The 72089-nt window shown below is 44.8% G+C and overlaps 3 protein-coding genes and 1 long non-coding RNA gene across 4 annotated transcripts; all 4 read left to right on the plus strand.

Moving 5' to 3' along the window:
- The first annotated feature begins 26100 nt into the window (after positions 1-26100).
- Positions 26101-28497, plus strand: LOC135392332 (uncharacterized). The gene has a single exon (XM_064623047.1). It carries the CDS (start codon positions 26101-26103, stop codon positions 28495-28497), a length of 2397 nt encoding a protein of 798 aa, XP_064479117.1.
- Positions 28498-35995: 7498 nt separating this feature from the next.
- LOC135392984 (uncharacterized) lies at positions 35996-41111 on the plus strand. Its single transcript, XR_010422355.1, has 2 exons — positions 35996-36896; positions 38392-41111. It is a non-coding gene; the product is annotated as an uncharacterized LOC135392984 (long non-coding RNA).
- Positions 41112-41832: 721 nt separating this feature from the next.
- LOC135392985 (uncharacterized) lies at positions 41833-46786 on the plus strand. The gene is made up of 5 exons (XM_064623595.1): positions 41833-41922; positions 44393-44520; positions 45823-45900; positions 46042-46095; positions 46587-46786. The coding sequence occupies exons 1-5, from the start codon at positions 41871-41873 to the stop codon at positions 46740-46742; spliced, it is 468 nt and encodes a 155-aa protein (XP_064479665.1). The 5' UTR covers positions 41833-41870; the 3' UTR covers positions 46743-46786.
- A 10724-nt stretch (positions 46787-57510) lies between these two features.
- Positions 57511-58368, plus strand: LOC135392333 (uncharacterized). Its single transcript, XM_064623048.1, has one exon. The coding sequence runs from the start codon at positions 57511-57513 to the stop codon at positions 58366-58368; it is 858 nt and encodes a 285-aa protein (XP_064479118.1).
- Positions 58369-72089: the final 13721 nt, after the last annotated feature.

The following is a 72089-nucleotide window of genomic DNA, read 5'->3' on the forward strand; positions in this document are numbered from 1 at the left end:
TTCGTTGTCCAGCAACCCCATGTTTTCATTTTGTGCTGTGAAAATAACGGTCCGTGAGTAGGATCTATGGTGTATGAGTGAGCATAGAAAATACAGTATGCTACGCAACGTTGCACCTGAAACGCCGATCTGTAACACGCATTGTTGCTGCGAACCACAGCTGTGTCGGCAACCATAACAACATTCCTTGAGTGTTACCTCTGGCGTCCCACAAGGAAGTGTTTTAGGACCAATTTTGTTTTTGCTATATGTTAACGATTTGCCCGACAGAATTTTACATCCAGTGAAGATTCGACTATTTGAAGATGATTGCGTCTTATGGTCTGAAATTAATACTGTGCAAGATCAGATAGCTTTAAATGAGTCCCTGTGTGCTGTGAAGCAGTGGTGTGATGAATTTAGTATGGAGCTTAATGTCTGTAAGACGTATTCCGTGAGCATAACAAAGAAAAAAAAACACCGCTTGGGTATCAGTACATGCTAGATAATCGTGAAATTCGGAAAGTTAATCAAGTAGACTATTGGGGTATAACTTTAACAACAAGTTTGAAATGGAGTTCGCATATAGAGAAAATTTGCAATCGCGCTACCAAGAAGCTATGACTTTTGCGACGGAAGCTCCGGTCTGCCTCATATGAGGTTAAGCTGGCTGCGTATAAAACATATGTTAGGCCGATATTGGAATACGCCTCACAGATTTGGGATCCGTATAATAAAAATTATATTGCAGCGTTAGAGAAGATACAGCGAATGGCTGTTCGCTTTCTCTCTTCTGATTACAGAAGGACTATTTCTGTTAATGATTTGTTGTATAAGTGTGGGCTTGAGACCCTTGCTGTGCGTCGTGGAAGGTCAAGAAGGTAAAATTTTTGTATTTGCTTCTTCATCACAAACTTGAATGCGACATTGTAAACTTTTTAACTCTACGAGTTGCAGGATCCAGGAGACTGAATCATGACATAGAAGTACAGCCATAAAAAATTGACGCTCACAAGATTTCATTTTTGCAACGCACAGCGGGGGATTGGAACAGGCTGCCTGAGGAAACTGTCCTCATTCAAGATTATAATGGTTTTTGTTCGTGGCTTAATAAGAATGTCCACACCTGCTAGGACCCACAACTGGGTCTGCAGTATGAATGAATAAATAAAATAAATTAGTTAAAAAACAAAACAAAAGTACATACGTGTCATTTGAGATTTGTAAGAATGTGCTTGGTTTTAACCAAGGGCAATCTGCTCAAAATTAACATTTCTGAAGCGGTACAAAACGGTTCGAACCGATACCTTGCACAGCTGCGGAGTTCATCCCGAACCGAACCGATATGCCTGAACCCGAACCCGAACCGAACGAAAAAATAATAATGGCGCCGATCCCTGAACACAGCACCTCTGACCTTGTTGTGTTACGTTACATCGTGTTGTTGTTGTGTCCAGGCTCAGGCGTTATCGTCATGGATCGTGTTCACACTTCTAGATTTTGTTCTGATATAGCTGCAGATGAACAATACAGTTGTGCTATGGAAGATTCTACGCAAAGCTGTGAGAGTAACATGGGGATAACTTGTATATAGCTGTTTTTTTTTTTTTGTAGTTAGCATTTGCTAAATATGCCTCCTGTGTGCATAGTCGCAACGTGCCCGCACCGACGCGTAAAGAATCAACCACCGAAGTTGAGATTTCACAGTGTGCCAAATGACAAACCTTGTAGGTCGTCATGATTAGAACTTACTGGACAGAAGAATGTGTCTGTGGAGAACCTGCCAAAGGGAATGTTTGTATGCGATGACCCCTTCGATGCGAAAGCGTACCGCATGGCCATAATGGGACCTGTCAGCAGAAAAACTTCGCGATGATGCTGTACAATCACTACAACTGCCCGAGGATGTCGACGACGGTCCATCGAAACGCCGTGTTGTTTTGGTAAGTCCTGTTTATAGTGAGCACTGTTCAAACTAGAAATCAGGTGCTTCAGAAAATACCGCCTGCTTACAACTCAGTTTCGCGTGACTCTGTCAAAACATGAGCTGTACTTCTACTGCACGATTGCTGTACTTTATCTCGATGCTGGATTCCAGCTAGCTGTGGTTTTGGTGCACCCTGCTGGAAATAGCAGGGCAAACCAAGCAGCAGCATATCGCTTTTCTGACATGAGAGACCGCGTGAGGGTGCGTTGAAATTACTGTTTCGTGAAAACCATATGGTAATCTCGTTTCCTCCATTATCCAGGCCCCAAAACAAGGGCAACTCGCCCAACATTCACCACTGTTGCAGCATCCACCAGTATGTTCTCTGCAAACAATAAGACAGCTTCTTTCACTGAGTTCTAGTCACGATAATAAATCGCATTATTCTTTGTCAACCTCCTCAAATGCTAACAAGTCCAGTGCTGCAAGAAAATGGCGTCCCATCATCATCACGCATGTTTGTGGTGGTCCCACGTAAATTGGTGAGCTTCGGTTTTGCCATTTGAATAAGTTCACATATGCATCGTAGACATTGGGAAATTTTTGTAAACATGATCATTTCAGCTTCCAGTGACCTAGTACTGCCCTACAATTATAAACACTATATGAAAGACGCTAGTGGGTGTGAAGCATGACAAAAACAAAACCAGTTGTGGTGCACCGATCAACATGTAAGTACAACTCAAGCATGTTACGTAGCTAACACAAAAGTGGGAACTGTAGGGAACAGGTCTTCTTTGGAAAAGCTTCAGTAAGTTTGGGATTCAGACAGAAGTAATACACACGTCTTGCTTGGAGATGACGGCGCGTTGCAGAATGGTAAAATAGAGGAAGTCGCGGTACAGGAGATAGAGGGAGGTATAGCTCCGTTTGCTCTGTGGTACTGGTCCTAAAGGGACTGGCGACCGCAGAAAACTCATGATCATTCCTCAGTTAGCCTCCATTGGAGAACTTACTGTACCGGGTTACCACCAGGGTACATGGTACTGTCTATTACTACTGTCTATTATTACCTACTGTCTCTTCAGGCGGGCATGCACTGCGTGTTCGTTACATTCATTCCTGTGCTTCGTCTGTTTTGTCTCTCTGTGTCTCCTGCACTGGGGTTTTATCGCTTTTAGGATGTACCACCAAACAGCCCGGTTTTTATCGCTTTTTAACCTACATGGTATGTCAGAAGAACACCAGGTGGTCAAAATATCCACAGTCCTGCCCTGCGGCACGTGCAGCATGTCGCCACACTAGTTAGACAAACTTTACTTGTAACATCATGGCACCATTATTATGATTACCCCCATAGCGAAGTCACCCCATCAATCTCCAATCCACAAGTGCCTCCAGCGTCAGTCTGAAACCGAAACAAACTGGAGGAGGAGCGCTGGGTTCTACGAATGGGCACTTGCTCGCTGTCTCCTACTCAAAAGAAAGTATGACTGAAGGTTGCGTACCTTTCTGGGACCATCATAACCCCATCAAGACCGTGGCTTTCAGGTGCATCCTTGTTTGCCCCTAGCTCTGAGCGTAGTTCAACTCTACCACATTTGTAGCGCTGTCGAACACTAGGATGTCATTTGTTTACGAACAGGGAGAGGTCTGTTGTTTTCTGTATGTTTTATGGTTATACAAATGCCATAGTTCAGCATTTGAAATGCATGAAAATGCATATCAGGTGCTTTAGTACATATATTGATAAACAGTACATGGTTTCGCATAAGTCTGCCATTTGATGATATTTGTTGGGAGCTACCATGTACATCATCCTCAGCAGTGCCCAGAGACCATTGATCACTTACATATGGAATAAGCTACCAACTGTTACGCAGAGGGTGCTTCCACAGTCATTGTCGACATGTTTCCATTACATGAGACCGCTTCCTCTTCTGTTGCGCATTTGAATGCATATGCTGCCAGATTTTCATTACACAAAAGGCACGTCGTGCATATTACTTGGGGTTTGTTCTCGGCAATAGCAATGGTGGTGGTGCACATCTCACACTGGCATCCAGAATTGTGTTTCAAACACTGACTTGACTTGTCTGACAATTTGTTTTATTCATTTAATTTCCAAGACTATTGGCAGTACAATCAAATATATAAGGATGGCATATGTCATTTGCAGATTCATCCGTTGTATTTTCATAAACATGCACGTAGCTTACACATTTGTATCAGTTGTACAAGTAATATTTGTTATTTGCTGCAACCCGTTTCTGCAAGCACCCTGTTTCAGATCACGAAAAAAAATTGCTGTAAATAAAACATTAGCAAGTTCTTGCCAGCTACACTTAGTGTGTGCAATGTTGCAATGCTCTGCTCAATCTGCAGACCCCACACTGTACACGGAAACCAGCTTTTTCAATCGTGGAAATAAAGAAATTAATACAGTGACATGCAAGATCCTTTATTCAGCTACATTTTCCTTTCTAGGGAAGCGAAAACCTCTATAAGCTCTCGAAGGAAACTGTGTCCTTATTTTATTTACCACACATGATGGCACGTGTTTTCTGTTGTATTTGCCCAAGTACTCCCACACCCACAGAATAAACGGTTGGTAGGATGCTGTGGATGACATGATAATAGATAAAGTAGAATCCTGTGATGGGCGCTAACTACTTTGAGAGTTGTTTATCTACAACTACCAATTACTTCTGCAGAGTATAGTTGTAGCTACAGAGTAACTACATTTTCCATTAGACTCACAACTACTGCAAGCACTTTAAACTAGATTTGCTATTCCACTTTAATTATTTTGATGCACAAGTTTTATCTGACAGCAGGACAAACAAACCTCAGCTTCACATATGCAGTTGAACTACCAAAAAATAAGGTAGCTACACACTTCCAATTACTCCTTGTAAGGTAAATGCAGTAGCTGCACAATTATTCATAATGTACTGTAATTAGTAGTTTAGCTATAAACGTGGTGGACCTACTGTTCATCACTGGAGGAATCCTACACTCTAAATATTTTCACACCTTTAAAGGTGTAACAACGTGCATGGCGCACGCCTTTTTAGGTGTAATTTTGGTAACATCATAATGGAGCACGGTTTTGCACAAATTTTCTTTACTCGAGTGTTGTCTGTCCTCCAAACATTCAGTCTTGCAACATCTCAACATTGTTCAACAGTATTGTAGACACTTGGCCGTGCTCGATTATCGGTAGCGATGCATATATGCATTAGCTCGTACCTACGATATCCAAGACATCATGAAAGCAAGATTTGCACTGACAATTGATCTTTAGTAATGCTTTCCGAATTTTGTAAAATATAATCCTGGAGATGCAATGTTACGCAACCAGGTTGAATGTGCATAGCGCACACCTTTAATGGTGTGAAAAAGTTTACAGTGTATGTAAGGCTTCATCATTATTTCCGAATGTCAAAAGCAACTGATGAACGCACCACATGAGTGCAGGGTGTACTATGCAGTTTCATATCAGTATACTTGTCTTCGTGCTGTGTAACGTCATACAAAGAGTTCCTGCGCTTTGCACTATCTATACGTACTCGTTCCTGGCTTTCTCCGTCTTTACTCCGCGTTGCCGAAGGTCTCGGTTCGCTAGACGGAGCACAACCTCATTTAGGCACGCGGTAGCGAATTCCTCGTGTTCCTTATACATTTGAGTTCGTGTTCCTCGATCATTTCACAGGTTGTCAGGTAATCGAAGCAGCACGCCGATTCCGTGGACGATGGCATGTTGATGCAGAGTCTGCATCTGCACCTATAGAATTAGGTTTCATGTTACCGTACGTGTGCGGTGCAGTCTACATAGTAGTCAAGTAGAGATAATAAATGTGGTACCATAAGATTAGGTGAACACGCGCCAGTATGCGCGCTGGAGGTGCCGGGAATATTGAAGCCGGCAGGGGCTAAACTCCCTTTTGTTTATGATACTACCAACCAGTTGCAACACAAGGCAAGCTTCGTCTTTGCACGTAATACAACGAATTGCAGTTCTGTATTAGCTACACGCACTCACCAGTTTGTGTGCCCGATCCGTGCAGCGTGGTCTTGCACGTCATCTTCGAATGGTTCCGACGACTGGGCTGCCGATGTACTCTGGTGCGAGCCACGGGGCGTCGCGTCATATGATAACAGCCCAATTGTTGACGTTCGCATCAGCATTAGGCGCTCAGTATTGCTTAGTTCACTCGGAAATGCCATGGCGCTGGATCTCGGAACCACGGAGCGGAAAATGTAGTTCCACACAGACACACGGAGCACTCCGCCACACAGCTGATATTCAAGCCTGTTTATTGGCTGGCAAATCGGAACGTCATATTCGGAGCTCGGCTCACCGATTGGACGGCAAAAAGCGACGTAGCCATGTGACGTATACGTAGTGGAGAGAGGCGCGCTGGTTTCTCATCTTTGAAAGCATTGATATGGGTCACTGATCTGGCACGAGCCGAACGAAATGTATATTTGGGTATTACACTCTAAAATCTGTACCTCATAAAAACCCCTTTTATAAGGTACATTTTTGCAAAAACGTACCCTTTATTTTATGCGGTACGTAATCGCCTAAAAGGTACAGCACTTTTAAGGTACTGCCGTCTAACAGGTATCCCCGTATAAAGGGTACACCCGTATAAGAGGTACGGCCGTGTAAGAGGTAGTGCCGTCAACCAGGTACGTCCGTCCAAGAGGTACTGCCGTCTAACAGGTACAGCAATTTTAGAGGTACCGTCGTCTAAAAGGTACGCCAGTCTAAGAGGTTCTGCCGTGTAACAGGTACGCCCGCCTAAGAGGTACAGCCGTCTAAGGGGTACGCCCGTCTAAGAGGTCACAGTTGTCCAAGAAGTATACAGTCCACACACAATGGAGAGGAACATGTTTGTTGTGACATAATCCGTAAGTGACGTATCGCACGCACAGTAAAATGCATCATGTATTGTGCGTTTATGCTTTGGTATCGGTAGTGGTAATACACACTCGCAGAAGTGTGGATCTACCCGTGTATTCACACGAGCGTCTTTTCTGACTGCGCCGACGAGCGTCTTTTCGGACTGAAGGAGGAGAAGGAGGTATCAGAATAATCACGCAATCATCCAACCATTCGGTCGCGGGCGAGGCCTATCGTAGAGCAGAATCTATGAAGCGCCCAAGTTTTTATCTTATTTTTGGCGAGATATGAATGAGCCTTGTGCAACATCACTGCGCTCGGCAGCTCCATCCGTCAGAAAGAACGACGCGGATAGTTTGTTCGCGGGGAACAGAATCTGACCACTGAACCTCTGACAGAACCTCCCGGGAGGACGAAACAAAAAAGAAAAAAAAAAACACACCCTCTGTTGCCAATGTGGCAAGCTCTTTCGATTTTTATCTAGTACATCTGGTAGAGCATTTGTGGTACATTGTGGAACATTCTGGTAGAGCATCGATTTTGTGGGAACTTGCCGATGAGCAAGGGATCGGAAGCGGTATTTTTTTCGGTCCGGTTCAGGTTCGGGTTCAGGCGTATTGGTTCGGTTCGGGTTTAGCTCCGCTGAAGCGAAATTATCAGCTTGAACCGGTTCAGGTCTATCGGTTCGATTCGGGTTCGGCTCACGGAGAACACCTCCCGCACACACACAGAAAAAAAAATCGATCAGCGGTCGGGACATTTACAGGGATTGCAACCGTTACTTTTTCGGTCCCGGTTTAACCGGTTCATGGGCAGTAATTTTGCTACATGAGGGCGAGCTTACACTCCCCATACCGGGTTGAGAAAGGTGTGAGATAACCGTTTCAGGTGAGTCAAAAAAAAAAGGTCTGCCAGTAGTACAATTATTTCACCTTTGAACCGATTCCCGAACCGATAACCGTATGAATTTTTTTCGGTTCAGTTCCAGTTCGGTTCAGGAGACGCAAAAATATTGCTCTGGTTCGGTTCGGGTTCGTCAGAAAATAACGTTTTTTTTTCGGTTTTCGGTTTGGGTTCAGTTCCGGTTCCGATCTCTGTGAGCAATACCGAAGTGTACCAAGGAAACATGCCATGTGGGAAAAGATTGCTTTTGAAACAAAAAGAAACACCCGGATGTCGAAGCAACAGTAGGTATGTACAGGTTGGGACAAAAGTTTACGGAACACGCGAGCGACGTACTTTTTCTTCGGTGCGACACCCTAGCGGCTGCCGGAAGCGGGTGAGTTCGCTGTTTCGGAGGGTGGATAGATGCGGTGGATCCAGTGTCGCTTCGATGTGCCTGGGAAGTAGGAGTTACCGCTGTGTGTCGCTCACAGCACACCCTTCCCAGACCCTCGCATCCCTCCGAAACAGTGAACTCACCTGCTTCCTTCTGCCGCTAGGGTGTCAAACCGAAGAAAAAGTACCTCGCTCGCGTGTTCCGTAAACTTTTGTCCCAACCTGTACACCAAAGCGCGTTTTGGGTTCCCATATTCACGACGCAGTCGTTGTATCAGTTGGGAACGTGTTAATTATTAATAACGAGTTGGCTGCATGCTCGCGTTCCAAACCAAAAGCTATCGGCGCAGGATGCTGGTAGTTTCGTTTAAAAACGAGAAAATGTGTGAGCACTATATCGCACGCCAGGTAAGCCAAAGGGGCTCAAAATTTAATCCACGAGCCGGCCACGGCGGAGGTCGCGCATATTCATAGTTGTCTGGCATCATAAATTAACAATGTAATGCTATAACATTGCCATTGCCATGCTATAACATGCCACTGGTATATCCGATGAACGTTTTACTGCAATGAGTAGTGTACGAAGGCAGTAGAGACCAAAAACATGTCCTGTCCAACGCCTAAAGCAATGGGGCCAATGAAACGCAGGAATCGGAAGCTACCAGAGGAGGGGATCGGACCTGAACCATCCGATTTCTGCACTATAAAAACTGAACTTCATGGCACAGCACGCTATGCGCCAACCATAGCCATGAACGATAGGGTCTGCGCTTCTGATTTGAAGAGAGAGGAGGGAGAACGGTTTTTGTGTCATTTATCACATATCCGAATTGACACAAAGGGGGAAAGGGGGTAATGGCAGGATCGGCTCGCCGTTGTTTTCCACACAGAAGTGGGCGTCGTCACAACTATAGAAAAAAAACAAAAAACGAGTAAGACGGATGGAGGATAAAGGGTGGAGACGCGTAGAGGGTGCATGAGTTCCTCGGGGGGAGCAAACTGTTAGATGAGTCGCGGAGCAATACCTGCATTCTGAAGAAAGAGGACAAGTTTTCTTGCTTTGGCAGAACGTGCAGCAGAGGAACTACCACACACACACACCACTGACACAAAAAGGTGTACGCTACACTCCGTCCTCCAATCAGAAGTGAGCCCTATCATTCGTAGCAATGGTTGGCGAAGAGCGTGCTATGCGGTGAAGCTGTTTTTACTGTGTTCGAAAGGTGCGAACTTTACGCCCCAGCCCTCTCTGCTTCACATCACACTCAACACCGTCGGACTGCTGCGGAGTCACGGTTGAAAACGGAGGCACACAACTATCATAGCACTCTCTCCTACGCGCTTTCCCGCTCAGTCTTATTTACGAACGCTTTATGCTTTTTAGAGGCATGTTTAAGCGCACATAATTCGAACGACCTGTTGCAGATGGGTTCCGGAAAGACGATCACTCGCTAGTATACTGTCCCGCATATTCGTCTCTATACCCTCCTTATGCGCTTTGCTATGCGGAGCAGAGTCTATCCAAAAGTAGCCGCATCCATTCTCAAAACCTTGCGGTACACACATGGGTCCTCCTGTGGTTGCTCCCGTTATAGGCTATTTAGCAGACCGTGCTCTTTCATCAACACCCATTCTGTCGTCCATATCTTCCTGAACCGCTTTTTTCATGGTAGCATTCGCTATCATCAATGAGAACAGCAAGAGCCACCAGTTTTCGCCTTCCTTCGTCCATTGCGTACCAAGCGCCGTGCACATAAAATTAATGCTTCTACCTTCAACCGCAGCGCGAACGTTACCCCCGGACGTTACATTGGAACGCTATCTGTGAAGGCATTCCAGAAGGGCGGAGCGTCAGCGGCTTATCAGTTACCCTCTCGCTACTTCAGTCGCTGCGCCGTCAAAAAGCACGCTCGTGTGAATACACGGTATCAGCCTAATCACTCAATCATCCAACCATTCGGTCGCGGGCGGGGCTTATCGTACAGCAGAACCTAGGAAACGCGCACGTTTTTATCTTATTTTTTCGAGATATGAAAGAGCCTTGTGCAACATCACTGCGCTCGGCAGCTCCGTCCGTCAGAAAGAACCACGCGGATAGTTTGTTCCCGGGGCACATAATCTGACGACTGACGCGCAGAGCCTTCCGGGACGACGAAAAAAAAAAAAAAAAGGAGAAGAAAACACCTTCTGTTGCCAATGTGACAAGCTCTTTTGTTTTTATGTGATACACCTGGTAGAGCAACACTCGATTTTGTGGAAACTTGCCGATGAGCAATACCGAAATGTACCATGGAAACATGCCATGTGAGAACAGATCGTTCTTGAAATGAAAAAGAGACACCTGGATGTCGAAGCAACGGTATGTATGTACACCAAAGCACTTTTTGGGTCCCCATATTCACGGCGTAGTCATTGTATCAGTTAAGAATGCGTTAATTATTAATAACGAGTTGGCTACATGCTCGCATTCCAAACCAAAAGGTATCGGCTCAGGATGCTGGTAGTTTCGTTTAAAAACGAGAAAATGTGTGAGCAGTATGTCGCACGCCAGGTAAGCCAAAGGGGCTCAAAATTTAATCCACGAGCCGGCCACTGCGGAGGTCGCGCATAATCATAGTTGTCTTGCATCATAAATTAACCGTGTAATGCTATAATATTTTAGGCCTGTAACTACACAAGCTTACAGGTAGCACCTTGTGTTCACCATCACGTCTTGCAGTGCGTTCGCAGGAGGCCACTGTGTGCATACATTGTGTCCTTACAAGCATAAACGAGGACGAACAGTGGTATTAAAGGGAGCCAGTTTTCCTCGGTTTCACTGTTTTTGCGTGTTTGTCATCCATCGCGGCCACAAAGTTTGGGAACTGCCACAGCGCTTCAAACTAAGGTACCTAAAATCTGGATAAAGCGAGTACTAAAAATGCTACACATTGACGAACTGACGTTATAGCGTCTGGCTTTCCCATTGCATTATTTCGTAATTATTCACTGGGGAAGCTTCTTATACAACGCGATATGCAAAAAGTGCGAATTGGTTTCGAATAAATTTCGTTTTGTTCCATAATTTTATATGTATGGATAAGACGGTAACGTACCCTCACCCCAACCCACCCACCCACCCACCCAAAAAAAAAAGAAAGGAAAAGATGAGGAAAGATCATAAGGGTTGTTTGAGTGGGAGATGATCATTTCCAAGGGAGGTTCTTCTCCCGTTCTAATTGCACTACCAACGGTGCGGGTTCATGGTGGTGAGTTCTACCTCGCTGTGCCACCGGTATATGCGATGAACCTTTTACTGCAATGAGTAGTGTACGAAGGCAGTAGACACAAAAACATAGCCTGTCCAACGCCTAAAGCAATGGGGCCAATGAAACGCAGGAATTGGAAGCTCCCAGAGCAGGGGATGGTACCTGAAACATCCCATTTCTGCACTCTGAAAACTGAACTTCAGGGCATAGCAGGCTATGCTCCAACCATGGCCACGAGCGATAGGGTCATCGCTTCTGATTCGAAGAGAGAGGAGGGCGAACGGTTTTTTTGCGTCACTTATCATATATCCGAACTGACACAAGGAAGGGGGGGGGGTTATGGCAGGATCGGCTCGCCGTTGTTTTCCACACAGAAGTGGTCGTCGTGACGACTTTAGCAAAAAGAAGAAAAGAAGCAAGCCGGATGAAGGATAGAGGAGGTGCGTAGAGGGTGCATGAGTTCGTCGGGGGGAGCAAACTGTTAGATGGGTCTTTGAGCAAAACCTGCCTTCTGCAGAAAGAGGACAAAGTTTCTTGCTTTAGCAGAACTTGCGGCTACCACACACTGCCAGTCTACCACACACTACCACACACACACACACACACACACACACACACACACACACACCATTGAGACAAAAAGGTATAAACTGATGTTCTGAGGCTGGAACAACATAGAAGGGACAGAAACAAACAAAGCCTCCTCCTCAGCCTCAGCCTCAAACAAGCCTTCCTCAACAAAAAGGTGTACGCTCCACTCTGTCTTCCAATCACAAGTGAGCCCTATCATTCGCGACAATGGTTGGCGCAGAGTGTGCTATGCGATGAAGCTGTTTTTACTGTGTTCTAAAGGTGCGACCTTTACACCACAGCCGTCTCTGCTTCACATCACACTCAACACCGTCGGACTGCTGCGGAGTCACGGTAGAAAACGAAGACACACAGCCTTCACAGCACTCTCTCCTACACTCTTTCCCGCTGAGACTTATTTACGAACGCTTTATGCATTTAGAGGCACGTTTAAGCACACATAATTCGAAGGAACCTGTTGCAGATGGATTACGGAAAAACGATCACTGGCTAGTATAATGTCCCGCATATTCGCCTCTATACTCTACTTATGCGCTCTGCTATGCGGAGCAGAATGTATTCAAAAGCGGCCGCATCCATTCTCAAAACCTTGTGGTAGGCACATGGGTCCTGGTGTCGTAGCTCCCGTAGAAGGCTATTTTGCAGACCGTGCTCTTTCCTCAACATCCTTCCTTAACCACTTCTTTTCATGCCAGCATTCACTATCGTCAATGAGAACAGCAAAAGCCACCAATCTTCGCTTTCTTTCGTCCATTGCGTACCAAGCGCCGTGCACATACAATTAATGCTGCAACCTTCAACCGCAGCACGAACGTTATCCCCGGCATCTGAGCTGACAGCACATTGGAACACTACCCAAGCAGCACAATGTACCGAAAGTCGGGCGCAATAGGGGTGGACGGTATGTGTCTTATCAGTGTTCTTTAGTTTCACGTGTTTGTTCAAGGCCTTCCACCTACCCGTCCACCCCTATTGCACTCGACTTTCAGTACATTTTGCTGCTTGGGTATCTGTGTAGGCATTCCAGAAGGGCGTAGCCTCAGCGCCTTATCATTTACCCTCTCGCTCCTTTAGTCGCTGCGCCGTCAGAAAACACGCTCGTGTGAATACGCGGATACGCGAAGGTGACCAACGTGTTGCAAGCACATGCGGGACAAAGACAAAAGGCGATCTAAATACTCAACCGCTCTTTATTTGACCTTCAGCGATTTCAGCAGCTGCGAAAGCCGTGGCTTTCTGTACGGCTTCGGGAATACGCTGTCGCCCACAACATATATTTGTAGCAGGCCTATCAACTGACCAAAAGCAGCTGGGTATGTCAAGTTTTCTACCTAGTAAACTGTCAAGCAGCAGAGCAGCGCAAACTCAACCATGCCCTACGGTTCCAGCTGCACAGCCTCTCCGTCACTACACCAAACAAGGCTCTCCTGCCCAAACAAGAGTTTCGGTCCCGGAGAGACTACCTCTTTGGGGACGGTCTGGAGAGGAACGCCGTAATTAGTTCGTGTTTGTGCCCTCCAAAAGGATTGTCTCAAACAAAGGAAGCAGTCCACATACCGTTGATATCAGGTCATACTTCGATTTTTTTAAACGTAAGAATACGTCCACATCGATGAACGTCGGCGATTCTTTTCCTTCATGGCTGAAAAAGCCGCAAGGATGTTGGTCATCTCCACCATTGCTTGATCATAGCTTTTGCGGAATCTGACGTCGAATTCTAGTATCAGCTGAGAAGATTAGATATTAGAGATAAAACTACACTGTCGGCTTGAGCAGTAACAGCACAGCAAAACCGATCACTTCGCTTGATTTATTTCGATCGTAGGAATAATTAGTGTTGACAAACTACATTACTAACATGACAAACTACATCGCTACGCCGTTAAGTGAAGACGTCATTCTGGCCCATGGGTGTTTTGCCGACTGGCTACTCTTCACACTAAATTTTTTTACACCCCTTTCAGTGTAAAGTGGGTGTACCATAACTCACGCCCCTTTGAGTGTAGAAATTTGAAGGTGTAACGAAATACACCAACCTCTCAGGGTGTACTTCACAACACCTTCGCAGTTTTACACCGAAAAGGGCGTGAGTTATGGTACACCCACTCTACCTGTGAAAGGGTGTATCTGCATTGTGGGTGTACGGCTTGTTGATCTACAGGTTTTCCTCCAGGGGAGACATGCCTATGCTGTTTCGGTCTCCTAGGGGTTTCTTCTGAGACCGAAACAGCCCAGGTATATCTCCCCCGGAGGAAAACCTGTAGATCAACAAGCCGCACACCTGCAACATAGATGTCAAGACGGGGAGGAGTGGAGAACTGGCTATTGGGTATACCCAACAGCAAATTAGTTCGGTTCTGCCTAATTCAGGACTCAACAGGCTGTTCCTTGTCCTCTTATTCGTGCATACTAATTCACCTGAAAAACAACCCAGAATTTTAAAGAACACTTGTATTTATTTAACAAAGGTACATATTTGGCTACATGTTGAAGCACCATATATAGCAGACAACCTCCACTACAGGTATCTACAAGTAAATAGTTCAGCATACACGGGAGGGGGGCAAAAATTTTTTTAAAAAGAGAGAAAACGGGACTCTCCTCTGTGCAGTTGACCGAGGGAGTGGGAGGTCCCAGCTACCACTTCTCCTTTCTTATATCCTTAAATGGTTTTCTTTAACAAAAGCCCAGTTTCTTTTGGATCCCCCTTGTACCTTTTCCCCTGCACCCTTGTCTCATTTGGCACATTTATTTAAAAATGTTATAGCTACTGGTCTCAGACGAGTGATAGCCAGACGCATGCACAATCTCTCTAAAATGCATGCTGAATTAAAGGCTCCTTTAGGGTACAAAATGTGCAATATGAAAAATGATGCCATTAGAGCTGCAACTCCTTCTTCTGCATTAGCCACCCTGAACAGCCGCAGTCTATCAACATAGAGGAATAGTTCTTGTGCTCTACAAAGGTCCTCTCCACTATAAGTGATACACGGTGTCACAGGAATGGCCATCTGAACAGAAAACAGTGAATTTAGTTGAACTCATAAACAGAAAAGCCGACTTGGATACAATACAGAAGCAGTAGTCAGGTTAAGTAAATGTAAATGTTCTGTAAATGTAGTTTGTCCACTGACAGCAGAGCAACCATAACAATGAGATGCCCTCTCATCCCGTCTGCAAGCTGGGTCATTCCAGGCCAAATCACCCAAAGGTCGTGCTCGACCCCCCTCAGTTTTGGTTCCAAAAATTATCATGTACTTCTTACTGCAAATAAAGATAGTTTCCCAAGTTTCACTGGACTATGCTGTACCGCTCTCGATTTAGGCAGGGACAAAGTATGTCAGAATCGCGAAAACCATGCTGCGAAAAAACTGACCTACTGAGCAGGGTTTTGCGTCTAGGTTGACGTTAATGACATAGAATGAAGGAGTGTGGCTCTAACATTCTGACAATATCAAGTTCTTCCATCGTGGTTCGTTCTCAGCCTGCGAGAGAGAGCTGCTTTTTGGCGCTATTTCTTACAAGTTTGTGCCTTGCTAAGGGCACCTTTTGCACAAGCTGGAAGGGCCAAAAAAGATCAGCGTATTCTGGACCTTCCATATTTCAAAATCACATGTTTTGAAGACTGAGCACGTAATACTTTTTGCCACATTTAATCTAAAATGTCGTACTTTTGGCAAAGTTGGCTGTGTTCAACGCCATTTTTGAAAACGAAGCGGTCGTCCGAGAACAATTCAAATGGGTGGAGATGACAGATGACAGAAAAAGCAGCTCTGTCTCAGAGGCTAAAAATTGACCACGACGGAAGAACTTGATATTGTCAGAATGTTAGAGTCACGCTCTTTCATTCTATGTCACTAACGTCAACCTAGATGGAAAACCCTGCTCACTAGGTCACTTTTTTCGCAGCATGGTTTTCACAATTCTGACGAACTTTGTCCCCGCCTAAGTTGACAGCGGTTCAACATAGTCCAGTAAAACTTGGGAAACTGTCTTTATTTGTAGTAAAGAGTCAACGATAATTTTTGAGACCAACACTAAGGGGGCCGACCATGACCTTTGGGTGATTTGGCCTGGAATGACTCAGCTGAGTCACACATTTTCATCATTATATGCATAGTCATTATGCATACACATACATAAACAAGGGTCCTCAGCATACTGCAAAGTAGCATTAAAAGGCAAAGTTGTGTGCACGTGTACTGGTTACATTACACAATAGGTTCACGTAAAAGTTATGCAACTCTGTCTTATAAAAATACCAATAGTTGTACAAACACCATTGCTAACATCATCTTTGATGAAGAAGATGTTCGATTGGATTGGATTGGAAAAAGAAAGAAAAATATGGAGAGGTTAGTCCCGACCCAGTCAGAAGATGTTAGAAGCCCTCGGTTCCCTTACGTTCATGCTGACAACTTGAATGGCATACGTAGCCATCAGATCTTAAAGGAGAGGAATACATGCAAATAAGATATCTTAGTAATCAAAGAAATAAAGATGTGCTTACGCTTCTTTCGTGTAATGCCAATATCTTGTGTTTGCATCCCTTTGATTTGTTCCAACACTTCTGGGTCACATTTGATTTTTCCTGCAACTGCAAGCTCTGTTACTCTTTGGAGCCCACGTGATGTGCAGTGAAAAGGGTCCTCGTGATGCATCCTTTGATACTCTTGAAAAAACTGGAAAATTACAGGAGTCAATGCAATTACGTAAGGAACAGACAACAGAAATTATGTTATGACATGTTCTTCATTGCAAAAGTTGCGCTAATTGAACTACACAGATCATCATACCCTGGTCGCGTCCATGAGGTACGGGAACTGCTGCCGCACAGATAAGATTGATGGGCATGATGCCAATGTTGCTGCTCTCTTCTTAAATGTGGCATCCATACGAGTTGCGACTTGCGCTTCATCAGGGTTTTGCTTTTTCATCTCCTTGAGAAGCCATTCCTCGTGTTCCTTCAGGCTTTTGGAGTCCTCTCCACAAAGGGCACAGATGTCATCAAACTGCAAACAAGATTTATGCAAGTTTTAAGCTTCAATGGCCGTGACTAGTCCACCTGAGCAATACAGCCATTCACTAAACCGTGGTGCCTCAGAAAGATCTCATTTGCCACTTACACCTATGCCAAAGGAGGGCTACCAGCAAGCTCTTAGTACAGAAATATAAAAATGAAGCAGTGGACTTTGGTTTTGAGCAAGTAGCAGTGGATTCCATAATTTTTCCATGCTCAAATAATTTGATTTAATTTGCAAATGGCCAACCACCCAGGAGCCAATACTTACAGACTGTTTTGTTGACTTTCTTCTCGGCAGTGTCTCTTCTGCGCTTTGATTCTCCATGCATGGCGCTGCCATTCGTTTTGACGCAGCAAATCGTTCCCTTGCATCCTGTACTCTGGTGTCTCCATGTATCTTTCTTCTTTCATTTTTAAACTTGTTTCTCAATGCAGCGATCCAAGAGTCCTACCAGAGGAAGATGCACAACCAGAACACAAAGAGCAACCAGTAGTAGTTACAACCTACCCATAACTACTTTAACCTCGAACACTTCACAAAACTAACAGCATGGGTAGAAAACATGCATCACCTACTGCTTGGCAGTACGTGCTATTGTGCCAAACGTAGCAAATGAATCAAGTAATTGCTAACAAAAAATGTCATTTACATCCTACACTAGGAGCATTTGGATGTTCACAGCTAAAGCCCTGTGGCTTTATGCAGCCAACAACATAAATCCTGGAACCCCTTTGCTAGTTACATTCTCGTCAAAGCAAGGCAAGATAAAAGCAGGATATTGGATGGAACTAACGCTGCTGGGCAATTATTGTGAAATGATAGCTTTTTTTTTAGTCCTTTCGTATGACGTTTCAACTGAAGGAAGCTGTTGGACATTCGTAGGATAGATATTTTTATTAGTACACCGTTACAGGTGGAGGACGCAGAAACGTTTAGCGACATTCGACAAACTGGTGTGTGCAGTTGTCACTTTGCAATGGCTCTCTGGCTGGAAGCAATGGTACTTCCTTGCTCCAACTGGTATGGTGCAGCTGTAAGCACTACGAGCTTATTTCTTCCAGCAGTATGGCTTAGGCCAGTATAACGTTCTACTCTGGTTTTGAGCAATTTTACGCATTCTGTTAACCAATTCCTTATCGTACACATCTTACGCATCTTAGTCTGCTTACACAACCGCGCGCCTTGCCCTTTCGCACCAAGAACTATAGTTATGCTATTTTTTATAGGGCCATGAAGTTAAGAATGGAAGACAACAAATATGAATGAAAAAGAGAGCGATAACAGATACCACAATACATTCAGGAGCGACAAGTGGTTGCTGCGCATGGAACCCTGGAAATGCCTACAAGTGGCACATGAAAAAAAAAGAGAAGTGCTGAAGTATATGAAAAAATACCCTCGAGAATGTTTTGTATGTTATTAAGGATGGTTTGTTCCATAACAAGACACAGCTTTTACTCGGCTAATACGACCTCTTCATTGCATAATGCTTGTCTCAAAATTAACTATTTCTTAAAAAAAACGCTTATTTTGCCTATTTTTCTTGAAATAACTGTTTCACTTGAAGCTCAATTTTTTTTTATTCTAGTGTATTCTGTGCGGGCCAGAAGATATCTCGTCGAAATTGGAGCACTTACATTCTTGTAGAAAAAGAATTGCAAAACTAAGTAAATATTCTGTTCATTGTGGCCTGTGAGTTTCTGCACCCCTTTAAGCAAGTGGACTGGAATTCCGACCAAGATCTAAAGTATTCTTCCTTCTGCCAAGAGACACAAATGGAGTGTTCCCAGAATGGAGTGTCTCAGCTCACTGTCAAGCTGACTGTGGTTCTAGCAGAAAAGGCACCCTTCGGAGCCACCACCTAGAGCTTGAACGTGACAAATTTCTCTGCAGCATATCATTGAGCAAGTTAAGGAGCACCCACAATTTTTTTTTTGTAATCATTGCTGATGATCCAACAGGGACACTGGATCATTTGACATGGAATTAGACTGCTGCATTCAATGTTAGCCAACATGTTAAATTAGGCCGACAATCGCATGCACTGTTATTCCAATCTATACATTTGCAGTAGGGCGCTTATCACCTTCTAGCATCCAACTCCAAAGAATTCAGATTTTATAACCTTTTGATGGAACTCGCCGCATAGCTATGTGCCCGAAAATTGACAATGAAGGAAGAACTCTTTTGCATCATGACAAAATGATATCTTTGCACTTATTCAAACTGGCATACATACATAGCCTGTCCCAATTGCATCAGCAAGACCAGGGTATCTCTGGAGCAAGAGATTTGCAACTTTAAAATAAAACTTTTTTGATGGATAGCTGGAACAAAGAAAAGCAGACAAACAAAAAATTAACATGTAGCTCTTAGGTGACTGATGGATTACAAAGCAGTGCATGAAAGATACATATGCATCAAGTGCTCAGAGAAAGTTACTCACAGCGTTTGGGATACCATCGACTGGAATAGCATTTCCACAACTTTGCTGTGGACAGAAGAGGTGAGGGGCTCCCCATTGGTTATGCTTGCACTCAATGTCCCAAAGTTTGGAAGTGAGTAAGCAATACCATCATCAGACACGTCATTTCTGTGGTGGTAAGACATACATATGAAATAACTGCAGCAAATGACATGAGAGGGCATAAGCCAGCATAGTGTATCTCAAGATTTTGCACTTTGGAGTCAAGACAAGCCATTGTGGCCCTCCTTACGCACTGCAGAGGCCCTATTCTTGTCAAAGTAAGCGACCTGGCTACTCTGCACATCACGAGCTGCTGGACAGACCCACTGTGACAAACTTGCCTGAAGGCCGCACCCATTTATACGGTCATTTATCACTCGGTCATACAGAGCATGTACAGCATTAGGCAGCCACTATATGTGGCAGTATGATGGTGACCAGATACCGTATGTACCAGATTCGTGCTACATACTGCGACCTATGTCAGAGTATTAAAAGTAAAGGACAGTACATGTACCATCTGGCTATGTGGGGTAATCAAGCTGTATGTACTTCATGTGATAACGGTACAACAGTTGCGGCATTGTGTATAGGGTGTCATGCTCGGACTGTCCCACAACTTACGTTGGTGAAACCGGAAGAAAGACACACACACACACGCATGAATGAACACTATAGGGATATAAACACAGCTACAAAAAAGCGACCTGAACTATCTGAGCACGCTCAGAGTACAGGGCATACTCTAGATTTAGATAAGCCACTTATGTTTGCCAGAGAAAATTGTTTCAGCGTATGCAAAATATTAGAATCCTGGTACATTAAAAGAACACAGGGAGCTATCAACAAACACCCCAGACCACTGCCTGATTGTTATGCCCCATTGGTACTGGGCCATTCCACGCCAAGTGATCTAGAGGTACCACTCGACCCCCTTCAACTGGAATTTTATGTAAATTTTTTTGGTGATTCCTTATGACTCTGAAAGCAACAGAACATTGGTCTTTTCTAACGAAATTGAAATTGATGCGGCCCCTCAAAGCTGCAGTGCTTGGCGAAAACCTATGTCGTTTTAATCAGGCAATACGGCCCATGTAGGGCACTGAGCATGTTAAAAAGCATCTTATTTCATAGAGGAGAGTTCACTTAAGCGTACATAAGCAATTTTCACCATCGCACTCGACGCATGTGGTGTGCAGGAAATTTGTGAAGTTTCTGCAAGTATACGCGTTATTTTGCAATATAAAATTCTGGGATTTCTTCCTCAATTTTTTGTCATATAGCCCGCATGCTGTAGTTTAAGCAAAAAAAAAAAAGCCAACCCCGCCGGTGCACTGTAAACCGCAGTAGAAAATTGTGACGTTGTGAAAATTCGACAAAATACACATTTTTGACAGAAAAATTCTGTGCGGAAAGGTCGGAATAGAAGCATGATGAAATTGCCATTCGATGCATTGTCTTCCTAGCAAGACGTAGCAAAAAAATCTCCGAAGTACTTTTTGTTAAACTCAAATAATTTTTTAATTGAAGGCAACTTCACAAACATGTATGCGTGCTACGGCGCATCGTACCCAATGAACAACTGAGCGGGTTACTCACAAAACACTAGATGGAAAGAAAATACTAGGCAGTCGCATTATTGAAGAGCAAACAACGATTGCAAACACATGTTTCCCTCCTTCGAGACCCGACAGTTGTGCAGTGAGCCCTCATCAAGCTGGCCATCTTGTGCACCAACGAAACTTTTAGCCAGCTCGCGGTGTTGGTAAGTGAGAGATAAGGAAAGATGTGGTAATAGGGGTCCAATTCAGGCTTTATGGTACCGTGAGCTTGATTTTTGGCTGTGTTGCATCCGTCAGTAGAGTCGCTGACATGAGTAAAGTAATCGCAACATGAATAGTGATCAAGTATGCTGCCTGCACCGAACACAAGCGGAGAATGCTTTCACCTGTGATGCGCTATTGTTCCTTTCATTTTTTGGAGCCTGATCACTGCCATGAAACAACTGTAACAAGGGATGAAGTAAGCGGTTTTTCGTGAGTTGAACTGCTCAAGTCAAGATCTAAGCCAACGAAAAGGCGAAAAGTCCCAGGCCTCCCTGAAGTCATTTTTAAGGTCTTGCTTATACACTATCGTGTGTTCACATGAAAAGCCTGTCCGGGTACGCTCGTCCATCTTTCTCTGAGATAACAATCCCTGGTGTGCAGGATGACTATGAAAGAAACGTTAGACCTGACCTGAACAACGCGGTACATGTATCATAGCTTCATACACAACATAAATGCCTGGAAATAGCTTATCCGGTAGTGAAAAAGATAGCACTCGTGACCAACAAAATTTTTTAATTATACGTACATCTCAACTGTTGGCGCACAGAGCGAAAAGATCGTACGCCACAGCTACCAACTAAGTTTTATATATGTGCAAGAGGAGTGGGCAGCTAAAGGGATCTCTTTGCAGTACTGGAATGAGTAACAAACACATGAAAAAAAAAAGAAAGGAACAACAGCACATACCAAGAACTTACTGGTTAAAGCATACCCTGCTTGTGTTCGGTGCAGGTAGTACTTGATCACTGTTCATGTCGTGATTACACTACTCACGTCGACGACTCGACTGAGGAATGCCACTCAGCCAAAAATAAACCATATGGTACCATGAAGCCTTAATGGACCCCTATCTCCAATGTCTTTCCCTATCTCTCACTTACCAGCACCACGAGCTGGCTAAGTTTCATTAGAGCACAAGATGACCAGCTTAATGAGCGCTCACTGCACAGCTGTCAGGTCTTCAAGGAGGCAAATATGTGTTTGTAACAGGGGGTCTATACGACAAAAAGTTGTGAAGAAGACATTCCAGAATTTTATATTAGAAAACAATCCTAGCACAAGCGTCAACTCCGTCAAGTGAGATGTTGATAAATTGCTTACATACGGTAAGGTGAACTCTGCCTTATTAAATAGGACGCTTTTTTAACATGCTCAGTGCCTTACGTGGGCCGAATGCCAACTTAGAACGGCATAGGTTTTTGCCAAGCACAGCACTTTTGAGGGGCTCTGCACCCCATAAATTTCAATTTCGTTAGAAAAGACCAATGTTCTATTGCTTTCGGAGTCATGAGGAATCACCAAAAAAAATTGACATTAAATTCCAGGGGGTCGAGTGGTACCTCTAGATCGCCTGGCGTGGAATGGCCCAGTACCAATGGGGCGTAGTACATGCGTTCCATCTCATTTTGTCATTGAAACAGGATGTCTATAAAACTGGAATTATCAGGAAATTGCAAGCAACACAACTGGAAAAGTCAAAGAAGTGCCAGATAATCTGGTAAAAAAAAAGAAAAAACAGGATTTATGAGTTTGGGAAATTGGGACAGCTATTACAGCCACTGACGACTGGTGAGCACAGATCGTGCTATGCAATCTCCAATGGAGGGATAATTAAAACGTAAGAGTCGATTCATTGGCCTTGGGAAAAAAAAGGGGGTGGGGGCGCCATATTACTATTAAGCGTCCACAGGTACTAGCTTTCATCAGTGGCTACTGGCAAGTGCTTATTTTATAACAGAATATACTGAAAACTAAAACAAGGTCTCATTCAAATCCACCAGTTTTTATTTGCCAGAAGAAAATCACATGCATTGTTGTAGGCAACCTTAATTTATTTTAGTGTGAGGAACTGACACCTTCACATCTTGCATGTCTTCACTGTACTATACAAAGGGAGAGGGGACACTATTATACTTCTTGTTAATGAACATCAAAAATGTACCTGTGCAAAACCTAAAACAAAACCTTGTTGAATGAAATGGGAACTTATCAGCTGCAATTTCATAGATACCCTGTGACTTATCAGGGGCCGTATGGTCATCAAAATAATCTGCCTCAATTACTTCGTGCCTCTCCTGTCACTAGTCGTCACGCCTTCTTCACATAATGACCGATGGCGGACAAAGGCACAAAGCAATTGAGGTCCATTACGTAGACGAGAATAGGGCCCCAGATGTTGGATTGGGACAGCCACAATCTACTTTCAAGTTCCTGTGCAACTGCCTTATAAACCAGTTGTGAGCCCCTTCTCAGTCCTGATGATGATGATGATTGCAGTTTTTATGGCGCATCAGCAACTAGACTATAATCTCAGTCCTGGCCCACAGTTTAGGAACCATTTGAAAGAACATTTCTGGGGTGGACTGTTAGGATACATGCCAGAAGAAAGAAGATGAACGGACCAAACACACCAGTGATTACACAGTCACGGCGATTACAACAAAATTAAGGCAAATGTGGTGAAAGACTGCATTCAGTGACAACCATGGTCTTGGTACTATTGCAAAGTATGAACTGGAAATGGTGCAAGCTTTCCTTGTGGTCTTTGGAATTAAAACTGTGCACAACCAACTGACTGCTTTCCAATAAGTGACCAGCGTGGCCGCATGCTTTCTCATACATATGGAAGGGGACTGGGAGGTACCCGGGTTCGAATCCCGGTGCCGGCTGTGCTGTCTGGGGTTTTTCCTGGGTTTTCCTCAGACGCTTTCAGACATATGTCGGCACAGTTCCCTTAGAAGTCGGCCCAGGACGCACATTCCCCCAGGGCGTGAGTCGTGACGTTGCCCACATACGTGAGGCCGACAACGGCAAGCCCTATCACCACCACCACCACCACCATACATATGGAAGACAATAAAGAACTGAGTAGCAACCGTGGTCATTTACCTGAGAGCTGACAGTGAGTAGACGCTTCCAACGCTTCTGTCTGGGTTGCTTGGTGTCGGCGGTGTTCCTGCCCTGCTGTCGGACTGTTCCACCTCAAACTGCAGCTGCGTATAGTACTTCATATTTAACACTAGAAATCGACTGCCAAGATGGGTCATATAATTACTCTCGAATAAACCGTTCCACATTGCGAGAGAACACGAAAGCGCGACAAGAAAATTATCATGCGAAATTGTACCGTTTGCATCCAAGGATGCAATGGGAAGGAGCCGGTTGCGTCATCAACTGTCCCTTTCAAGCTCTGTGAATTATTTGCTGTCTCTACAACCATCCGGACGCGTGACCTGTCAGCAATGGTGTCAGCCACTGAAAGTTCTATATAATCCTGAAAGTCCTCGTCGAATATCTACAGGAAATCACATGGGTGGCTTTTAGCGATCAAGCAGCAAAGTAAAAACAAAATAAAAGATTAACCTACCTGGTATCTAGTCTGTTCAACTGTTGCAAGGGGGCCCAAAACGCTGCAGGACGCAACGGCTGTCCGTAGCCCGGCAAGGCTAGGCGTCTCCAGCATAGATTTTCTCTTAACCCCGTCCGGCACAACTTCAACGAGGCATGTAACCTCCGCCATTCATACAGTTTTACGAAGATGGTTCGGGGTTTCTTCTCTCGACGTATTATCGACGAACACGAGCGGGGTAGAACGGAACAAACAAGAACTGAACGCACGCGTTCCTCGCCGCCGTCAAACTTGCAGGCACTTGCAAGAGCATTACGTGTTGCTGTTGCCAGACTACCAAGAGAAAACGAAACTCTTTAACGCTTGTAACGCAATGCATCTTCCACGCGGTGCGATGACACATAATCCCGACTCTGGTTGCCACACTCAATCATTTCGTCAAAAATTTCCAGAAATTTTCTAGAAAGACGTTGGTATCACGTGAATATGGCTCTACCACTGCTAATCATCGCTCCCCTATCCTCACATCGTGGTGATCGGGAGCGTCACTGCATCGCTTTCGCTTTCGGGGGCTCCGGCGTTATAAACATTGGGCTTCGAAGTTCTTCTTGACAACCGCATTGCTCGCTCGTCCACCCAGCGATGTTACAGCTCTAAACATGTAAGTATATATCCTGAAGCACTAGATACGCTTTCGATTAACATGCAATGAATATAGGGATAGTTTTGTGAAGTCGTCAGTGGCGAACCTGAGGCTTTGTACAGTCCAGTGATTTATCCAGACCCCCCCTCCCCCCACATCAAATGTTCAGTGACATCCCCCTAACTTTTTCAGCTGTGTGCTCCCTACAGGGGGTGCCCTTGTGATTTTAGCTTTACACACACGTCGGTAATATGTTAAGTTGTAATGACGTAACTATAATAATGACCCCCCCCTCCCCCAACTCTTTCTAACATCCCTCTGTGCTTGGGATTCTGGATAAACCACCGTTGTACAGAGTGTTTTCAAGCAGGTAAAACAGACAGGTGCAGGCAGAAAAGAGGGTGCAGCGCACTGATTTTTCTGGCAAAAGATGACTATATGACCGGTCTGTGAATACATCCACATTCTGTTTCAAATCAACCGCTGCTGTCGTCTCTTTCCTCTAATGTCAAGTGAGTAGAGATCATGCGTGTAGTTAACCCTCAAGGGCTTGTTTTAAATATTAGTTACAGCGACGCCACGTGAAGTCTAGTAGCATTAAACAATATTTTTAAGAAGAGTTATACGCAGTAATTCTCTGTTAAGGCACTATTCATCTCATCGTTGTTTAAGTCATCAATGATGTTGGTGAAGCTGCCCAGTAAACAGCAGTAATTTTCTGGCATACAATCCTTGCAGTTCAACTCATTCCTCATTTGTGGTAACTCTTGTGTTAATAAACCATGGCAACACAACTGCAGGGTGAAGACCACTGACGCATGTGTCCCGTAGAAGACTGCACGTGCACTTTGTCATGCCTGGGGTGCGCCACTTTTGCTGCCCAAGATGCAACTGGAAGACTGTGACCCTAAAATGTCTTTTCCGACACTTTCGCACGTGCCATGGACATGAGGGCAACTGGGTGTGCGGTTTAAATCAGTGCATGAGAACCTTCCAACGGTACTCAGCATACCGACGACATGTTACACACCAGCATAAAAGTCTGCTTGAGGAGGACGCAGTGGAAACTTCCCATGAACCACAAGCAAGTCTTCATGGTGAGCCAGAGACCAGCAGCCCTGGACCCAGTGACCAGGTTGATCATGAACAAGACCCTGAGACAGACTGCGGAGTTCTAACACGAGACAGTGTGAAGGAGTTTGCTCTGCTAATTCTCAAATGGAAAGAAGGGAGGCGTATACCAGATTCCACTGTTAATGAAATTGTGAATGATATCATGCTGTACATTCAAGGACTGCTTGAACAAGGCTGTGACATTCAAGAAAGGTTGACATCAGTTGTGGAGCAGAGTATGGAGCAGTTGAGCACCAAAAATGGCCGGGAGTCCTATTGGAAGTTGTTCTTGCCGTTTGTGGAGCCACGCACGATTGTCCTCGGGCAAACTGAAAACGGTGCGACCAATGTGTGCCATTACGTCCCAATATGTGAGGTATTGAAACATTTGCTGCAGTCCCCAGGTATGGCTGAACAACTACGCCCATCAACATCACACAATGGTTATCTCACATCGGTGTTTGATGGAACAGCATTCCATGATCACGCATACTTCCGTGGGGACAAATCGAAACTGTGCATGCAGCTATATAGCGACGAGTTCGACCCTCTAGGAAGTAAAAGAGGACCTCTTGAAGTATGTGACCCTCTAGGAAGTAAAAGAGGACTGCACAAACTGATGGCAGTGTATTTCTCCATTCTAAACTTGCCACAGAAATCTAGATCATCACTTTCGAGCATCCACCTTGCTCTGCTTGTGAAGGACAAACATGTCAGTACGTACGGGCTGAACAGCATTCTTCGCCCACTTTTGGAAGATGTTGTCCGTCTTGAGACTGAAGGCATTGAGGTTGAAGGTCATCCGATAAAAGGAACAGTATTTGTAGTTACCGGGGACAATTTATCACAACCTAGACTTGGTGGATTTAAGTGCAGTTTCTCGCATGGAAGGATCTGCAGATTCTGTCTGGCTCTTCGCCATGAAATCAACATCAAGCATATTGAACAGGAGTTTGTACTCCGTACACCTAGTGGTCATCAACATCATTTAACAATGCACAATGCTGGTGCACCCACAGTGTCACTTTACGGTGTAAAAGAGCCATGCGAACTGACGTTCTCCGGATTTGATCCTACGCAACACTTGCCACCTGACGTCATGCACGACATTCACGAAGGGGTCTTGCCATTTGCTATAAAACACATACTTTCAAACCTCATTTCTTTAAAATTTTTCTCCATTGATGACCTCAACAAGGAAATAATTCATTTTGGGTACTCCACATATGACAACAGAAACAAGCCACAGCCTGTGTCAAGAGAATTCATCCATGGCACCGGAAGCATGAAGGGAAATGCTAGTCAAATTTTTTGTTTTTTCCGGCATTTGTCTCTCTATGTGGGAGATCGTGTACCCTCTGATTGTCCTGCATGGAAAGTATATACACTACTGAGGCAGGTAGTTGACCTGATAATGTGCAGAAGGATCCCTGTGTCCTGTGTACCGTACTTGCAGCGTCTCATTTATTTCTTCTTGATGGACTTTCACAGCCTTTTTCCATCTGTTGCAACACCACCCAAGATGCACTACCTAATTCACTATCCTTCATATATCTATAGGTATGGACCTCTAATCAACCTATGGGCAATGCGCTTTGAAGCGAAGCACCAATACTTCAAAGACATTGCGCGCAAAATTCGCAACTTCAGAAACATAACTTTTAGTCTGGCTACAAGGCATCAATACCTGCAGATGTACCTCTTCTCACAATCCCACTGCGAAGCCAAGTTGACCACAACTGGAAGCAGACCTTGCATCCTTGAGCACGTACCTGACGTTTTAAAGAATTTTCTATGTGCTGAGAACATCAGTTCTGATAATATAATTGTGGTGAAGTCCATAACAGTTGATGGCGCTGTGTACTCATCAGGCTCTGTTCTTGTGCGCAACATTAGTGATGATGAGCTCCCTGTGTTCCTCCAGCTCTGTGACATTTACACAGTGAACCGCCTGGTACTTGGTGTTGCACAAGTTCTCGAAACACTTGAATTTGACAGACATTTTCACGTCTATGTTGTGCAGTCTACTTCTCAGCACACAGTTGTGAGGGACCTTCAGAACATTGAGAGTGAGCAACTTTTCCTACACAGACAAGGCAACAGGCATGTGATAAATGCTCGTCATGCACTGCATTAGGAAGATGTGCTAATGAATACACATAGGGTGTGAACTAAGCCACAGTATGTGCGAATTTCGGGGTTAGGAGAACTCGTCACAAGCCAACTGGTCATAGGTGAACTCGTCAAGGAGGCCAACTCATCACAGTGCATCTCGTACGAGGAACTGCCGTCACGCCGGAATAATCGTCACAGTGAACCTGCCACCCGCTCACCGCACCGTACTCCCCAACATGTGAAATACGTAAAAGGCTCTCCTGACCTAACCTTGGTCAGTCTGGACGGGTGCATATTCTACATGAACTGACCCACTTTCCAGCGTGTGAAATAGTAAAAGGCTCTTTTGACCTAACCTTGGTCAGTCTCGATGGGTGCATATTCTACATGAACTACGGCGGTCTTCGGAATCCGGGTTCGCGGAAGTGTGGGTCGGGCACTGGACTAATCCCTTTGGTAAAACACAGTGAAACGCATTCCCTTTGGAACGGGGTCAACCTTGCAACCAGTGTTCCGGTGACGAACCGCCCCCTTGACAAGTGTGCCGGTGACAAAAGGACCTTGTACCAGAGGGCCGATGTGACCAATTATCCTGTGACGAGTGGGATTGTGACGAGTGGACCGGTTCCCATGAATTTCTACTGTGCTGTGCACTATTGCTCTGTTGCCCTTATTTACAGATTTGACAATTCTTGCAAAAATGTAAAAAGTGAAATATATTTCATATTTCTTCACATTAAACTGTATCATGTATTAAACATATGGTGCCAAATCAAGTAAGGGCATTTTCAAGAGGACATGGACATAGATTCTCACACTACCAACATGGTGATTCATAAAGGTTGCACACTTTACACCCCTAGCACACCCTAATCGCATGTATTACCTCCCTACACCCAATTTACACTCACCTCTGGTAGGATTTTTGTTGAATGAGTGTACTAACGGTGTAGGTAGGGTGTATATGGCAAAATACACCTCTCTTACACTGACATGGGTGTAAAAAAATTTAGTGTGTTGTCGCCCGACTTTCCAGCAAAGCAATGTATCAAGGCGATCAGATTTCGCTCCAGTATAGAATTATAATTTTATTCCTTACTCGGAGAGCTGGTTTCGAAAGAAGAGGTGGCCATGCCATGGGGTCGTAGTGCTCGTTATACTGACGGGAGGTACATTGGCGCGCAGACTTGTCTTAACCAGCGGAGCGCGTGTCATTGGGCGCTGATAGGCAGCTGGAAGCGAGGTTGGGTTGATCCACTATCCCCTTGAAGGGAGTGTCTGTACGCACAGCGGATGAGTTCGCGCGGATAGCGGATCATCCCAATCTCGTTTCCAGCCATGGAGCAAGGAAAGAGAGGAAGAGCCCTACTGCTCCGAGAAGTGAAGCTGAGATTGGGGGCCACTCCAGTGACGTCACCGCTCGCCTTCCGGATTCAGTTACATACATCTCTATGGGAGCCCCCAACGCATAGTTTCGGAATACTTGGAGAGGTGTGGTGGTAGCGCGACGAAGTGGCCCCCAAAGTGGCGTGTGCAAAGCGACCTAATTGGGCTATTCAGGTAACGTGACCCTCTTGCGGCTCCAAAGAAGCTACAGCTCATCTCCTATCCCCACGTCACTTGCCCCACCCTTCTCTCTTCTATCGAAGAGCCGTTGGGGCGCCTCCTTTTCTTCTTTCGTCCATGTTTCCAGCTGTTTATCAGCGCCCGATGACACGCGCTCCGCTGGTTAAGGCAAGCGTACGCGCCACTGTATCTACATCCAAAAATATTTCAGCGCTACAACTGGGACGAGAACCTTCAGGACTAGACAAGCCTGAAATAATACACTGAGGTGGAACGCTTCTAGGTTGTTACAACCCTCAATACAATCGCATACGCAATCTGGCAAGCTACCGTTCACCACGCTCACCGTAAACATGAGCGTTTTTGGCAAACGGCATGCACGTAGTTGTAGCGGAAATGAAGAACGTTAAAGAGAAACTTACCATGAGCAGGTACACCTTCCCGGCCTTTCCATGTCCCTTAACCGGTCAACTTAACCGTGCGAAGACGGCGGCTTCCTGATCACAAATAACCTTCACATGTGGACGCGGCTGCACTTATAACGCATGTTTCTTATAGGTATCAAGGGTTCGATTCGCTAGATATGAGGCAAGATAAAGAAAAGTAAGCAACTGACCCGCCTGACCTCATGAAACCACTGGAAGTTGTGGTTTGTGGGTTCGTCGACAGCTTATCTGTTCCGGAATGTTCTTTTCTTTTAGTTTTCATGTTGGCCAAAAGAAAACCTGCATCCTTCACGAACACACGGCGAGAGTTCAATCTCTTTCTATTTTATCTATGTATATACCCAGTAAGCAATAAACGTCACATATACAGAACGGCATTTTCCTTGCTCACTGTCTAGCCTGTGTTCGTAATATACTTGAAAGAAACGCAGACAATTTAAACAAAAGTACCACGGCTGCCGTGAATTAAACAATCATAGTTGTAAATCAACAGCTAATCTTTATCTCCGAGTCTCAGAGATGTACATGCATTATTTGACTGTATCGATCCCTTTGGGGCGTTGCTTGAACGCAAGCAGCGGAAAGCACAATAAGATTTTGCGCAAGAGGTACTGCTTCATACGGTACAAGACACGGTACCTCATAAACTGACCGTGTACCCCATAAATATGCTTGTGCCTCATACATACAAAGCGAGATCCTTTGTCTCGCCCAGTACCGCTTAAAGCAACTGCGGAAAAGCACTGATGTACCTGATATTTGTACCTGACCAGGTACAGCTCGATATAAGGTACGTTATAAGATACCGATTTTAGAGTGTATGACGTGCGTTCTTTCATGGGGTAACATTTTTTTTAAATGTTAGTCGGCCTGTTTACGCCCCTTTAAGACTCGAAGAAAGGGCCATCCGCGTCGACGAACCCGTTTCCGGAACAAGCAACACGGTCGCGTGTGGTACCGCGTTAACGCGTCGGGCGCCGAATCGCGTTCGGTGTTGGGTACGGGGTTGGGGAAACATGGGCCGGCGTGTTGCCGAAACGTCTTCGACGGCGCGGATGATCCTTTCTTCTAGTCTTAAGTAAATTTCATTCGGAAAATATTCGTAATAATCTCCATGGCACAGAGAATACACATTCCTGTATGTATCCTGATTTTTGAACCTACAATCCGTCTCCCCCACCGAAATGCCCTCGGATTTCAGACCTTCACAGTCCAAGAGTACATAGAAGGCCCCATGCAGTGTTATGACTGCCAACGATTTGGCCATATTGCACGAAATTGCTGAGGTTCTACACGGTGTGGCATATGCGCCGGGCCTCACCTCTGCCTGCTGAACAATCGGGAGCCAACTTACACGCGATCCCCAACGTCACTCGATGTATTGGACCTCTCGTGGTGCTCAACCGACATAATTCGACACTTGTCGCGCGCTACGGACGTCGACACTAGTGGTAGCACCATGTTTATTCCTTACTTTGCGATGCGAATTCTATATATTTCGCACGACAGACTGCCCCACTCAGCAACTACTGGACTGATCCCTTTCACAAACTGGATACTTTTTCGTGGGGGCCTCAGACCATCTGTGCACACCGGTTTGTCCCAGAGGGCCTCTCGCAAGCACTTAGCAGCGGTATTCAGGACGCGGTGGTCATGTCTGAAAGGGTAACAGGACATGTCGGTCATTCTCCAGCAATTAACCACCTTAGGGCATTACGTCGCCGAGCAGAAAGAACGGCTCGTCGGACAGGGCAACTTACGGACATTGTAGAATACCGCCGGATGAAAGCTAAAGTAACACGAGAAGTAAGTTTGGCGTAAGTTTTGTCACAATCTTTCACCGTTTCACCCGGCCACGAAGATCTAGCGGACAACTCGACCTCTCAAGAAGGCGGCCCCTCAAAAGAATTATCTCGCGGCCTTGGCTATCGTTCAGGGTGTAGACGAAAACACGCTAGCGATAGACTTCGGTGTGGTACTAACGACACCGGCGGCTGCCTCGACGACACCGCTACACTGCAGTTTTGTCCACAGTTTGACGGCTGATCTTCATCGAAACTGGCCCCGTCCACCGGAAGTTATGAACCGCGACTTCCCACTAATCGAGCTAAAGAAAGCGTTGAAGCTTGTGAACGCCGCCTCGTCCCAGGGACCCGATAAGATCGCCTATGCCGTACTGCGAAACCTTAACGGGCGGTCACTCCAAGCTCTCCTTCATGTGCATAATACGTCTTGGCAACAAGGATCTTTACCATCTACCTGGAAGGAGGCATTGGTTGTTCCCATCTTGAAACCAGACAAGCCCCCAAATGCCCGATCCTCCTTTCGCCCTGTGACCCTGACAAGCTGTATGGGAAAACTGATGGAGAGAATGGCTTTGCATCGCTTCGACTGGTGGCTCGAAAAACAACGTGCGTTCCCTCAAGAAATGACTGGATTCCGTCGCCACCGAAGCTCCCTGGATCCAGTTTTCGGCCTGGTCTCTACAGTCCAACATGCTCGTGCCTATCGGCGGATCGTCCTATCGGTTTTCCTCGACATCAAGCGCGCATATGATACCGTCTCGCACATTTGCGTGCTGCACGCCTTGCGCTCGTTTGGGGTATCCGGTCGGCTCTTCATCTGGCTCCAAGACTTCCTTACGGACCGAACTGTCGCAGTCTGTACGTCTCAAGCTCAAAGCCCTCAGCATCCTGTTCATCAAGGAGTCCCGCAAGGAAGTATTCTGAGTCCGACACTCTTTAACGTGGTGATGGCCGGCCTACAATCAGTAATTCCTCGCAAAGTGTCGTTTTCTGTGCATGCAGATGACGTTGCCCTTTGGACAGTAGAAAAATCACGCCCTGCCATACACCGCCGCCTGCAGCTCGCTTTAAATAATGTACATACGTACCACACGCACCTTGGGATGGACCTTTCCCCCGAAAAGTGCGTCGAGCTCCTTTTCACGCGCAAAGCTATAACCAATTTCCCTCTTTTGGTTGACGCCAAGAAGCTTGAGCCGGTCCGCTTCCACCACTTCGTTGGCGTGGTAATCGACTCGGACTTGCGCTGGGCTCGCCACATTAAACACCTTGAAACTGAAGTGCAGCGATGGCTCCCCGCAATTCAACATCTTTCCGGCTCAGGATGGGGCTGTGATCAACGTTTCCTGCTCGTAGTTCACGCGGCGTTGGTGAGGGCGACTGTGCTTTCCTATCCTGCACAGGATATCAACAACATCATTAAATACCATTCGGTCCCTGTTTGCTCGAAGCCCCCGTCGCTGTCTCGGAGTTCCAAGAATGGCTGAAACACGACAAGTCCTGGCTGAAGCTGGTGAACTACCGGTTGAGGTTCTACACTTCGTACGTTTGCGAGCTCACATTCCCCGTCACCCGCTCCTCGAGAAAATTCGATACCGCCGTGAAAGCGACTTCTATCGAGTAGCGCAGAGGACACGCGAGACTCTCACTGGCTTCATAGCTAAGGACATTATACTGCCGGAAGCCCCCTGGTCTCTGCCCGTACCGCCGACTTTCGTAAGCCTTCCGAACCTTCTGGAAAGAAGAGGTCAGGTTCCCCCTGAAGTCCTTCGAGCCCATTTTCATCCTCTGGTAGACGAGACGTTTTCTACGTTTACAGCCGCATATACAGATGGCTCATCCCGAAACAACAAGTCCGCCTCGCCATTCGTCATACCATCCGAAGGCGTAGTGGAAGGATGACGTCTTTCACATCCAACCTCCTCAACAACTGCGAAGCTCTATGGCATCCTTTTCTTTCTACAACACGTCGCTGATTTTACCACTCGGGAATGGGCAGTCTTCACAGACTCCAAATCTGCACTTCAAGCTATTGAAAATTCTGGCATACGAGGCCCATCCGCACCCCTGGTCACAGATGTGTTAATAGCTTACCACACTGTCTACGCAGAAGGCCACAGGCTAGTTCTCCAGTGGGTTCCAGCCCATTGTGGTGCCGTGGGGAATGAGCAGGCCGACAGCGCCGCAGAAGCAGCACTCTCGAATCGGAAACGGACCAGTATTGTTCTGCTGAGAGAAGACCGTCGTTCCATTCTGCGACGCCTCGTGACCCCCCTGGCTTACGGCCAATGAACAACCGACATTCTCCCCCCCCCCCATCTATCTTGAGCAGAGTTGATCCAACGCTCGCTTTCCGCATGCCACGAAACACCTCTCGTCAAGATGCTGCATTAATCCAGCGAACGCGACTCGATGTGGCCTTTACAGCTCAGTCGCGTTACCGCTTGATACAAGTTGATTCTCCCCCCTGCTGCCACTGTGGTGCTCTAAAGGATTGGAACACATTCTTCTTCATTGCCCCCACTACCAACCTTCCCGAACCGCACTCTCCGAGTCTCTTAGTCAGCTGGACTCTCGCCCCTTCTCCCCATCCAAATTGCTTGGTCCCTGGCCCAATCCAGCCCAGCAACGAAAAACTGAAAGCTCTTTTGACATTTCTGGACACCATCGGACTACGATCGTTATGGTGAAGGTGCTAAGTATTTCATTCCCCACATCCCGACCAGCGATGGGGTAGAGTATCGCCTCTGGCGATGAACCTCACTCTTCATCTCAAAATAAAGTTGTTGTTGTTGCTGTGACTTCCGTTTCAAGGAAAGGTTGCGAAAAGACGAAACTATCTTAGAAAAAAAGAAACTATCTTATCTGACCTTGAGAGTTCCCTGTTTGCTGGAAGAAGGAATATAGCCCCCAACCCTTTAAGTGATAAAGCATGCGCAGGGATTTGGTCGTGTAGACAGAGAGAATGTCTCCAGGCTTTGAAGAAAAACCGAGATCCTCACATATTGTATGGTGCCTGGGTGTTGGATTCATAAAACACGGTAAGGTTTGTAGTGTCTCTTAGAATGAAAATTGTATAGTGTTCGATTAGATTATGTCACGAGGATGATTTTATGATAGTTAAAATGATGGTGTATTCTCCTCTCTTGTTTTGATTATGAATATATTTTTTGTAGTGGTATAGATGTTATTTCCTCTTGTGTTCTTGTCGTTCGTGTTCCGTAGTCTTCCAGGGTCTTACATGCATCTATCGGCACTTCCCGCTATTGCAATGATGGTGGTCACGTATAGGAATATTATACTTTTTATAATGAAAGTTGTAATTTTGATTGTAATCGTATTGATTAAGAATATCTTCTTTAATTAAATGTAGTGTTATAGATTTTATTTGTGAATGATGAAAGAGCTGATGTTCTGAGGCTGGAACAACATAGAAAGGACAAATACATACAAAGCCTAAATTTTTCTAAGAAATTAACGATGAAAGATGAAGGTCACTGAAAAGGTTAGCCAGCTGTAGGACTCGAACCCACATCTTCTGGATTGCCGGTCCAGGGCTCTACCAATTGTGAGAGCCAATCTGTAGAATTCGGCCTCACCGTCATTGCCATGAGCCAGCAGTGGCGCCGCTACATGCTTGTAAGCGCGTGCCATGTGCTGTTGTCAGTTCTTTCATCGTACGACGTTCATCATCATACGTCGTTAGTCTGTTGGATCCTTGCCTTAGCTCATTCGGCCCTTCATCACCCAAATTGCTAGGTATATCTTTCCAGTCATTTATTCATTGTATGTATCATACCAGAGTGCTAGTAAACTGTCTGTGTGTTATCCAAATGCCGTATTCCTGAATCTTATTTTGAGTTTGGCAGATAGCCAGGGACATCGGGTCCATTACCAGCGTTAACACCTTTCTTTACCCCTTTCCCTTGGTCTATCTTGCCTCACATGGCGCAGCCGACAGGATACCGCAAGTGATTCTTCAGATTTTTTACTTCTGGTTGATACCGTATTATTTTTTTTGCAAGCACTTCGACTTTGAAGTCTTATGCTTTTCACGTAGTTCGAAAGGCTTGTTGGGTTTAGGCTTAGCCTCGTCATTCGAACGCATTGCATTGCATTTTTAGAACAGTTCTATCCCTTCGTAGCTTCTAGTTCACTTTTTGTCACGCATTAATTGCGTCTTTTTCGTTGCATTTGTGCATTTTTTTTTTCAGTTGTTCGCAATTTCGAACGCGGTTCGATGTTCGAGTTACGTTCAGCTGGTAACAGCTATCTGGAGCATGGTGCAGTATTGTTTCTGTCTCTCGGTTTTCGTTGTGTCCTAACGACAGATATGGTATTTTGAGTTTGTTCTTTCATGGAAAGTCCAAAGGTGTTGAGACTTCTTTTGCGTCCAGCACAATTGTTGTTTGAAGAGTGCGTCTTACGTAATGTCACACTCCCAGAGAACGCTGGTCCTCGTCAAGCAGCAATTCTCATCATGGAAGACGACGAAAGGAGGAAACTTGAATCTACGAGTGATATTCCCACCAAAAACGACAACGAGGAATACCAAACATCATCCGAAGATCAGGATGAACAAGTCTCATCAACAAACAAAACAAGTAAGAAGACACCTACCGCGAGTACACCTACACCTCTGCACCGATCACCATCGATCAGTTAGCTGAGATTTTCAAACAGGTGGTTTCCACATCACAGAGAACAGTAACCACCCCTGACCTTAGTCAGACACTGGAGTTCTTTTATGGCCGGCCCAACGATGATTTTCGCGCATGGCTTTCATCAATTGAGGTGTTACGTATCCAGTACGGTTGGGACGATTATACCGCTTTAGCCATTGCAAAGAGTAAGCTTCGTGGTGCGGCCAAGGATTGGGACGATGGATCCGGAAGAAGTTGTGTCACATGACGAGACTGGGTCAAAGGTTTGAAAGATCGATTTGATTATGATCCAGATCTACCAGATTGGAATCGTGATTGTGAAGCTAGAGTCCAGAAAAGTGACGAATCCATCTGACTACTCATCCAAAGATCAAAATACTCTGCAAGTGCCCTTATCAGCTCAGGGAACGTGACAAGATTCGTTACATCACCATGCACAGTCAATTATTTTACACATTTATTTGCTCAAACAAGGTGTATTCTTATAAAAACACCCTTTTCTATTCCGCAAAGAGTGCAAAAAGTGCATTACTAAAGGTGTAATATCGACATACACCACGTCTTATCCAATGTGGATCATTAAGGGTGTAAAGTGGAGTGTTGAAACAGGTGTTTTTCCTCGAATGCACCTTTTTTACACCCATTTGAATTGGGAGTATGGTGTTAAAAATGGTGTTTTATTTCGCGCGAGAAAAATTATGCTGGTTTCACAGCTCCGCTAAGCAAGTAATCACGTTATAGACGATAACCTGAGTTAAAAACACAATATTTGACAGGGAGGGATGTGAGAAATTTAACTTATACCTTTGACTCGTTGCAAACGTGGGTGTTAATTGCAAAAACACATTCCCGCCACCGTTACAAACGTTATCCGCCCCACCACGTGTAACGAACGTGCCCCAACAAATTTTATTTCAGTATATGATGCATCCGACACGCCAATATAGGCTACTGAGGGTGCCCCAGGTCTCTTTATGCCTCTGCACTCACGTTGGTCCCACAGTGTTAACAAGCTAACGAGGCGTGCCTGCGACGCATCGCACTCCGGTTTAGGTTCTACGATGGAACCACGGCTGGAAGTGTACCGCGTTCGCGGTGCTGCTTGCCATAGAAGCAAGAACGTCGAACTGTATGTCTCGGCGAGTGGTGTCGGTATGCTGCCGCGGAAGCTCCTATTACACTATTTGCGAGGGAATATTTGCTAGCAAATAATTCCATCATAAAAGGTGTTTTCAATAGAATACTCCCATTTTAAGGGTGTTTTTGTTTTTAAACACCCATTATAATAGTGTTTTATTAGGAATACACTTAAGCAAAGGGTGCATTAGGAAACACCCATCATTTGAGTGTAAAGGCAACACCAAAAAGGTGTGCGCCATGGGACAAGCCATTTACACCAAAAAAGTGTAGAAAAGTTTACTGTGTGGGTCTATAGGGCGAGGCAACGAAGACCAGTCTCACTTCTTACTACATGTCTACTGGATGTGACTGTCTCACTCTGATCAAGCTGGCACGACAGATCGAACCTTCTCAGAAACACCGTGATCCAAATTGGCGTCAACAAGGAGCCAAGCCAAAGTACTACACGAAGAAGGAACATCAATGTCAGCAAGGCTTTTCGTCCACATCACAGCCTAAGTATTCACCTCGACAAAATGGTGAGCAACATTCTCCTACTTCCACCAAAACATCGGACAAATGAAGCCAAAAATACAAAGACACAAGGGACTACGCCAAACATCAAGACAAAGACAAGAAACACAGCTACACTGCTTCAATAAGACACGACTTACCATCTAGACAACCTGTGAGACCCGTAATTGAAATTCTTGTAAACAACACACCGGCCGACGCTCTGGTTGACACGGGTGCAGACATCTCAATCTAAAAAAAAACAGGAAGCAGAGCTTTGGAGTATTAACATAAAACCATGGAGTGAATCAACAATGATCGCCGTCGATAACGAGTCCATGCCGTTCGGCATGGAAAACTGCATGCGAAACTGCATTCAAACAAGCTCGAATGCATTGCTCTTCATTGGGCACTCACAGACAAATTTCGAATTTATGTGTACGGGTTGCCTATCGGCCATGTTTGAACAAACAACTACAGTGTCTCCTTAATGACCAATGCACAGGAAATCAATAGAAAATTTGCTCGCATGGTTCTCGATCTTTAAGAACTTCCTCCGAAGATACACCATCGTCCGGGAAAAACCAATGTTGTCGCTGATACTCTATCACGCATCCCACAACCTTTGGTTGCGTCACTAATTCTCACTGCCGGGAATTATCATCTCTGCAATCACCAACAGTCAGATCCGTCGTCATTAGAGATTTTTGAAGTCCTCAAAAATCCCAATATTTCTTCTCGCAAAGCTGAGAACATGCGGAATACATTCATGTTGTCAAATGGCAGACTCTGCCACGAAACCACTCAACAAAACGGACTGACAAAAACAAGGATTGTCATACCAGAATATCTTAGGAAAAAGATATTGCTTAAGTTTCATGATAAACGTGGTCACATGGACAAATTCAAGACCAAAAGCAGTATTCTGAGTAAATACTGGTGGTCGTCCATTAATAAGGACGTCAAAGGGTTGTAACATTTGTCAGCGCTTCAACAGACAAACATCGAAGCCCGTGGGATACTTACATCCTCGACCAATTCCCACACAACCTTTCACCACAATATCCCTCGATCATATTGGTCCACTTCCGGAAACAGGAAATGGAAACAAGTACATCATTGTATGTGGTGACCACACTACACGATTTGTAGTAACACAGGCTGTGAAATCAACATCGTCACATATCACACCGTTCATTAAGGAAAAGATCAACACAACTTTTCGTATTCCTATGACAATTGTTTCTGACCAAGGTTCAGGTTTCATGAGTCAGAACATGGAAAGATTCCTAACCACAACAGGAATTGAACACACGACTTCTTGTCCTTATTTCCATCAGGCAAATGGTCTTGTGGAAAGATCTGTAGCCACCATAAAGAGTATTCTCAAAAATATTGCTTTGAGAATTTTTCAAAATGGGACCAATACCAAGCACCACTTCTTTCATAAACACTTCAAGACAAGGTTCTACTAGATTTTCACCACTTGCGGTCATTTTTCCTTTGCTTTTCACTTTGGGTTACTTCCACATTTCATAGTTACTCACGCACACAGCCACACTCAAACACACGCTTACATTGTTGCTGTTTAGCATTTCCCTACTACTGACCTCTTCAGAAAAACTTTCTACATTTGGAATTTAGTGTCTTAGTTCCGAATTTAGTCACTTCTTCGCACTATTTTGCTTCATTTTCTTATCACTGCATGTACTGTTTATGTACTGCATGTTACAATGCTATTCATGCTATGCTGTGCTATGCCATGTACTACGCACTTTGTACTACGAACTTTCTACTTCAGTGTTAACAAATTCACAATGTGATGTGATGTATGATATTCTACTACTACGTTTGAGGGTGGATTGCTAAACTCTCTTAAATCTAGGTTGTTCTGCATTTCAGGACAAAAGATGCTGCATGCTTCTGCCAAGGGCCCTGGCATGAATCATCTTCTCTCTTTTTTTATCCTGTTTCAGAACAGCTTCGATTTTAAACTGTTAAACTTCTGCATTAACGCTATGCTAACGTTTCGTTTTTCCTCACTGTAAGCTTAGCTCAATTGGTAGAGCCCTGGACCGGCAAACCAGAAGATGTGGGTTCGAGTCCTACAGCTGGCTAACCTTTTCAGTGACCTTCATATTTCATCGTTAATTTCTTAGGCAAATTGAGGCTTTGTATGTATTTGTCCCTTCTATGTTGTTCCAGCCTCAAAACATCAGTTCTTTCATGTTCAACAGTTGCCGCCTGCGTCGATCCCGTCATATGAATGTGTGTATGAGTGAGCAAAAATGTCAGAGTGAAAGGAGGATGAGTGAGAGAGAGTGGCTGGTTTGTCCCTTCAGATGACGCACCTTTGGAAGTCACTGAGAAGGCTGTTAGCTTAGCTCAATTGGTAGATCCCTGGACCGGCAATCCAGAAGATGTGGGTTCGAGTCCTACAGCTGGCTAACCTTCACCTGATTGGCATTACAATTGGCACATTTCCCTGCACAATGGACTTTAATAAATATATGTCAACGTGTACTTTTTGTGTATGACTCCTCTTTGCATGTCATAAGCGCACGGACAACCCTCCGCACACGCGCGGCCCGCCGATAAGCCGGAAAAAATACGCGAAGGATCCAGGGGTCAACGGCACAGGGCCTAGGGGTCGAAGTTGCTAACTCATCACGTTTTTTCTTCGGCACCTCCTTTTACTACTAACCGCGTCACGCACGACTTCAAATGCATTTATTTTTCTTCATCCACCAATGGTTTCAACATATTTTTCTGTCGCCATAATTCCAGATATCAAATGTCACGGCTTGTTCGATTTTAGACGGAACTAATTTCATTGGAAAATAATTGCATTTCTGAGCCGCAGGTGCACCATCTTGGCGGAATTCTTAGAACCTGAATAACGATATCGAAGCATGCAGCTGGTTTGTTCGCTTCATGGGAGAAGGAAATGTTAGACAAAGGCTGATTTCAACATCTGACGCAACATCTGACGCTCAAATTGTTTCGCAACACCTGTGAAACTAGTTCTGACGTAGGTGAAACAATACCTAAATAATGTTATTTCCAAATAGCCGCGGAACCAGAAAATTGTTCTGAGAACGTCTAATTATAATCTTATTTTACGTTTAGCTATTGCTTAATTTTCTTATTCTATTAGTCTACTGTTGTATCGCGAATTGACGTCTGTACTATCATTGTTAGGTCAATGAAAGTTCAGTATAAAAGCGTACTGTAGACAGTGAACAATACAAATCCGCAGGGACTATCTGGGGATCATTTAAGATGAAGTGCTTCGTGGCGTATTGTCTGGCGATTTGCGGCTTTCTTGCCCATCGTAAGTGTTATCGTATATTGGATAGCCGACAGATTTGCATACACGGGTCGCTTATGGACGTTCTTCGACTGTTTCGTGCATCTTTTTAGTTGCGATTTCATATCAATGACTGTTTACACTTCCGAACTAAAATTGAGTGTTCTTTTCTGTACAGTTCAAGCTTCTCTCTTCGTTTGCGTAGGGCACTTCGCTGATGAACAAATTATAGTAATAACGACAAAAGGATCAGTTTATGCGTTCGTTTATTTAGTTCAACTCAAGTGATTTACCGGCTAGAAAAGCGACCCTCAACTTATGTTCTGCGAGGAAGCCCGCGTTCGTAGCAGCGTACCTCACGTAACGTACTTTTAGGGGATGCAATTAAACATGGAGTGACCGACAACTTTATTTTAGTGATGATAACCCTGTATTCACACGAGTCAGTTTTCTGCCGGCTGACGCTCAGGCGGCAGGGAACGTCACCGCTCTCTGGTGCCACGTGGACAGTTCTGAATTGGAACGCCATCGATACGTGGCTTTACCGCGAAAGCGGTGGAACGACACACCGGCGCAGCAGCTTCGGAACAATTATGCAATGCATAGATAGGTGCCTACAATGTAGTGTTGCATAGGAAGGTTTTTCTCTGCGTGAGGCGAAACAGACACGGAATACAAAGCATGAATTTTATAAACGCGGATATTTCTTTCGCTGGACAAACGTTGACTACACATAATCGTTCGCTTGCACCTTTCCAATACATGTATAAAACCATAATAATTAGAAGCTACTCTTCCTACGGAAAGGAAAATAAAAATTGGTTTGATTTAATTTAATTTAATTAATTATTGACTACCTGTAGCTCGACATCACAGCGTCATCGCCAATCGATCACTTGTCAGCACGCTATCGCGCCTATATTGGTGCTCAGCATCGAGATACCCTTCATTTGTGGAAAATAAAATCGAATGTGACAACGTTTATTCTTAAAATAATCCGGCAGGCGTTTGGGTCGTCCACACGGAGATTTGGGTTAATGCTGTTTTACATTCCATAGCGCTTCTTCAGAATCTCTTCTTTGGCCCATATCTTGTCCCGTTTCTCACGTGAATGCACTCTGCGTCATCCACAAGGAGCGCAAGTTCTATAAGTTATTTCTTTCATTGGTCCATCCTACGCTAGACACAGACGAAATGCACAAGCGCGAATACAGAAGGGATCGGAAAACTGACAGCCGCCGGGAAACTGACTCGTGTGAATGCTAGAGAACGAGCGGGCGTCTTCAGACGCGTAGTGACCTTGTTGATCTTGGAACTCCCCTCACTCCTTCCCGACTTGCTGCCGGCACAAAACTGACTCGTGAGAATACAGGGTAATTGGAGAGTTTCATCGGCAGGGGCGATACCCTACGCAATCGCTGGCAGTAATATGGTGAAATATAGTAGTTAGCCATAGACTATGAACACAACACAAGCATCAGGACGCCCAGTTGCATACATTTGCTTTTCTTCAACTGCCATTATTCAATTTAATGTTTGATTGTACCTTATTGCCGTCAAAATCTCATTACTGTTAAAAGTATTTTTACGCCTAATAATCATTTAATCCCCGATCGTCTCATTGCGTTCAAAAGTCTTCTCAATTCTGTAAAAACGCATCAGGTGAATGCGCTGAGCAACTTCTCTCAGTTGTAGGCAACAGTAATTTCGCTCACCTCTCAAGTCAGAAAGATGTACTGCGCGCCCTCGCTCAGCTGTCCGGTACGAATGAAGTTTCACATTAAAAATTGCAAAGGCTCAAAATGTCTGCTCGAATGAAGTTACATTAAACCAAATGCTATTTCAGCTGTTTCGACGTTTGTCCATGTTGGTTTCTTGGTCACGGTCGCCGCAACCTTGCCAGCCAGGATCCGGCGGTCGGCAATGCGGATAGGCGACGGAGAGCCACTGTGCCTGCGCCAACTATCCTTGATGTGCGCAATCACGTCCGCGAACGGGGAACAAGTGTACCCGTTGTCAATCTCGTTCGGCGAAACTAGCTTTGTCCGCACCTGAGGGCACTCACGATCGCTGCCTAATTAGGGTTGTGCACAATGTGGATCCTGCGTCAGTGCGTTTGGGGTATTAGTGCATCCGAAGTACGATTTCGCGAGAACGTGCAAGAAACAGTTGCATGTGTTACCGACACATTTTTTTTTACGATGGACCCCGATGTAAGGCTCGCGTCGAAGTTAACTTGAAGCCCGCTCTAGCCTGCTAAGCAGGAAGAAAGCCACCCTGCAACGCATAGGAGAAAACAACGCCTTTACAACGAGCGTCACCACTCGAACTGTAATTAGATTAGCAAAACTACCTCTGCCGTTATTCTTACTAAGCACCACCAGGGTCCAGAGGCCAGAATGGCGTTCAAGTTCATTCTGATGCGAGCTGTACGGCGAGTCTTGTAATGTAATTTTGCGTGCCACACATGTTCTCTTTGGTCTCTGTGTTCCAGAAATTTGCACGAAGCCTGCAGAGGAGACAACGCTGTCCATCAGCACGACGACTGATTTCAACTATGATGACTACGAAACTCAAAGGGACTTGAAAAATTGTACAAAACTATCCCCTGTGCTTAGTACGGTAAGGTTCTTCGTGCTACAGAAATAGAGCACGGAAAAACCATCTATTAGTACACATCGGTTAAGCGGAATAACCGCCTTCGTGTGGACGTTCTTTGACGTGGGCATTTCTTGATCAATTGCTAGATCAATCTATTGGTCAATTGCTTCGCTTTATTCCTCGAGAAGCAGGAGACAGCCAGCACATCTTGCTCACTGCATAAAACATAATTACAGTCGACTCAGCGTTACGCCTGGAGTTAATTTGAGGAGGCTTAGGGGAAATGGCTATTTGAAGGCCATCGTCGTTTACAGCTCTGACCAAATTTGTCACTGAAAATGCGGCTTCTTGCACATTTTAATAACCTTTTCGCTTTTTCTGACACAAATGATTTTGGTAACTGGCTGCGCGTTGCAGGACGCATCTCGACCGCTTTCTTCCTGTGCGTGGTTTTATCTTACGAACAAGCGAACGTTGGAAGGAACCGTTAAGGTTAAGACTTCCTTGTAAGCTTTTCGTGCCTTGTCGTATGAAATCGCTGCCTTGATGTTACTATGGCGTCACGATTGATACACAGAGTTTAAGATGTACTACAATTGACGAATAAAACGTGGAAATGCGAAATTCCTAATAGCTGTGCAATCAATGATCAATGAGTGTTCTACCGACCCGCCCTGATTTTAACCTTACCTTATGGTATCTTCGACTGGCAGTACCCCAATGCTTTAAGCCAGAGCGCTCCGAGCTGGAAGAAGAAGGAAGATGGAAGAAAGAAACAATTGCCGAAGTTGTTGTCAGAGCAGTCCGTGTTGATTAGTTGAAAATAGACCGTTCTACAATGATTCTTTGCTACCAGTCGAAGATGCCATTAGTGATGCACAGACAATGTTGATCTTCGTTAAGATCAGTGATTTTTCGGAGAAGGATGATATGTAATCTGGTGTGGGTACTTAAGTGCCGCAAACACAGAAATTCATACCAGAAGTGAATTCCACGCAAACACTCACAAAAGGGAATTTACTGAAAATTTGCATGAATATGTTGTTCACTCTGAAGATTGATTGCTCACAGCCGTAGCAGCCACGTCTCATGTTATGGTGAGGCATATTGGTAAGCAACCTTGTCACAAGCCCAAAAGGTGATAGACTGGCTAATACCCGCAAAGTTACGATACTATTTGAGCGTGCTTCGTCTGGTTCGCTGGCATGTTCTGGTCTCACTATCGTATTCAGTTGCTAGAGCTTTACTCACAGTGGTTGTTTACACACGTTGCAAGAGCAGAAAAAGCACACTTTAACGTTTATTTTTTTATTTTTCTCTCAGACCAACAAGACGTACCAGTGCAGTCACCTGTGCGAGGAAGGTGGATACGCTGATGAAGAGAACGGAACGGAATGCATGGTGCGTTATTCGGTACACGTGCAGCTCAACCAGCTCAACCAAGTCAACAGTTTTGTTAGGTTTAGGTGCATAGTTTAAAAGGCACATATGTCCGTTAAACACAGCCGAGCTCGCATTACCTTACGTGTCGTTCTGTTGCAGGTTAGTCGCCTTCAGAACAGCACGTTAGATCATGGGGAAGTGGGCGAGACACAGGTTGGTATCGGTGACATGTTTTGAGGAATAGCTCACAAGCTATATTTCTATCAATCTTACGTGCATTACAAAGCCACCTGTTTACCTAGATGAAGTGGGGTTGGCTAAGCAATTGCAGTCCCTGTATATCACAGGTTGTCATATGCAATAAATATGGAGTATACCACTGCACAATTTACATTCGTTCAGCTTTGCCCTAAACTATGAAGCTAAAGACTAATTTCTAGGTACACAGGAAGAAGCGCGTTAGTTCTGAGTGCCTCTTTGTTTTTCGAAACTTCTTTTGTGAACTTATTTCCTGAAAATCTGGAGACACAGTTAGTTCAAAATGGCAAGTGTATATACTAGCCCCCTCATTAAGCGCCTACGGTTTAAATTCCAATATTAGGAAATAGCCTACTCTATGTTGTCGTCGTTTCTCGTCTATGAAATGCATTTTGCTTCGATTTAATGAATGCTTGACATTAACAGTCGGTTATCTTGCATTTCAGGGAGGTGGAGGTGGAAAGCATGGAAACGCGACACGTGTGTATGTCTTCGTTAATGGGACATGTTGGAATGGCACGTGTATTGAGAAACGGGAAAGAACCACAGAAAGCGCTACTCACGCCGTCAGTACCAGCACTGCTTTGTCGGACAAATTGTGACTTTGCTGCAAAATGTGACGTGCATAAATGCATTTCAAAATGTCTGTTTTGCAGTGTTGCTATACTCTCATAATTCATCGAAGTTTTTTGTAATGAATCAGAAGGAATTCTATGGAGAGTTCTGGAATACTTTTCAAGTTTTTCAACAATGCGAACAGCACCGTCAGAGTAATATAGGATAACGTTACACCAACGTTACATCAGACCAACATTGCCCTGTGATTAACACATGCCGAGTGATTAACACGAGGACGTAGAAAATTGGTCATGCTACATGGAGCATTCACCGCGAAAAAGGCAGAAACGCGCGATTCTGTGGCACAGTTTTTGATCTTCCGAGGTCCTAGCCAATGTCTGAAACCAAAATCGGTAAGAAACACACGCTTTACGTCGATAGAGAATTAGAAATAGAGATACTCTAAGCTATTTCCCGTTTGTTGTATTATTTGTTTGCATCATCAAAATAAAACTTAGCAGCTCACCCGCCGTTTTGATTAGCAGGCGAGTAAGTCTCTCGAATTTACTGGAGGTCGCATAACAAGCAATAAGTAGTGCTCCTGGAAATATTTTTCTGAATCCTTGAATTCCTTCGAATCCTTCATATATAGTAAAGTATTTCTGTATCTGTATCTCTCTGCTTGTTGCTTGAACCGCACACTCGTTGCGCGGTTCAAACTTTCACTTTCTCATGTTATTTGTTTAGCGTATATCATATTGGGATATACGCTAAACAAATAAAATGAGAAACTGAAAATGAAAAGCTGGTGGCTGAGGTTGAAAAAATGCCGGAACAAAGATACATGGCATTGTACTGAAAATGTGCGCTCACTTCTCACAATAAATAAATAAATAATTTAACACTATAAGATATCCTGTTTTGCTCTTAAAACCTTGCGGGGGTGTTTTTGGGAAAGTCCCTTTGAAGCTTCTGAGGACGGCAGGATGCGTTACATTTTAACTCCTTTCTTACAAACTGTGGACGATACGGGGATGTCAGAAGGATGGTATTCCTGTTCCAAGGGAATATGGGATGACCTGGTTCCACTAAGCTTTCGCCTTGTACTCTGGCAACAGTGACATCAGAGGAAGACTTTCCGACGCCGTCCGCCGGTTTTAGTCTTATGGAGCTGGTCCCGGCGAACAACTGGCGCTAGAACGCACATGGCAGTCTACCGCGCGAACTTCGTTGGAAGAAATTTGCTCCATGGAGGTTGGACTTAATATTTTCAGAGCTGATGGGCTACATTTCTTCTCCTTCTTAAGTTGAACACGAATATAGTGACGTACAGCGGCACAGACCAAGCAGGTATTAACGGAGCATGAATCGAGAATCAGAGAGAAAAGTCATAGGGACTGTTCTACGTCACACGAGGGTCGTCGCGGCTGTCCACGGCTGCTTTCTCAGACTGTTTTTGCAAATATAATTGCGCAGCTATAATACACTGCAGAGCAAAAATATTTTGCATGGTGATTCCTGATGGACCATTCCATATATGAAGCAGGGTTTCGGGCAACGTGAAATGTCTACTTATTGTTCCTTCCAAGAGCACCCCGGAAAAAAAGATGCCCCACGCAAATGAAGCCCTCCAGAAAGACGTCCTGCTGTGTCTATGACAGCAGCCCACTTCCTCTGCCAAAGAGTTGCCACAGCGACGGCATAAGTCGCTAGATGCGCATGGTGAATACGTTGAAAAACCAAAATAGTTTGGTGCTCCCTGTATTTCCATTATATACAAAGAAATAAGTCTCCGTCAACCTTGAAGGTCCCTTGTTGGTTGTATGGGGTCAGTGGCAGCATTCGGGGAAGGGTCAAACACTATGGCTGTGCTAATGCACATCGGTTACGAGATGTAACGATACGCGACGCAGTACTCTACATAAAATACAAAAGGCAGAACATACCAAGTACAGCAATAAAGGCCAGATATGCCGATTTTGAAGTGCCGCAGAGCTGAGTGTTACTCGCGCTGTGTGTTCATTAGCGAACACTGAATATGTGAGGGAAATATCTTGGCCCATCTGTTCGTAGTTTTTTAGAAAATATTTCTTTTAGTTTCCTCTCTCGCCCGTCAGACCGTCGGCAAGCCCTGCGCACGGGCGCACTGACGTCACTGCTCTAGGTTTATCTGTCCTTGGCTTGGCATGGACTCTTTGCTTGGCCGCCTGGCTTCTTCGGTTTCGTTCTCTGTGCATCGTACATTGGCAAACAGCTCATATGTTATTGCTAAGCCGGAAACAAAGCATGTGGACATTTATTTGGTACGACGTCGTTTGAAACGCGCACTTCCTTGTGCTGACCTTCCCTTTTATGAGCTGAAGCGATATATACGTGATATGCCACGGCGAAGTTGTCGAGAATGCGACGGGGCTACGCTGTTAGAACAATTCATCGGTGCATTGAAGTGTTACCTGTTATAAGTTGCCAAAAGACCAAGCAGTGCGAAGCTCTTGACTGACAGCGACAGCCGTGCGGACTGATCTCCAAGGATTTCGTTCGCGAACGTTATCATAGGTTACGCGCGACACCAGACTCCAGAGGCAATTTGGAATCTCGGCACGAAATCGTCTGAAGTGAGATACCCCGCACAGAAATTTTGGACGTGTCAAGAAGGATCGAGGCAAAAAACGAGAGCAAAAGTAAGTCGAGGTTCAGATATCAAAATAGGAAGCTTCATGGCTTTCAGGTTAACATTGTCTATTCTTACTAGTTCGCTGTCTGTGTTCTGATGGCTAAGAAAAATTTGAACCATTTATTTGTCACAACTTCAGACTGAATAGCGGTACTGGATTGGTATGCAAGCTAAAATACCTGCATTCTATACAATACTTGTGTTGCACTTGGTGCACTACTGTAGGCAATGCCGCATTCATATATTTTTAGTGGGTGCTGTTCACTAGGCAAAAATACCAGAGCAGTGCTTTGTAGCCTTTTATCCAAAGTCCATAATCTTACTGCAAAATCATAGTACGTAGAAGAGCAATGTGCAAGTATTCCGTGATCGAGATGGTTCACAACAGAAGGTTGAGAGCATGTAAATTTTAATGAGACGAGACTTTTGTGCAGAAGGCTGCACTTCTTCAGGTCTAACATGAAGTTCAAAAATCCCAGAATATATAAGACACACCGTAAGGTAGAGAGCGAGGGTTGGTAGAAGCAAAAATAAATATAGAAACATATACAGGGTGTCCACGCTAAGTGTGAACATATTTTTTAAAAATATATCAATCACTTTTTCCGAGATGAAATCAATTGCAATATAGCATATGCTGAAGGGCACTATCTCGGGGGGCATTAACAGACTCCTAAGGCAATGTCTTAATTAACTTTCAATAATTAACTTTTTAATTATAAAAACTACGAAGTTGCTCCAATGAGAACATCTGATCTCTTCGGTCACCAGATACCAAAACCGTTTTCAGAACAAAAATCCGTTCGATAGACCGTCCGCAAAAAATTCGTGAAGGAACGCCATTTTTTTCTTTATTTTATTCATTGCGCATCTCTAGAGACGCATCTTTCCTTCGCCCCCAATACGAGAGGATGAAAGAGCACACTATCGCCTCTTGCGTCCTGGAAAAAAGATTAAAAGAAAACAGAAAATGCAGCCCAAGATAAGGGCAGTCGCGATAGAGTCACCCGATAGATTTGTGTTTTTGTTTTGTTTTCGCAAGTTAAAGCTAATCTTCGACGCATGAGGCGGCACTGTGCTCTTTCACTCTCTCACACTGGGGGTTAAGGAAAGCCGCTTCTTTGAAGATGCGCAATAAACCAAATAAAGAAAAAAATGGCGTTCCTTCACGATGTTTTTGCGGACGATCTACCGAACAGATTTTTGTTCTGAAAACGGTTTTGGTATCTGGTGACAGAAGAGATCAGATGTTCTCATTGGAGCAACTTCGTAGCTTTTATAATTAAAAAGTTAATTATTGAAAGTTAATTAAGACATTGCCTTAGGAGTCTGTTAATGCCCCCCTAGGGAGTGCCCTTCAGCATATGCTATATTGCAATTGATTTCATCTCGGAAAAAGTGATTGATATATTTTTAAAAAATCTGTTCACACTTAGCGTGGACACCCTGTATAAATAAATAAAAATGGAGTACAACTCCATCACTTTCAAGCCAGCAAGAACGAGACGTTGACAAGACGGTGTAGTACTGTTTCCCTGATTGTGGCGCCCGTGAATGCCTGTTGTGCCAAATACTGACCTGGCCACTGTGGTTATTCATGTGTTATGCTACAGAACTCATCCCTTGTCTGTTCGAAACTAATGGAGTCGTACCCCTTTTTATTTTATTATACATCATTGTACTTTTATTTGTATGCTCTGCACCAACCCTAGCTCTCTTGCTGTCTACTTTACAACGTGTCATGTTTTTTTGTAACTTCATGTTAGACCATGAACAAGTGCAGCCTTCTGCGTGAAACTCTCGACTCATTAAAATTTAAATGCTCTCAACCGTCTTCTCTCAGTTCTGCAAAGTGCAAGTGTGTTCCAGACTCAGAAGAGTTACCTTGGATTGGTTCAGGTACATTTCATTAGTAGTAAGTATTGGACTCTCATAGTGCACAACGCTCAACTGTCCTGAACAATATTTAATTAGCAATTAGAGCTAATTGGGCCCCCCACATTAATCAGCACCCTCCAGGGAGCCACCACACTAATTGGGGAGCGTCTAACTCGTGTCCAGACCAGCTGAGCGTTGTGCACTACGAGAGTCCATAAAAAATAAAAAATAGGTTGAAAATAAAATAGATATATAGAAATAGAGTGGAGAGAAACAATTTATTCGAAAATCGACGATGCCGCGGCGAAGAAACCACTCCGCAACACCCGAGTGACCAGCGCCCACCATGTTTGTAGTTGGCACCCAGCAGTTGCAGAGATCGACGACAGGTAGCCGCTTAGTTGCAAGGCATCACACCAGATGGCGCCACCATCGTAGCGCTATGTGAGAAAGACAGAACAAGACATTAGCGGCAGGTAAAAATGGCAACACTGCTGAACAAGTCTAGGCATGCGAGAGAAAAGGTGTAACCGCTACTGCTAAACAGCATGGAGAAAACAGTACACATCGAGGAAAAGGCAATCGACTAGGCCTAACTACAGCGTCACAACACTACGCGGCTAACACAAGGCGGGAACCAATAGCCACACGACGGTAAACGTGCGTCAACAGGCTTGGTACGGGACACCGCTAAACAAGTCTGAAGATGCGCGTACAGCGAGAAAAGGCTTAACACGAGCACGGTAAAACAATGTGCAAACATCGGTAAATCACCCACCTTTTTCCCCTGCGACTGCTCATCAGCCAGGCAGAAACTGAGCGAGCACGGGGACTGCGGAGCAACCGAGCACACGTCTCCTCTACGTGACAGCCAGCCAGAAACTGAGCGAGCTGGGGACTGCGGAGCCACTGAGCGCACGTCTACTCTCCGCAACAGCCAGCGAGAAACTGACTGGGACGCCGCTCCTTGGCTGCTACGCATGCGCGCGCGCTCTTAGCACCCTCTGCGGCGACCACCTGCGAGAGGCTAAGAGAGAAGAGCATTCCTGCGCCCCCGGCTGGCCGTTCTCATTGGTCGTGACATTATCCTATTGTCTCAGGGCTACACTGTATTTTTTCCACTAATGCTCCTTTGGACAAGGTCAATCTCCAATGAAGCCATGGCATGACGTCATCATGCACCGACGTGGCTCATGGACGCGTATGCTCTAGACAGAGGACCTATTTTATTGAATCACTATCCCAAGATTATTTCCTTTATTCTTCTATAACGATTGCATAGGAAGCTATTGCAGAAGAGCACCATGTATGAAGGCTGATCGTAGGAATTCCAAAGTCTTACTAAATGAGACTTGCAAAAAAACAAAATACCCTGACACATAACTCCATCAATGGCTAATAAGAGGACTAGGCACTCAACAAATCAACACAGAGTACGAGTAACAAGGAGTGCAGAACGATGCGCCTACTCCATCCGACAGCCAGGCATGGAACTGAATCGTAATGCTTTTTCTCCTCTATAAAGTCATACATCTGTCCCTCTTGCGGTTGATTTCTGAACTAATTTGACTATAAAATTATTAAGAATAGCGCTATTCCCTTTCAGGGCAGCACTATCGTCATCGTCAAGACAAGAATGTTCCTTGTCAAAAAAAAAAGAAAAAATACAAAGCGTCAACAAAGGAAAGCATGCATGTCGGGGCATGTCAGGACATGTCAGGACAAATCGTACAACTGCTGGGCTACAGAGGAAAACAGACACAGAGACACTTGAACAGAGTGAAAAAGACACTCACCATCATTTTTCACGTTCACAGCATTCCCTCACTGTAAATCCATTCGTCACAAAATTCACCTGCATCGTCAAACACCATTCACCAGTGACGAACCACACATCCGCACCCCATCAGAGGCAGACAGAACCCCACCGAAGCTACGCTCTTCCACTGACGGCCAACACAATTGCCAGGAGCAGAATTTGCGTGTCCACACCCGTCAGTGTCCAAGAGAGAAGTGAATCCTTGCGCCCCCTGCAGGCCATTCTCATTGGTCATGACGTCATCCTATTGTCTCAGGGCTACACTGTTTTTTTCCACTAATGCTCCTCGAGACAAGGTCATCCTGAAACAATAGTCTCGCAGTATGATGTCATCATGCAGGTGCGTGGCTCAAGGACGCCTACGCTCTAGACAGGGGACCTGTTATTTATTGAATCACCATCCCAAGATTATTTCCTTTATTCTACTATAATGATTGCATAGGGAACTATTGCAGAAAAACACCATACATGAGAGGAGATTGTAGGAATTAAGCATTTTAATCCCAAAGTCTTACTGTACCGGAAAAAAAGATAAGGGTTCAGCAAGACATGTCCATCCCATCCGAGGGCCAGGCTGCTAACTGAATAATGACGCTTTGTTCCTCCTGAATAGTCACACACCTGTCCCCCTCGCGGTTACTCTCTGAACTAAATGAATCGCAAAATTGTTAAGAATTGTTCTAGCACTATTCCCATTCAGGGCAGCACTATCGACATCGTCAAGAATGTTTCTTTTCAAAAAGAAAAAAAAAAACATGTAGAAGGAAAGCATGTCAGAACAAGCCTAGGCATGTCAGCGCATGTTTGTCAGACAACAAGGGGGAAAAAGGGAAAAGAAACACTTGAACAAAGAAGAAGAAAACCAGCATCAAACTATTTCTAAGCACACGCACTCCTCTTATTCAAAAACAGTGCTCATCAGAAATCCGTCCGGGGCAGTACACACCAGTTTTCTATTGCTACACTTTTTTACAGTAACGGTCAACGCATTGCTACAGACTGCGTGACGTCATCACATCCTGTCTGAAGAAGACAGCGGCAAAGACTCCTATTAATTATTGAACAGCAAGAGTACTTCCTTTGTCCGATTCTTAATTATATTCATTCCTACATGAAAGTTCAACAAAAGGCACCGTGCATGTTAACGATTTTCACCCCAAAGGCTCATCATGGTCATTAGAATCACAGCAAACTACCACTGCTCATTTAAAATAATAAGTAAGACCACTCAACATCATCACCAGGCTTATGTAATACATGACCCTTTCTATGCTTATACATTCGTTGTCTGAGGCTACACCTGCGAGCAAAAAGGCGTGAAAGCCGGGGGGCAAAGTTCCATTCGCGCATTGCGAGCAAAAAGGCGCGAAAGCGTGGGAGCAAAGTTCCATTCGCGCACGCCAAAGCACAAGACAGAACGCCTTTACGGGAAGATGATGGCATCCCCACCATATTAGTGATTTTCTACCTTACATTGCAGTTTAGAAAAACTACTACAAAACTATAATTTTAGGAGGCTATTAAAATTCTACTTTCTATGGAAACTATAATTGCCCTACTACTTCGATCGCTATTAATGAAGCGCTCCAATTTTTTCTCTCTTCCCATTTCAGCCTTGTCATGCAGTGAAGCAGACTCACATCCAAAATAATTAATTTACACTGAGGGTGCCGTGCTTCAGGAATTCCTATCCTGCGCTCAGATGCAAGCATTTCTTCACGGATACCTTTAACAGCTGACTTCTTCAACATACCGAGCTCCTAACAACATCTAACAAACAATCAGAGAAACCCTCTTCTCAGCTGTACCATGCGACTTTCTTATGCGTAAAATAGGTGATTTGAGGAAGAGAGCAGCGAAAAATTGCGCGCACTTGTGCTTGACTAAAAAAAATGGAAGCATATGCTAATCAACTAAGAAAAAGACACTCATGTCTGGTATCTGATAGTGCCACATAAACAGACGCATCGCCCTTGCGTAAAGAAAGCACAGGACAGGGATACACACATTTCCTTAGGTGAGCAGGGAAAAGGCTTAAGACCTCAGGTCACCACACATCACCACGCGGCTAGCACAACATGACACCAACAAGATACTAGCAGCGGGAAGAACTGCAACACTGCTAAACAAGTCCAGACATGCCATGATGACGTCACAAATCAGGAAAAAAGCACACGCACGCACGCACAGAGGACAACGCATTAAACACACGGAGCGGTCAGGAATAATCGTAGCGTTTCCGCACATCGCTACGAAGCTCAACGTCTAACACAAGACGACAGCAACAAGATATTAGCGAAGGGTAAAAATTGCAACACTACTCAACAAGTCCAGACATGCGACATCGCATACAAAACACTGCTCATCGGGGAAAAGGCCTAAGCCTGCGGCGGATCATCATAGAGCATACACAACTTCATTTTTCTATTTCGCGTAACCTAAACGCGGTCTGCTTGGAAAACGGCGTACAAATTTTCTTAGGGAGCAGAGAAATGTAGAAATTTCTACTCCGTGCTCAGATACCAGCACTTCTGCTCAAAAACCTGCAAAATTAAGCACTGCTTACTTCGTCAAGATATCGGACACCCAACAAAATCAAACAAACAACCCCACTTCCACTGATAGAACACTATTCAGCTTTTGCGCAGGAAGCTTTCTTCTACATAAAAGTAGAGAAAATAAGAAAAGAGCAGCGGAAAATTACTCGCACTTTTGCTCGCATAGCTATAAGAGAAAAAAAAATAACGACGCTCTCGCTAATAAACTGTGACATAGACACCCATTTCTGCTATCAGATAATTATTGCATAATGCTAAATACGATGTAAATACGATATAAATAAGAAAGCACATGACAGGGATACACAATTTATCTTAAAGCTCAGCTACGCCGATTTTCGAATGCTACAGAATAGAATGGTACTCACACGATGTGTTCATAAGGGAACACTGATTATGTATGCAAAATAGTTATCCCAAACTTCTCGCGGTTTTCCGAAAAAGTAAATTTTTAGTTTCACTGACATCCTGTCTTGTCGCCCGCAAACCCTGTGTCGACGACACATTCGTGGTCTGCCCGCGCTCCGCCTTGGCATGACTTTTGGCTTGGTTTCTTCCGCGAAGCCGGCCAGTTTCTTCTGCCGAGCCGTCTGCTGCGCAGATTCACATTAGGGAAGAGATAAACAGTTCGCTATTAGGGAGCCAGTATATTTCTGGACTTCACTAAACCCACGAGGAACGTGAGTTTTGCTTCCTTCGACTGCAAAGCATTTGCTAGGCCAGTACAGACTTCCTGTTGTGATTCGTGTTCTGTGCTGCGTGCCGAGAATGCGTGAGCGTTTTGCTCCCGTCTGCAAAACACTTCAGCATGCAGTTCCAATGTGTCAAACCACAATTTTCCGAAAGACGAAAGAGAAATCTATTGTCTGCAACAATCGGTTACAACTCCGACTGGGTGCCACCTTCGAAATCAGTGATTTGATCTGTTCATCTGGCTCATACGAATGTTACGGAAGCAATGCGCAACTTGTTTCACAAGAAGCTGAAGATGTCTCGTCCGGGATGCTGTGCCAACCTTATCTGCAACAGGAGATTGCAGGGGCAGGACTATGCAGCAGATAAAGGTAAGACGCGTAATGTTAGACAAGTCAGTCATGTGGTGCAAATTGCATCACGTAGAAGAGAAAAATACGCTATCTGTCAGTTACTGCTTCATCCTTTAGAGATTACGCCCCAGCGGGTGTATTCTCAGTACAGATCTGGAATTTCCTTATTTGTTAAATGATTCCGCAGGCATTCTGGCACCACCGAAAAGCTTGCACTCCACGTCTCAACTATCACCGTCTGGGTTTCAAGCTGAAGGCTGTCACCAGTGCCAACCAGACGCCCCTTCAAAGTTCATCTGTTTTTCTTGACGGAACAGTGACACCTGGTACTGAGACATTTCATTTTCTGATTAATCAAGTGCATTCCATCACTTGTGCTCGACTTCTTGCGTTCGTCTACCCTTGCTGTTGCTCGCTAGCTTAGAGCAACCATGCCTGAGGTGCCAGCGCTTTCAGAGTACATTTAAGCCGTATCATCGTATCATATGCACGGCAGCACATCCTTACACGGGAACGGCGCGGGTTCCTCCCGTGCTTATCATCCGGGACACAGCAACCCTCCAAACTTACACACGCTGTCTTGTACGGCACCCATGTCACCATCCTCGGGATGTTACGCAGCATTGCCCTGCTTGTGCGTACGGCCAAGCTGTTCTGCGACTACAGGGACAAATCCCACCATCGCATACCTTGGTCTCCTATACGGAACCGCTGTGGACCTTAAGTCTGCCCCCAGTGCACACATCTGTTCCTGGTCTCCCGAAAAAGAGCCATGTCCCAGCTGTTGTGGCATGCCAACTAACGCTGCAACATCTCTACTCCCCGCACTCAAATCGAATGGAGATTTACACTGACGGCTCGGTGGCATCCGATGGGTCATCATCTGCATTTTACATTCCTGAGGAATCATACGAACGCGGTTTCAAGCTGGTGCCCACGCTTTCATCAACCGAAGCAGAAGCCTTTGCTATCTTATCTGCTCTGCGGTACATCTCTTCGTCGGCACCAAGACCGTGGACTATCCTTTCGGATAGTAAGTCAGCCTTGGAGGCCGTGGCATCGTATTCGCCCAAAGTTATCAATGACATCTACACGGAGATCCTTTGCCTGCACGCCCAAGTATCGTCTCTAGGTCACAGTGTGTGTTTCCAGTGGATTCCGGGCCACGTTGGTATCTTGGGGAATGCCATCGCCGATTCTGCGGCCAGGTCTGCTCGTGCGGCTGGGCCTGTCACTTTTGTCCAACTTACCCCGTCTGCCTGTCAGCTATCCATTCGCCGATACTGCAGAAATAGCTCTCAGGCCTTCTTTCAAGACGCTGCCAGGATCAACCCTTTTCTGCACTCTATTGACCCTACGATGACCCACACACTGGTAGGCCGCTACCCCAGGGAGGAAGAGTCCCTGCTTCACAGGCTGCGATTGAATGTGGCGCGGACTCCACTGCTCCTCTTTAAGATGGGCCACCTTTTGTCACCGAACTGCCCCACCTGTCATGTTGAAGGAGACATCCCGCACTTGCTCCTCTACTGCACTCGCTACCACCAACATCGTCTTCTCCTACGATGGCGCATCGCTCGCCTGCCGGTTTCAGACTTATCTCTAGCTACGCTGCTCGGCCCCACACAATATAGTCATGTGACAAAGGCACTTGCTCAGTTTCTGCGGTCCTGTGGCCTTCTGGGTGAACTGTGACCAGTTTTGTGTTTGTTTTCCTCTTTGTTCTTTTGTTTTTCTTTTTGTTTATTTGTTTTTCCTTTTGTTTATTTGTTTCCCTATGTTTGTTTGTTTCCCCTTTTTCTTTGTTTTTCTTTTTGTTTGCCTTTATTTTTTTTCTTTCCTTCCTGGCAATAGCAAGCCGCCATAGCGGTGGCTAACCTTTCCCACTTATTTCTTTCAAATATAATAAACATATCCCCCCCCCACATCTTGTGTATTTTGAGTAAGGTATAAATTCAATGTTGGCTCAGCTGTTGTATTTTGGCCACAAATAAGGTGTTCTTCCAGAGCGCTCAAGGGCAGTTCAAGCAGTTTCATGTGTGCAACAGCACATACTTTTTCTCAGTTTTGACTAAGGTAAATCGAAATCTTCCAGTTGATGTCTTTCGGTCATAAATTATGTTTTTCGAGACATTCAAACAGCATCATGTGTGCAACAGTACATACTTTTTCTCAGGTGGAGTAAGGTAAATCTGTCCGCTGTGGTGTTCTGGCAGTGCAGCAGAAGCTTGTGTTGCATTCAAGTGGTATCATGTATACAAAAACTTGTTTTATGCCTTTCTGTAGCTGCTGTACTAATATTGTGAGTAGAGAGACATTCCTGCATAACATATCGGAACATCTTGTGTGCTATTGTTGGTATGATCTGCAGCAGTATATTGATAATGTTAATTATTCAATGACTTCAGCTAACATTTACATTCTTACTTCCAGGTAAACCTGTCACGCAGATGCCCTACCCCTTGGTATGCATAGTTCAAGATTGTACCGAAATAATCCACCTGGAGCATTATTCTTCAATTGGCAGTGGCATTACTATCACAACACACCACATACTGCATGTCTATGGTGCGTGTACAATGCATCAAAGCTATTCTCAGGTACAGGCCAGCTGGTACGCAATTACAACATGAAACAACTGACACAGAGACCATCAAGTCATGCCTTTTCCTCCGTGCCTCGGGTTTCATGTTATTATCCTCACATGCAGCTCAATTCGCCTCTGCTGTGCAGCATGAGCAAAAGCATATATTGTTTTTGGTCACATGACACGGAACATAAATACAGTGAAACCTTCCTATGTTGGACACCCGCGGTGCAGCCGAAGCTTCTCCTACTTATAGAGGTGTCCGAGTTACAGAATATGACGGCAACAAAAAATGGAAGATATCACATCTGTGAGAAATGTCCCCCTTCTTCAATTTAAGGTCCTTAGTGGTACCTGGTGGTGGTGACTGGTAGTGGTACCTCTACCCACTCTTCACTGATAATTATTACTCATTTTAGTATATTCAATTCCGTTCAGATTCTACTCAATGGCATTAACTCTGGAGCTTTTCGAGCAGCAAGGACTTGTCTCTGAAGCGTCAGCCTACTTCTCATAGCTTTGGTGCAGTGCTCGTTCAAAGGCTCTAGACAAACTGAAGACAAGTGCTCACATAAAGAATTACAATGTAGACTGACAGCACTTGCTTTTGGACTCTAAAAACTAAAGCAACAAAATGCTGAGGCCAGTATAGGGGAAAAAGGGGGCAAAAGTCAAGGCCACTGGCTCATTTTGGGTCTTTTTGGTGCAAAGATGGGCCGATATTGAGGTAATTTGGCCAGGGTTTTATCCGACTTTGCAGGGAAAACCCTATCCTACTTCCAAGATAGGGAGGTGTCCGACATAGAGAATTTCGTCCCCATGTAGTTTCAATGGGAGCCTGCCCATGCAATGAAATCATGGGGAGTTGTCCGAGGTAGGGAGGTGTCCGACTTTGGAGGTTTTACTGTACTATAGAGCATTCTACATCATGTAATCTAACAGTTGCTCACGTTTAGATATTTTAACCCTGCAACCCTGCCCTGGAACTTACCCTGCATGCACCATACCAGTCCATACCAGTCCATGTCCAAACACTAACAACTGCTAGAGAGCAGCATGTACTGTTTCCGTATAGCACTTATAGCTTGCGTCCTGTGATCGGCAACAGTGGTGTCTTTTTTCTGCTACAACCAGTAAACTACAGTAAAGATTTAGAAATACTGTGTCATACCATAAAGCACTATGGGAAATGGCAGTTTGAAAAACTGGAGAAGACTGTCATTAGAATGGGGGACATGTTCTACGGTGAAATTTTTTACAGTGTGTGCTGTACCACGTAATGCACTGCAGGCCTACCAGAGTATGGTAACGCTCTGAATACTGATTTGCTCAAAAAAGGAATGTGTGCGTTTCTTGTACTAACTTCCCCGTATGCAAAGTAGTAGAAAAATGTTATAAAAAAGTGAGAGGACATCATTCTGGAGTCTCGTTGACCTACAATGTGTCGTGTGTGAAGGTCATTCTGAAGAGTGTAGGTGGTACAAGACTGTGTTCCCACATTCTTGGCAGTGTTGACTAATAACCATAATAAAGTAGAGGGTACATTTGTTGCTTCATATATTTGTGTCATGGAAAAGTATGTAGATATACATCTGTCTCAACATGCAGGTGACAAAACTGCTTTTTATGCCTAAACTATGACAAATAGTTGTCTGTTCAGCACCACTAATCATGTGCCGGCCTCCATGACATGTCTGTGACATTCCAGAGTGATTAACATGTCCCATAGATGTGTGCAATGCTGATGATGACTGTGTACCTTTTATTGATTCTTGATTCAAGAAAAGTACTGTGTGATTTACTAACAGCGCATGGCTGTACCTTCACAATTCTACATAAAAATATGTAAAGTTTGCCGAAGGAAACATCATGAAGGTCCATAGCGAAAAACCCTGAGACGAGGGATAGGAAGGGACATACACAATGTCACAACATAGCGTGTTTATGTCCCTTCTTGTATCTCCTGTTCAGGTCTCGCCATCACGAACACTATCACCAGCTCGCTTGCTGTTGAACCGTTCTTTCAACGATAAGGGTCACTTTCATGGACTGGATGGCAGCCAACATGCTGTCAATAAAAAGAATAATGGAATGAGCTCAATATGATCCTTAGGCTGTGCGTGGTCATTGCTTTCTGAAAAATGGTGACTTAGAATTTCAGGACAGTGCCTGCAGTGGTTGTATTCTTGTGTTCTCACCCTTGACGCCCATTGTGTGTCATCGGTCACCTGTAATCTGCTAATATGCACATAGCTAAAACAAAGTATATTTGTATTTCTTTGAATACAGTTGGTACAACACATTGTTTTTTACATGTTCTTTGGAAAATATAAATAAAAAATGCTCTACTCTGCAAGTCTCGTGTCAGCTCTACAGAGCAGCTTCGTATTTCACTAGAAGCCACGTGTGAAACCTAGACCAAACTAGTTGTGAAGGTCCATATAGGTCATAGATATATACTATTATTATTATTAGATCATAGGTCAGGCTTAGGTCCTGGTTGGTGACAACGCATTTGAATCTTATTAAAAATTGGTGCAGGAGGTGACCAACATAACTAAATACACCAACTGACTCTCACAAATTTTGTGGTGTTATACTTTTGAAACAACATTAATATGCCGCAGTGGTCTTTTCTCCTTTGTTCCTTTTAACATAGAAATATTAGGTCTTCGGCATCACCAGCCTTAGTTGCTGAGCATGCAGTTATTTACGTTGAGCACTGCAGTTTCATATTTGTTTCTCTGGACAAGCAAGCCCGCTTCCCCATTTTTGATAAGAGTCTTTCAGCTTTGACAGGGCATTTGTGGACAAGGAAAACATTTGGACTATTGTGTATTTTGCTATGAAGTGCACCGTACAAGGCCGAGGACACCTTCAACCATTTCCACTAAGGTTATTAAATTTGTGATAAAGTACATATACCTTTTGTCACTGACTAATTTGGTGGCAAAGTTACTTGAGTGGCAGTTGTGCAATTTTAAGCACATGTTTAAAAAAAATAGGATATGGGAAGTGCTGACTGGTTGAACATGTGCAGTACCCAATATAATAATCGGGGGTTTACGTCGCGTGACAACTGAGTGTGGAATACACAGCACAGTGTAATGTTCCTTATTCTGGCAATGTTAGCATGGTCAAGAAGTGCAAAATGTTGCACTACCCTTAATAACATCTGTTGGGCCCAGCAAACATGGTACACATACCCTGATCTGAAGACACTATGCCTAACTCAAAAGCAATAGAGATCCACCCGTACGTGTTTATTTGCGAAACTATTATGAATGAAATATGGCCTGTGTGGTATAGAACAATGCGCACACTCAAGTAAACATGCAAAACATGCAAAAAATACGTATAAGGGCTCTCGACCTACATGCCGCGATGCGCTCTACGAGATAAACAACACACTACAAAACTACATCCAACACTTTTTGTGCGGGGCAACTCTAATGAGCACTTTCATATAACCGACGAATGGTTCAACGAATGCGGTTCGAGTGGTCACGATACATTCCTACGTCGTTCATTGCAGTCGGGCTATGATGCTGCACAATATATGTATCTCGTGCAACAAGCCTGGCAGTCGCACGATGTGCATGGGCAGAAATACGGCCTTCTTTCTTTGAAGACCAGTCCTCTGCAGGTATATGCTCAAACGATCACCAAGTCTCACGTTGTTGCTCAATCGCTCCCATTCCTGCACTTGTAGTAAAAGCAGCAAACGGGTTGACGTGAATGGCAGCTGAACGGTTGAACTGTGAAATTCTCGAGCACATAATCACAATTTCACGCCGAAAATGATGTTGAAGTGAATCCGCGGTTGTTGTTTCCATCGTTTAATAGTTATCGGGGTTACCTCGAACGCTCATCGTAGCCGGCGGCCATAACTGGATTTCCTCGCAAACGGGAGAAGACGCCAGGGAAGTCAGAGAAAGCCTCAGCTTTCATCCAATCAGACGCACGATTCTCTATCTACGTAGATGGAGCAGGTTTATCCCATCTACTTCACAAAAATGGCTGCGCCCATGGCTTGTTTTGGTTTCTTTGATGAATTAATTTTCGTAACAGGAAGACAAAATTGAGAAACGGAGGTGCGTTTCAGGGGCAGTTGGATGTGCTCGTTCTGAATATCACAAACGTTTCAACACATCGGGAAATCCGCGTATCTGACCTTTAAGCGAGCAGGGAAAGTCACTTCTACTCGAACAGCTTAATACCATAAAGTCAAAATTTTTGCAAAGAAATAAAGCTTGAACAGTACTACGAACGTGACAGACAAACAAACAGTTCTATCCATTTCTATTGATAAAGGCGTAAACCACACTACAAGAACAAAGCACACTGCTTCAGAAAAGCGTATCAAATGCAACGCAACAGGACCCGCTCTCATAAAATAGCCTACCCAAAACAAAGACTTCACCAGGTTCGCGAGGCAATTTCATTAAAAACGCTCTCGGTCTGTCCTACATATAGCAATGCAAGCACTGCTACCCTTATTTTTTAAACCACTATTCCACGCAATAGTACATAAATGTATCACTCGTGTCACATGAAAAGGCACACACAAAGAACTTGTCAAGTGGGATCCCTGGTTCAGAAAAGCGCGCGCGCCCGCGCCCGCGCGCACACACAGACACACACTCACATTTTCACACTCACAAACACAAAGTCTATTCTCACAACCACATAAATCCATATTATTCCTCAGGTCAATAATTTTCCTACCATCGTCAAAAGATGGCTCACTCTTGTATGCGATCGCAAAGCGATAGGTCCTCATTCCGGATGTAAGAGGATATCGCCACTCAACCGACGCGAACCAAAAAAGAAAGAAAGGAATGCACGTTCGCTATACCTCCACGAAGAAAACGGTGCCGTGCTTTTACGCAGCGATCATCATACAGGAGTGAATTCTCTTCTTCGTTTTCCTCTCATTTTCTTGCACCCATATATTTTGCAAGAATACTATAGAGACCCAACAGAGCAGTGCACTCCCATCAACACGCCTTGGGCTGACCTTACACACCCGAAGCCTTCTCTGAATACATTCTGCTGGCGCTGGAATAAAAAGATTTATCGTCAGGGTACTACAATGTCAGCTCTGCTTCTGTTTAAGTGATAAAACAGTGCGCCCGAAGCGCGCCCCACGCGAGCCGCGCGCGGCCCCGTTCTCGCGGTTTGGACACGCGACGCGCGCGATTCCCCGTGCGAGCGCTACGCGGACACGTTCTCGCGGTTTGGACGCGCGACGCGCGTGATTCCCCGAGTGAGCGCACTGTTTTATCACTTAAACAGAAGCAGAGCTGACATTGTAGTACCCTGGCGATAAATCTTTTTATTCCAGCGCCAGCAGAATGTATTCAGAGAAGGCTTCGGGTGTGTAAGGTCAGCCCAAGGCGTGTTGACGGGAGTGCACTGCTCTGTTAGGTCTCTATAGTATTCTTGCAAAATATATGGGTGCAAGAAAATGAAAGGAAAACGAAGAAGGTAATTCACTCCTGTATGATGATCGCTGCGTAGAAGCACGGCACCGTTTTCTTCGTGGAGGTATAGCGAACGTGCATTCCTTTCTTTATTTCTTTTTTGGTTTGCGTCGGTCGAGTGGCGATATCCTCTTACATCGGGAACGAGGACCTATCGCTTTGCGATCACATACAAGAGTGAGCCATCTTTTGACGATGGTGGGATAATTATTGACCTGAGGAATAATATGGATTTATGTGGTTGTGAGAATAGACTTTGTGTTTGTGAGTGTGAAAATGTGAGTGTGTGTCTGTGTGTGCGCGCGGGCGCGGGCGCGCGCGCTTTTCTGAACCAGGGATCCCACTTGACAAGTTCTTTGTGTGTGCCTTTTCATGTGACACGAGTGATACATTTATGTACTATTGCGTGGAATAGTGGTTTAAAAAATAAGGGTAGCAGCGCTTGCATTGCTAGCTGTAGGACAGACCGAGAGCGGTTTTAATGGAATTGCCTCGCGAACCTGATGAAGTCTTTGTTTCGGGTAGGCTATTTTATGAGAGCCGGTCGTGTTGCGTTGCATTTGATACGCTTTCCTGAAGCAGTGTGCTTTGTTCTTGTAGTGTGGTTTACGCCTTTATCAATAGAAATGAATAGAAGTGTTTGTTTGTTTGTTAGTATGTGTCTGCCACGTTCGTAGTGCTCTTCAAGCTTTATATTCTTTGCGAAAATTCAGACTTTATGGTATTAAGCTGTTCGAGTAGAAGTGACTTTCCCTGCTCGCTTAAGATAAATTGTGTATCCCTGTCCTGTGCTTTCTTCACGCAGGGACAATGCAAATGAGTATTTAGCATTATGCAATAATTATCTGTAGCAGAAATGGGTGTCTTTGTCACAGGTTATTAACGAGTGCGTCGTTATTTTTTTTTTTCTCTCTTATAGCTATGCGAGCAAAAGTGCGTATAATTTTTCGCTGCTCTTTTCTTGTTTTCTCTACTTTTATGTAGAAGAAAGCCTCCTGCGTAAAAGCTGAATAGGGTTCTATCAGTGGAAGTGGGGCTGTTTGTTTGATTTTGTTGCGTGTTCGATATCTTCACGAAGTAAGCAGTGCTTAATTTTGCAGGTTTTTGAGCAGAAATGCTGGTATCTGAGCACGGAGTAGAAATTTCTATATTTCTCTGCTCCCTAAGAAAATTTGTACGTCGTTTTCCAAGCAGACCGCGTTTAGTTTACGCGAAATAGAAAAATGAAGTTGTGTATGGTCTATGATGATCCGCCGCAGGCTTTGGCCTTTTCCCCCGATGAGCAGTGTTTTGTATACGATGTCGCATGTCTGGACTTGTTCAGTAGTGTTGCAATTTTTACCCTTCGCTAATATCTTGTTGCTGTCGTCTTGTGTTAGACGTTGCGCATCGTAGCGATGTGCAGTAACGCTACGATTATTCCTGAGCGCTCCGTGTGTTTAATGCGTTGTCCTCTGTGCGTGCGTGCGTGTGCTTTTTTCCTGATTTGTGACGTCATCATGGCATGTCTGGACTTGTTTAGCAGTGTTGCAGTTCTTCCCGCTGCTAGTATCTTGATGGTGTCATGTTGTGCTAGCCGCGTGGCGATGTGTGGTGACCTGAGGTCTTAAGCCTTTTCCCTGCTCACCTAAGGAAATGGTGTATCCCTGTCCTGTGCTTTCTTTAGGCAAGGGCAATGCGTCTGTGTATGTGGCACTATGAGATACCAGACATGAGTGTCTTTTTCTTAGTTTATTAGCATATGCTTCAGGTTTTTTAGTCAAGCACAAGTGCACGCAATTTTTCGCTGCTCTCTTCCTCAAATCACCGATTTTACGCAGAAGAAAGTCGCATGGTACAGCTGAGAAGAGGGTTTCTCTGATTGTTTGTTAGATGTTGTTAGGAGCTCGGTATGTTGAAGAAGTCAGCTGTTAAAGGTATCCGTGAAGAAATGCTTGCATCTGAGCGCAGGATAGGAATTCCTGAAGCCCGGCACCCTCAGTGTAAATTAATTACTTTGGATGTGAGCCTGCTTCACTGCATGACAAGGCTGAAATGGGAAGAGAGAAAAAATTGGAGCGCTTCATTAATAGCGATCCAAGTAATAGGGCAATTATAGTTTCTATAGAAAGTAGAATTTTAATAGGCTCCTAAAATTGTAGTTTTGTAGTAGTCTTTCAAAACTGCAATGCAAGGTAGAAAATCATTAATATGGTGGGAATGCCATCATGTTCCCGTAAAGGCGTTCTGTTTGTGCTTTGGTGTGCTTGAATGGAACTTTGCTCCCCGGCTTTCGCGCCTTTTTACTCGCAATGCGCGAACTTTGCCCCCGGCTTTCGCGCCTTTTTGCTCGCAGGTGTAGCCTCAGACAACGAATGTATGAGCATAGAAAGGGTCATGTATTACATAAGCCTGGTGATGATGTTGAGTGGTCTCACTTATTATTTTAAAAGAGCAGTGGTAGTTTACTGTGATTCTAATGACCATGATGAGCCTTTGGGGGTGAAAATCGTTAACATGCACGGTCCTTTTCGTTGAATTTTAACGTAAGAATGAATATAATTAAGAATCGGACAAAGGAAATACTCTTGCGATTCAATAATTAATAGGAGTCTTTGCCGCTGTCTTCTTCAGACAGGATGTGATGACGTCACGCAGTCTGTAGCAATGCGTTGACCATTACTGGAAAAAAGTGTAGCAATAGATAAATGGTCTGTATTGCCCTGGACGGATTTATGATGAGCACTGTTTAAGAGGAGTGCGTGTGCTTAGAAATAGTTTGATGCTGGTTTTCTTCTTCTTTGTTCAAGTGTTTCTTTTCCCTTTTTTCCCCCTTGTTGTCTGACAAACATGCGCTGACATGCCTGGGCCTGTTCTGACATGCTTTCCTTCGACATGTAGTTTTTTTTTCTTTTTGAAAAGAAACATTCTTGACGATGTTGATAGTGCTGCTCTGAATGGGAATAGTGCTAGAACAATTCTTAATAATTTTGCGATTCATTGAGTTCAGAGAGTAACCGCGAGGGGGACAGGTGTGTGACTTTATTCAGGAGGAACAAAGCGTCATTATTCAGTTAGCAGCCTGGCTCTCGGATGGGATGGACATGTCTTGCTGGACCTTTTTTTTTTCCTGTACAGTAAGACTTTGGGATTGAAATGCTTAATTCCCACAATCTTCTCTCATGTATGGTGTTTTTCTGCAAGAGTTGCCTGTGCAATCATTATAGTAGAATAAAGGAAATAATCTTGGGATGGTGATTCAATAAATAACAGGTCCCCTGTCTAGAGCGTAGGCATCCTTGAGCCACGGATGACCTTGTCTAGAGGAGCATTAGTGGAAAAAACAGTGTAGCCCTGAGACAATAGGATGACGTCACGACCAATGAGAACGGCCTGCAGGGGGTGCAAGGATTCACTTCTCTCTTGGACACTCACGGGTGTGGACACGAAAATTCTGCTCCTGGCAATTGCGTTGGCTGTCACTGGAAGAGCGTAGCTTCGGTGGGGTTCTGTCTGCCTTTGATGGGGTGCAGATGTGTGGTTCGTCACTGGTGAATGGTGTTCGACGATGCAGGTGGACTTTGTGATGAACGAATTTACAATGAGGGAATGCTGTGAACGTGAAAAATGATGGTGAGTGTCTTTTTTCACTCTGTTCAAGTGTCTCTGTGTCTGTTTTCCTCTGTTGCCCAGCAGTCGTACGATTTGTCCTCACGTGTTCTCACATGCCCCGACATGCATGCTTTCCTTTGTTGACGCTTTGTATTTTTTCTTTTTTTGACAAGGAACATTCTTGTCTTGACGATAACGATAGTGCTGCCCTGAATGGGAATAGCGCTATTCCTAATAATTTTATGGTTAAATTAGTTCAGAAATCAACCGCAAGAGGGACAGATGCATGACTTTATAGAGGAGAAAAAGCATTACAATTCTGTATTGATTTGTTGAGTGCTTAGTCCTCTTATTAGCCATTGATGGAGTTACGTGTTAGGATGTTTTGTTCTTTTGCAAGTCTCATTTAGTAAGACTTTGGAATTCCTACGGTTAGCCTTCATACATGGTGCTCTTCTGCAATAGCTTCCTATGCAATCGTTATAGAAGAATAAAGGAAATAATCTTGGGATAGTGATTCAGTAAAATAGGTCCTCTGTCTAGAGCATACGCGTCCTCGAGCCACGTCGGTGCAGGATGACGTCATGCCATGGCTTCATTGTAGATTGACCTTGTCCAAAGGAGCATTAGTGGAAAAAATACATTGTAGCCCTGAGACAATAGGATAATGTCAAGACCAATGAGAACGGCCAGCAGGGGGCGCAGGAATGCTCTTCTCTCTTAGCCTCTTGCAGGTGGTCGCCGCACAGGACGCTAAGAGCGTGCGCGCATGCTGCGCGGCGTCCCAGTCAGTTGCTCCCTGGCTGTTGCGGAGAGCAGACGTGCGCTCCGTTGCTCCGCAGTCCCCGCGCTCGCTCAGTTTCTGGCTGGCTGTCGCGTAGAGCAGACGTGTGCTCGGTTGCTCCGCAGTCCCTGCGCTCGCTCAGTTTCTGCCTGGCTGATGAGCAGTTGCAGGGGAAAAAGGTGGGTGGTTTACCGATGTTTGCGCGTTGTTTTACCGTGCTCGTGTTAAGCCTGTTCTTGCTGTACGCACATCTTTAGACTTGTTTAGCGGTGTCCCATACCAAGCCTGTTGACACACCTTGTGTTAGCCGCACAGTGTTGTGACGCTGTGGTTAGGCCTAGTCGATTGCCTTTTCCCCGATGTGTACTGTTTTCTCCGTGCTGTTTAGCAGTAGCGGTTAGACCATTTCTCTCGCATGCCTAGACTTGTTCAGCAGTGTTGTCATTTTTACCTGCCGCTAGTGTCTTGTTCTGTCTTTCTCGCATAGATCTACAATGGTGGCGCCATCTGGTGTGATCCCTTGCAACTAAGCAGCCACCTGTCGTCGATCTCTGCAACTGCTGGGTGCCAACTACCAACATGGCAGGCACTGGTCACTCGGGTGTTGCGGGGTGGTTTCTTCGCCGTGGCATCGTCGATTTTTGAATAAGTTGTTTCTCTCCACTCTATTTCTATATATCTATTTTATTTTCTACCTATTTTTTATTTTTTATGGACTCTCGTAGTGCACAACGCTCAGCTGGTCTGGACACGAGTTAGACGCTCCCCAATTAGAGTGGTGGATCAGGAGGTTGCTGATTAATGTGGGGGATCCCAATTAGCTCTAATTGCTAATTAAATCGTGTTCAGGACAGTTGAGCGTTGTCCACCATGAGAGTCCAGTACTTACTACTTTCATTTAGTCATGGCAAACAGGAAGCGGTGTATCTCAACACAACTTTGCAGTGGCCTTCCTACACTACTGCTGTGGCCATTAAGCCTGAATGGAATGCCACAAGTTGTGTTCGCTGTACTTTTCTTGAGTGCTCTGTAATCCTGTTCTAGTTCTGTCAAAAGAGGGTGTAATACCATGCAATGTAGTAATATAGTTCAGTACTTCTTTAAGTGAGAGGAATAGCAGCATATGAATGGAGGAAGAAAACTGTCATGTTATGACAAGTGTTTATGTATTATACATTTAACTACTCATTTTATTTCTTAGCTTTCATCAGCGTATCGTTGCGTATGTTGCGTTCATTTGAAGCATGTTCATTTTAGTAGCCAGAGCAGCTGTTACATAGTGAGAACATAGCCCGTGTGTGTTTGTCTTTTCCACTATGCCCCTTGGTTTTCCTACTGGATGCTACATATGTTAGGTATATTTTTTAGGTAGTTACAGCTAAGTGAGAATTGCTTTTCAGGGAATTATCATACTGCCAGATGAAACATATGGCTTAAATGATTTGGTGGACAGGAAGACTATTCTCTAGAGATCTGGCCTAGGATTTTCCCTCTCCCTCGCGCGCCCCGCCCACCCGGAGCGCGCCAATTGGAGGGCGCGTGGGCGGAGTCGACTTTCATTGCCATCTGGGGGCAGAGGTTCGAACGTAGATGAAGACGTGCTTTTCGCGATGCTACGTCCACTGGGTCGTTCCATCCACCATGGCCCTGAGTTGGCCCGTGTTCCAGAGATGGCGCTGCTCGATCTGTGAACCTAGGGACGCGCATTCGTTGGGACCACTAAAATGGTCGGCGATAAGTACTGCGTCTGAGCGATGGCCCCGTTTGTTTGTTTGGTTGTTTGTTTTTGCTTTTAATGAACGTTTTATGATGGCTTGTTTTTGCTTTTAATAAACGTTTCATGATCGGCGTCCCTGAGCGATGGCCAGCGAACAGCGAGTGTCCTCGTAGACATGGAAAATTCAGTCACATGGCAGCTGGAATGGTCTAAACTACCGTGAACGACAGGACGACGACAACCGTGCCTCAGCACGCGTACGAACTTCCGTCCTCCACTGTGAAGCAACTGGAGCCTTGTGCAGTTGCACCCGAACAGACAATGATCATGCTCGTTCCTGGTTCGTTCCACTGTTATTAGACATTAGAACTACTATGAGACCACTCAAAACAGCACATTAAACTGTGACCTGCCGCGGCGCTCTTCGTCACTGTCACCAAAGCAGAGCCTTGGGAGTGCACCGTGTTTGAACACTTTCTGTAGTCAATGTAAATCACTGCACAACACACACGCACACAAACACTCCCTCGGTCGTAGAATGCCGTTTGAACTCGACAGCAGCAGCAACAGTTAATCGCGTTCTCCCACCGTCAGCGAATCCGTATGCGCTTTGGAAATAAATAAGTGACACTACATCCAAATGCGACGAAGTACAGCCATAAATGCAGCAGGTGTTTAACACCGTATCACTTAGCAAAACGGAAAACACACAAAACGTATGGCGGGTTCCCTGCTGTTTACCTTTCTCTGGTTCGCACGTGGAGGCGACAGGGGCCTTGGGGCACGCCGCCGCGCACGTCATTTTACACCCTCGCCCTCTTCTTCTGCGCAGAAACGTACTTGCGGAGCGTATATGGGGGTACGTTCAGTGCAATCAACAGATGCTATTTACAAATATGTGTCTACTGCTGTGTTGAAATGGGGTAGTTGGCATTTGACAGCCATAGTGAAAGCCAGGCAGCAAAGGACATACTTTTGATGCCCTCGAGAAACTTGGCAACACATTCAAGGGACTCTGATGCTGCATAAATTTCCGGAACACAGAGATCAAGGCTGCGTTTAAACAACAAGTGGTAAGAGAAATCCAAGACAGGTGCATGTGTAAGCAGTCCGCTTACACATGCACTTAGACACAATCTTAGACAGAAGCTTATCCAACAGGATTAGCTTCTGTCTAAGATACGTTATCTCAATAGGGACGCACGGGCACACTCAGAATGATGCCTGTGAAATAGAATGAGGAGAGGGGGA

The sequence above is a fragment of the Ornithodoros turicata genome, chromosome 4 (assembly GCF_037126465.1).
Source record: "Ornithodoros turicata isolate Travis chromosome 4, ASM3712646v1, whole genome shotgun sequence".
NCBI classification, from domain to species: Eukaryota; Metazoa; Arthropoda; class Arachnida; order Ixodida; family Argasidae; genus Ornithodoros; species Ornithodoros turicata.

Coding starts and splice junctions, on each gene's coding strand:
- LOC135392332 (XM_064623047.1), top strand. CDS start 26,101: ATGCCTGGGGTGCGCCACTTTTGCTGCCCAAGATGCAACTGGAAGACT.
- LOC135392985 (XM_064623595.1), top strand. CDS start 41,871: ATGAAGTGCTTCGTGGCGTATTGTCTGGCGATTTGCGGCTTTCTTGCC. Junction 41,923..44,392: donor TTGCGGCTTTCTTGCCCATC/GTAAGTGTTATC, acceptor TCTGTGTTCCAG/AAATTTGCACGAAGCCTGCA. Junction 45,901..46,041: donor AGAACGGAACGGAATGCATG/GTGCGTTATTCG, acceptor GTTCTGTTGCAG/GTTAGTCGCCTTCAGAACAG.
- LOC135392333 (XM_064623048.1), top strand. CDS start 57,511: ATGGAGATTTACACTGACGGCTCGGTGGCATCCGATGGGTCATCATCT.